We start from the raw sequence: 72,089 nt of genomic DNA on the forward strand, positions 1-72,089 counted from the left end.
CGGCCTTCAGTCCCAAATCGCACCGAAACTCTTTCTCTCTCAAATTTCTGAAGAATTAATATAATTCTCGGGTATAATACCCCCTAAATAATGAAGTTCTGCTCCGTTGTAAGTATCATAACCCCGGTTACGTATTAGATACGCTGCCCGATTAATCTAGGGTTCCGTAACGGGTGTCGAGGTTCTGCCCGATGTAGTCGTTGGAATGCCGTCTCGGGGAGGGTATTACTAATGTAAATATTAAGGGTTATTATACTAACACGTGTGCATTTGTGTAAATTATAGATAACCACCAGGAAACCCTTACAGAAAACCTAAGATAGCAATGTGAGTAATCACCTTTTTGTAAACTGTTTTTACAAAACCTTAAATATTTTACAATGTGATTAGCAGTGATTTAGTCTCTGTAATTCTTCAATTACTTCCGGTATTATGGGGTTTTGTATACACTACTTGATAATATTCACAATTGGACAACGGGTTAGACAATGTGTGATATGACCATAGCCACAGATACGGTCGAGTGGCAAGTACTGAATGAGTAATTGTGTAGATATAAACATTGTAATCGTTCTCAGTACTGCAAATTAACAAAACTCTTCTTGATTAAACTGGGATTCACTCACCAGTATTTCCCACTGACAAAATGTTTTTAAACGCGTTTCAGGTAACAAAATGTGAAAGCCAACTAGAAGCCAGCTGGACAGCATTGAAGGCTTCGAAAAGTGGCTATAAAAGTTACCTAAATAAAGAAGATGTTTTATTTATATAAAATATGGTGTTTTACTCTGATAAAATATTTCCTAACTACGATCCTGATGTGATTTCCGCTGCCAAATTGATAAACACCGATACTACCGACACTGAGTTCGCGGCCGCCCGTTCCCGGGATAGATAGGGGGCGGGGGTTGCGACACTTGGGTAGGACAACCTTAAACTTACTAGACAACAACTCTATCATTAAGTCCCTCATTTTTATATCGACTTAATCGTCGGGCCATTGGCGAACGGGTCATTAGTTAAATAGCGCTATTAGGTCTGACAAGCCTCACACTGTGCCGCAGAGGACGGGAGTGGACTAATGTACTTGGGCACTTAGTCAATGATGATAGATATTGACGCAGGGCACTCAAACATGACTTAAGTCAGTAGTCGATATGGTAACGGGTCTAGTGGTTTACAACATGGGGTAGCTCCCACGGTATATGGTTATGGGAACATGGAACTGGATAACTTTTGGTTTTCGAAACAACTTAACAACTTATGGTTTTTTTGTAACAACATTAAAATAGACATCCAACTGTGAACTCGCCAACATTTTTGTTGATACGTTACTACATGCTTTGCAAGTCGTTAGGTTATTTGCTGGAGCTTGCATTGGAGAAAGAGTGATGTCTGTCGTTAAGGACATGCAAAAACCAACTAAACTATGTGGATAGGATAAGTCGGATATCGAACCAGAGGAGGATTGTGGAAAGTGTGTAACGTCAAGTATTTATTAACAACTATAAAAAAATAAACTGATGATTGTTTGATTTGTGGATTAACTAAATTATGAATTAAGAACTTGAGGTTTTAAACAATAGGAAAAAGAAAGGTTCCTCCGAATTTCAGGTTTGCAAACAAGTTCAGTTATGTGTTTAATCAAAACATTCACATAGACATAAATGTTTAACCTAATTAACCAATTGTGATAACCAACGACTAAGTACTCTGGTCAATACATAACGGGAGGTTATCGAATGATTATCAATTACAAACCCTAACCCCATGTCAAATATATCCCAATTACTAGAACTCTCAGGAACTGAATACTTAGAAATTAAGGTTTAAATAAATGCAATTGTTTACAACCAATAAATCAAATCAAAGGTGAAAAGCATCGAATGCTTAGATCACCGAGTTAAACGATTGTCACAAACACATAAAATTATCTACTTACAAAACCCTCCATCCGGAGAAAACCACTAGAAAAACTAGCCGCTCATGGTGCAAGATTGCGTGCCCCTCTTCTCTGCGTACGAGACTCTCCTTCTGCCGTCAATATCATGATGCTAATATTGTTATTGACTTTCAATCCTTCCTGTGAACATGGCCCAAAAGTGATTGATCCATCTTTTCCCAAAAAAGGAGCATCCAGCATGTGTTCCCCAAGAAGTCATCCGTCCAAAATCAAGCCCACATGTGCGTGAAGTAAACCCCAATATGTCGGCCCAAGTGTGCAGCTCTTTTCTTTTATTTTTTATATTTTTTTATTTAATAACTTAATGCATGCCAAAAAGAAATCCTCAATTCTTTCTTCACGTGACTCCCTTTTATGATGTGATGATGCCTATTGCTCCCAATGCCGCCAATATCTACCTATATATGGCTGCCTTTTCTTTTTGTTCAATGTTCAATGTTGACTTTGTGACCTCCTATGCTGCCAAGATCACGTGATGATGTGATCTTTTAGAACCAACCTCCTCAAATGTGTCCACACCCTTTCTTTTTGTGTGTATGACTCCAATAATTAATTAGGGTGTTCAATCCCATTAATTCTTTTCTCACATCATCACATGGACTACCTTTTCCCCAAACTTGATGTCGGCCCTTTACAACAAAAGCCCAGCCGCCACTTTCAATGATCTCCCCTTGGTCTGCGTATTTGATAATATTCCTTTCAAAAAGTGTGTTGCCGGCTCATGTGCGTCCAATCAAGCCCACGCAATTCATATGCACCGTAACCTACGGTTATAAAACGTAACATACGTTTTACAGTTTCTGTTTCTTTGATTACTCCTGGCCGTAACTTACACAAGCCATACCGTAAGCTACGTTTCAACTTGCTGTTAATGACAAACAACCCCTTGAACTTTATTGTTTCGCGTTTCTTTCACATTCGAACTATCTCTCGACCCGAACAACTCCTGTTTAACTTGATATCCCTCTAATAATCACCCGTTCTTGTTCCATTCCATCACTAAGCTCTCTAACTTCGCCGCATTACACCGTTAACCTGTAAAATCACAAACTTGCGTAGTCAACATATTCAAAGCGTATAATCAACTAAAAGGCCATAAACATGTAATATAACACACTTTAACATCCGGGTTTCACACACTCCATCAAAGAGTCGTTGTGGGACATGAACCGCTGTGTGTTCATGAGAAACATTAAACTTATATTTTGGTTTTGAACTTAATGCTTCCGCTGTTAACTTAGACTTTGCTAAATTGTTTGACGCCAATTATATTGTTTGTGTTGGGTTTTATTTACTTACTTATATTGTTCAATATGATTGGTGGCTTGATCCTGGTCAGTCACGCTCCCTGCGGTGATACTCCGCTTGTGGATTTTGGGGGTGTGACAGCCTAGGTACAGGACACAAAGAAAGGGGCTCCCATAAAATAAGAAAACACAATAATGAAAAGACAAGCACACACAAGTCAACAAAAAACCATACACTAGTACAAATAATATTAATACTATTATTGTTACTATAATTATGTATTATTGTTATTGTAATCATTAATTGTTCTTATTAGACACATTATAAATTATGAATTAGCAACACAATTAGGCATTAGGTAGTTAGAAGTTGTATTTATTTAGTTGTGTGTGCTTTATGTTGTTGTACAACAGGTTTTCAAAGCATGTGGTACTTTCTGTGTTACGTGTCGTCTTCTGCGTGTTTGGTTAGCTTTACACATGGCCTCATCACTACTTTCTATGTCATCATCAAGACCTAATTTTTCAAGTGAGACATACAGACACAAAGAAAGAGAAATGGGGGAAAAAGATAGAGAGCAGTAAGAGAGAGAAACAAAGATGCACGACGAGTCCCAGAGACTGGTCCCCGACGTGTGCTCGCCTCTCACCCACAGAACCGAAATGGTCAAGTATAGGGTTTTCCGGTGAGTATTCGAGGGTTCAGAGGTGGTAGTGGCGAGTTCCGATGAGTCTAGGATTCCACCATGAACCATTTAATCATCCTTTAATCTATGCAATCATAGGTGAAATTCATCTCTTTCTCTCTCATATTACACAATAATTTTGTCGTTTTTATTTTAATTGTGTGTCACAAATTTGTAATCCAGATCGATATGATTAATCATGTTTGTCTTTAGTTTGTTTCGGTTATTGATGTGGGTTGTTTGGATGAACTTGAAAAGAATTTTATTTGTTTTGGTGAAATTAGGGTTTCATTCATTTTGAATTAATTGTTTGTTTTGTCTCACTATTTTCGCATATGTTTATGATTGTTGTGAAGTTTATATTCGATCTGTTTGTTTGTTTACTTTTTGTGTATGATGATATGATTAACTTGATTAAGGAAGATAATTGGCCTGTAAAATTGTGTATGATGATGGATATATGGGGTTTTATTTTATGTTTTTATTAAATTTGGAAGAGAGATAGAGACTAAGAGAGAGAAAGGGGCTTAAAAAGAGAGAGGGGGTTCTGTGAGATGGCAGCATTCTGGACTCCCTTTGATCCTTAGAGAAGATAGACAGTTTTATACTTCATTATGAAGATCAAATATTTGTCTTGGTGATCTTTTTTTATAAACATTATGCAATTTTTATTTCGTATTACAGGGGATGGTGGTAATAGGGTTGACTAAGTATCAAGGTTATTCAACTGACCAGGTTTTTATGGACATTATGCAATTAATGTATTCTTATTCTCTATTTATAAAAGAATGGTTTTGGTTGAAGGTTTGTTTTTCGCGATTTAGCAACTGAAGACTTTGTGTATGGGTACGTCTTTAAAAATTATGTATGTGATAACTTTTTGAATGCTCGAATCCCCATTTAATCTGGCTCTTAGGTGCAGACAATGGCCGGAGAACAGCTACAATGAGAAACTGTCAACGATACCTTCATCTCAGGAGACCAGTTTTGCTGAAACTTGTAGATTTTTGCGAGATATTACAGAACTTGGCTGGAACCTAGCCGTCACTGGAATGCCTCTTGGATGGTCGTAAGGTTCTTGCATTGTGATCCGCCTTGCCTAAGAGCCTAGGCGTGCGCCCGAAGGGCTTTTAACAACATAGGATGACTGTTGGAGCTTAGAATGGTGATGATACCATTCAGATGTGGTGTTATTGTTATTTTAGGAATGTAGTCCGTCAAAGTTGAATATACCATTTGGGTGTGCCATTCAGATGTGGTGTTACTGTTATTTTAGCTTTTAGTCATTTTACATCAATAGAAAAAGTTCGTCAGCAGGGAAGTGCGGCTCCGGAACGCAACTTCGTTCTTTATTTCCAATATTCCGGAGTATTGCAATAAAGAAGCATTATGGCAGGCGTTTGAGCATTTGGATAACCTTGAGGATACTTTTGTCCCTTCCAAAAAAGATAAAGCTGGCAACAAATTTGGTTTCATCAAGTTATCCAATGTTAAAGATACGACATGGTGGATTGAAAAATTAAAGGAAGTTAGAATCGACGGGGCGGTTATCGGGGTAAGTCTGGAAAAATATAACAGAGACGGATCAAAAGTGGATTTGCAGAACAATGGGAATCGGGTTTCAGTCTTCAATAGACTGAACGGAGGGATTCCGTTGTCAAAACCAGCAGGGGTTACAGCAAGTTCCGGTACCCAGTTTCGTGGTGTCAAATCGTACCGCGAGGTTGTTAATCCCGGTGCTGAAAAAGATATGGTGAAAATTGACCTTCCCCCTATGAACACGGTCACAAAAAAAGCCTTTGAAATCAAGTCTTTGATTGGGGAGACAAAGGATATAGACATCTTGAATAATTTGAAAGATAATCTCTCAGGAATAACGGAGAAAGGTATGAACCTAAATATGAACCTAAAATACCTGGGGGGGGGGCTTAAAGGTTCTTCTTAGTTTCGGGTGTCCTGAGGAAGCGGAAGAGTTTCGTTATTACAAAGTGAATGAGTGGGAAAAATGGTTTGCTAGACTTTATATATGGGAAGGCATCCCACCGCTGTTCGAGAGAGTAGCATGGATCAAAATCCTGGGTGTCCCTATTTCGTTCTGGGATCGGCATGTCATCAATAAGATCGGAGAAAGGTTCGGTCGTCTCCTAGTCAAATCGGAGGCGAATGCTTCGGATGGCAATATGGCTGAGGATCGCTTGGCCATTCTGGTTAATACGGGTAAAAGGATCGCCTCGGAATTAAATTTAGTTTGGAAAGGCCAGGTAATCTCAGTTTGGGTGGAAGAGATTTCAGGTAAATGGAGTCCGGCCTTCCTGAACAAAGAGTCGTCGGAATGGGAGGCTCCGGTGATGAGTACGGATAGCGATGGATCGGTTTCCTCCGGTGATTCAGAGTCGGAAAGTTGCATGGGAGTCCCTTCGTTTTCTTGCATGGAAAATCAAAGAGATTGCACGTCTACATGTCCCGAGGCGGCTGTGTCGGCGGCGCATGGGGACCTGAATGTGACATATGGGGATTTAAATGAAGTAAGAGAAGTTGTGGGCCACATAGACAAGAATACCGATTCAGCAGTGGAGAATTTTGTAGTGGGCCCAGATGGTAATGCTTGTGATAATGAAGCCCAATGTGATTTTATTAATGAGTCTATTAATAATGAGTCTGTGAGGCCTAGTTATATTACCTAAAGGCCCAAAAGAGGTAGTAAGAAAATGTTTCCCCAGGTCTTCGAATCTGGTCTGCCTGATCTAAATCAGGAGGCGGTGAATACTCCTGACTCAGATCCGTTCAATATCGCTGAAATTTTTAGGATGGAGGAACAAATTCATGGGGAAGCGGCTGGGGGTTCGAGTCGACAAGTCAATAGGGAGGAGGCTGGAGTTAGCTGGGAGGAAGATTACAATCGAACTTCTTAAAATGAAGTAAATCGAACGATGGAGTTCGGAGAATGTTTGGGGATCGGTGTGGTGGGATTCGAGAACCACGTGAAAAAGCTAGTCAGTGGGGAAATGGAGGCTGCTAATTGTCAATGAATTTTATTTTGATCAACATCAATGAGGTTACCGAGGCGAGGAAGAATCATTGGGTGCGAAATCTCAAGTGTCAAACAAAGGCTGATTTTATTGGGCTTCAAGAGACTCATCAAGTTAATTTGTCGGATTCGGAGTTGGGTCAGTTCTGTGGCAACTCCACCATGCAAGCCGAGTGTGTGGAGTCGGTAGGGAGATCGGGAGGGTTGGTGTCTTTGTGGAATCCCGATAAGTTTGCAGTGGATCGGATCATTAAGAATCATCGTTTTTTGATTCTTGGAGGACAAATGCAGGGTATCCAGGAGAAGGTGAACATTGTTAATTTACACGCTCCCAATGACTCGGCCGCTAGGAAGTTACTGTGGAGAGAGCTTAGCAATATGATTGGCAACAGGGAGATTTGGATTTTATTCGGAGATTTTAACGAAGTCCGTTCGGAAGAAGAAAGGGTCAATTCGAGATTTGATAAAGGAGCTACGGAGGCGTTTAATGGTTTCATATCGAGTTCGTGTCTTATGGAGTTCGCTATGATCGAAGGTAAGTTTACTTTCATCTTCGGACATCGCGATGTCAAAATGAGCAAATTAGATAGATATCTAGTTAATGATTTGTTTTTTAAGTTATTGGCTGAAAGCTAAGGTGGAGGTCCTTAAACGTGGGAATTCAGATCATTGTCCAATAGTGTTATCTTGTGTTCCCTCTGATTTTGGTCCAACCCCGTTTAAATTTTTTAACTCTTGGATTGGAGATAGCAAATTGGATGAAATTGTTAATGGGGCAGTGAAATTAAGGGACAGTGGTATTAGAAAGGACCTGTTGCTGGCTTATTGTCTCAAAGGAGTCAAAGCAGAAATTAAAAAATGGTGGTTGGCTGTAAATTTGGCAGAAAAAGGGGAGCTAAAAGAGATATTAGACAAAATTGAGAGTATCGAAAATAATGCGTCTAAGGGGCCTATATCCGATGCTGATAAGAGTTTAAGGGTGGAACTGCAGGTTAAAGCAAATAAAATCGAAATGGCGAAAATAAAGGACCTCCAACAAAAAGCAAGGGTGAAGTGGTTGAAACATGGCGATGAGAACAACTCTTTTTTTCATAAGGTTGTCTCGATTAACTTGGCTAGAAATCGGATTAATGGGCTGATTTTTAATGGGAATCTTATTTCGGATCCGGGCGAGCTAAAGCATGAGATATGGAATTGGTTTAAAAAATTGTTTTCGGAACCGATTAGACGCAGGCCTGATTTCGATAGATATGAGCTTCCAAACGTAACAGAGATCGGAGGCGCTGCTGTGTGTGAGCCTTTCTCGGAAAAAGAAGTCTTTTGTGCCATAAAAGACTGTGACGGAGGCAAAGCTCCGGGCCCGGACGGATTCTCTTTAAAATTTAACAAAGCTTATTGGAGTACTATCAAACCGTCGGTCATGGGTATGTTAAACGAATTTCATACTTTCGGTGCGATTAGTAAAGGTTGCAATGCTTCTTTTGTGGCTCTCATCCCAAAAATCAAAGACCCACAAGACCTTGCTAACTTTCGCCCGATATCTCTTGTGGGGTCGATGTATAAAATTATCGCTAAAGTGTTGGCGAATAGGATTAAATTGGTTATAAATGAGATTATCTCTCCGAATCAGTCGGCTTTTGTGGGAGGTAGAAACATCCTTGACAGTCCGCTTATTGTGAATGAAGTGGTGGCGTGGGTGAAGAAATCAAAAACTAAAATTCTCATTTTCATAGTGGATTTCGAGAAGGCCTATGATTCCATAAGCTGGAAATTCTTGATTCGTATGATGGAAAAAACGGCGTTCCCATCTAAATGGATGGAGTGGATTAAAGGTTGCCTGTTTTCGGGAACGGGTTCGGTTTTAGTAAATGGATCGCCGATAAAGGAATTCAAATTCAAACAAGACTTACGCCAAGGGGGTCCGCTTTCCCCTTTTCTTTTTATCATCGCCATGGAAGTTATAACCATGTTCATGAAAAGGGCGAGTAACCTGGGTCTTTTTTCATGGATGTAAGCTCCCAAATGGTGGTCCGACCATCACCCATCTTTGGTATGCGGATGATGTTCTGTTTTTTAGGGAGTGGTCGGAACACAATATCATGGCCCTAAATCGCATGTTGAGATGGTTGAATCTTATGTCAGGTTTAAAAGTAAATCGGCAAAAATGCAAGATCTTTGGGATTGGGGTTATTGAGTCTGAGGTGGAACGTCTTGCCCGGATAGTGAATTGTGATGTTGGCTCTCTTCCCTTTAACCTCCTGGGCATTCCGATAGGAGTTAATATGAAATGTTCAAAATATTGGAAACCAGTTTTGGACAGATTTTCGGCTAGATTATCGAAATGGAAAGTTTCTCATTTGTCTTTCGCCGGCTGAATGACGCTTGTCAAAGCTGTTCTCGGCAGCCTGCCATCATATTTCCTCTCGATTTTCGCCGCACCTAAATGTGTGATTAATAAACTTGAAAAAATTAGAAGGGACTTTCTTTGGGGCAAAACAAATTCAGGGCACAAGCTTAGTTGGATCCGGTGAGATCTCCTTTTGAAGGCAAAGAATTTGGGCGGTATGGGGATTGGGAGCATTCAGAATTTTAATATCGCTATGCTGTCAAAATGGGTGTGGAGGCTCAAAGACAATCCGAATCAGCTTTGGGTGGATACGGTGGCGCCGATTCACAAAGGTAGAGAGTCTAACTCTAATACTCCTTTTATTCCGCTGAAAAAATCTATACCAGGGGCTTGGAAGGATGTCGTTTCGGTGGAAGGAACTCTGGCAAAATACGGGATCGATATCAAATCAAACTTGGTGAAGGATGGGAGTAGATGGAAATGGAGAACCGACCCGCACGGATCGTTTTCCGTTAAGCAGATTCGGTCGGAGATCGAGCGGTTGGGAGACGTAGCCGAGAACAATTTCTTCTGTTTCCGTTGGAATTCTTGGTCCCCCCCGAAAGTTAATGTGTTGATTTGGCGGGCCGTCTTGGGTAAGATTGCTGCTAAAACGGCTTTGATCCGAAGAGGCATTCAAATCGTCGACGGTCGCTGTCCCCGATGCGGATTGGTTGATGAAGATTCGGAGCATATCTTCATTAGCTGCTTATGGACCCGGTGCATATGGTGGAATATCTTGGCTTGGATCCGAGTGCCTTTTCCAGCGGAGATTCACAATCTCAAAAATCTGATTGATTTTATTAATGGTCAGCCAGGAGGTAAGATTTGGAAAAGGGTGGTCTTTACAATAGCGATGGGGACAGTTTGGAGAGGCTGGATAGCGAGAAATGAGATGGTTTTTGAAAACCGATTTATTCCGATCTCGAAGTTGGTGGAGTCGATCAAAGAAGACGTGTTCCTTTGGATTAAGAGTCGGTCAAAAATTGCTATGCCTTGCTGGGAAAAGTGGAAGACTTTCGACATTATTGAGATGTTGTAATCTGTTTGTTTTCGTTTTTGTTCTGTTTTGTTTCTTTTCGGTTGTGTTGTTGTCCCCTCAGCTTCTTGCTGGCTCTTTGTGTATATATATATATATATAAAGTGAGTTTTGCCATTCAAAAAAAATAAATAAATAAATAAGCTAAGGCAAACACTTTTTAAAAAACAGCTTATTGACTTATTGGCTTTTCCCACCATATAAGCTAATTCAAACACTTTTTTAAAAACTCCTTTTCAAAAAGTCATAAGTCAATAAGTCATTTTCACAAAAAGTCCTTTTTAGGTAAAATAAGTTTAGCCAAACATGCCCTAAGTCTGGGCCCACCGAGAAGTCAGGGTGTTACATTATTAATCCCTCTTAGCGTATTTTACTTGTCTCTGAGGGAAACATTATTAACCCCTTTTAGCGTATTTTACTTGTCTCTAACGGAAACTTAAGTTTTTCTAGGTATGTTGCTGCCACTGGGCGATGGAATAGATTCAAAACTTATTCAACCATTCAAAGGACTTGTGAAATTTAGGGTTTTGTTTTGACGTTTCTTTTTTAAAGTCTGACTTTCTTTATTATGGCTTGAAATTACATTTGTGCCCACAAAAATCACCTCTGAATATTTTGTTCATGGTTTTTGTTAATAGGTTTCAAGATCATGGGATGAGCGCAAGAGGTTCTGCTCTCATGTGTGGTTATACTGTAAGATTAAATATTTTATTTATATATTTAATCCAGTAGCCATCATTATCATTTATATAATATAGATCAAAATATATAAAACCTATAATATAATTAGTTGGTAATTGTTGATGGGCCATATTACCCTAATTAACTAATTGGGTTTCCCCTTGGGTGTATATAAGGAGATTACTAGAGAGGGATTAGGGTTAGACCCTCATAACATCACACCAAAATCGCCCCTCCTCTCTCTCCATTACTACGAGTTCTTCAACCCTAAAGAACTCGGTACTACCATCAAGAAGATACATCCTAAAGGGGAACCGAATCAATCTGACGAACATGACGTCTAGTTCATTCTCTGATGTGGTTACTGGCTCACCAGGTACACAATCATTATTTGTTTTCCATCACATGTTTATTGAATTGATCAACATGTGGTATCAGAGCAAATGTTGATTATATCAATTGAATCAAGGAATTCAATGAATTGAATGATAGGAATTAAAACATTAAGATTGATTTTTATTGGTTTTGCGATTTATGATCTTCGAATTTACTTGGAAAATAGACCAATCAAAATTATTTTTCTTTGATGGTCACTAAATTGTATTATGAAAATAATAGAAATCGTTTGATGCCAGTATTGTTAATGGTTTAAAAAGTTATCTTTTGACATCACTGATTCAAAATCGTAACTTTATGCTTTCTTTAGTTGTTTTGAAATTTGAACCTACAATTAATTCAATGAATTCTTTTATGGATTACACTTCATGAATATTTTATTGAAGTTAATCACTGTATTTATTGATATACTTGAAGGTTTCTTCGTATTTTAAATTGAAATTAATGGCCAGAATGGATTTATTTGTTTCCATGGAATGGTTATTTCAGTTCTTTAATTATTATTATTATTATTATTATTATTATTATTATTATTATTATTATTATTATTATTATTATTATTATTATTATTATTATTATGTTGAAATTAACTTGTTTTATTTACAACTATTGCCATAGTGTTTCTTATAATAACACCTAATATTGTGATAGATTAGGATTTGATTATATTTCCTAAGATTATGTATCTTCATCTCCAAGTTTCGAATAAACATTATTTTAATTTGTACTCGAATAATTAACTTGGATAGATACACATGAGATATTTTGAAATTAGGCAAATTGGAAATAAATAATCCCAACTCACTGTTATTGGCCAATAATAATCCCAACTCATTTAATCATCAATAATAATCCGAACTATTCACTTTTGTTTGTAAAATACTCCCACGTTAAAAAAACACTAACTAGGTTAAAATATTGCTGATGTGGCTTAACATGTGTGGACTGACGTGGCTGGTTAACATCTTATCTATATGTAAAATGATTATCAGCCTCATTTGCACACACAATCGACTGAATTTGCCCAATTTGTAGAATTAGGGATTTGAAGGAGAGTGCGATTGTGTGTGCAAATGAGGCTGATAATCATTTTATACACAGGTAAGATGTTAACCAGCCACGTCAGTCCACACATGTTAAGCCACATCAGCAATATTTTAACCTAGTTAGTGTTTTTTTAACGTGGGAGTATTTTACAAACAAAAGTGAATAGTTCGGATTATTATTGATGATTAAATGAGTTGGGATTATTATTGGCCAATAACAGTGAGTTGAGATTATTTATTTCCAATTTGCCTTGAAATTATGATCAAAATCCCTTAAAATTAGTTGATTCAAACTTATCACAATAACAACTGTTAACAGTGGACTCGAGACCATCAGATTGCGACTCGAGACCATCAGGTCTCGACTCGAGACCACAAGGTCTTGACTCGAAATCATAAGGGTTCTCAAAACTTTACGACTCGAGACAACAGTCTCGACTCGAGACCACTAAGGTTTCGACTAAGGGTCTTAAATCTTCACAACTCGAGACCATAAGGTTGTAACTCGAGACCATAAGGTTGCGACTCGAGACCATAAGGCTACAACTCGAGACCAAGGTTGCGACTCGAGACCTCATAACTGACTCGAGATCTCATAACTCAGTCGAGACCTGACTCGAGACTTGACTCGAGACCTCACTCTAGATCTCATAACTGAGTCGAGATCTCACTCGAAACCTCATTATTTTAGGCTGTTTAATGTGAACTAAAATTTAGCTATTAAATAATTGGTTTTGTAATTAGATAATTTATCAGAATCAAATAATGTTTTACAAAACCAAAATGGCTTAACTTGGGTGAGCTTCTGATGTATCACTTCTGGCTAAAGCTGATTTGATACATCTATTTATTGCTCAAGTATACTAAAAGCCATGTTGAGTATGCATTACAAACATGAATGTCTTAATTTCTGGCCAAAGCTGATTTAATTCATTCATGTATAGCATTCTTAACAAGTGCATAACTAAAGTGATTGTCTCATTTCTGGCCAAAGCTGATTTGTCACGATTACTTTGCACACATGCTTAAATGATTACACTTCTGGCCAAAGCTGATTTGTCTTCGTTTAAGTAGAATTTTTACTAATTCTATTATTTTGATGTTAGTAATAGACATATCACAACCTCTTCACATAATGATCCTCATATTAATGATCCTTCATTAACCTTATGATCATTTCGTCTGCCTCATTTTAAGTACCCATAATTTTACTCATTGTAATTTTCTTCTATAAATCAATACCTCATCCACTCTAATTTTTAAACCTAAAATGTTTTGCTTTATTTAAAGTTTCTATAAGAATTAGTTCTTAAATTAAATCCTTGATTATCTCTAAAGACACGATAATCCTACTGCTCTCTTCTGATAAAGCACTACAGAAGAAAAGTAGAGCATGATGATTAGGATAAATCGAACATGATGTCTCTTATGATAATCAAGAACTCTCTAACATAATTGCTATCACTAAAGTTATTCCAGATTAAGTCTTTCCTAAGACTAATCTATTATTGTGGAATAATTACAAGAATTCCTAAACTGCACGTCTTCATTTAAAATTATAAACTATAAAGCTAAGTGGTATATGTGAATACATAATAATGTACAATACCATGACCCATAAAGTTCAGGGTTTACGCATGGAAATAAGTACATTTTTCCAGTACATTACATACTAAGATTTTCACTTGTACAATTTGATGCCTTATAAATCAACTATAACACTCAAAAGTACCAAAGTATAATGAGTGTGTTGATAAGCAACATATGTACAAAAGAAATAAATGTTTGAAGCTGGAAAATAAGTTGTTACTCACCTTACAACCACTTAAAACTTTAAAAGAGGATTGTTCTAAGATCCATAGTTAAAATACAAGTACAAAATTCCAACTCTAAGGTTTTTCAAGGGAGAATCTCACAGCATAATTATGCCATTAGACTAGGCATAAGCAACGAGACTATCCATTATTCAGAAGAACAGATGGATAAGTTAACTAGGTAGTCACTTACTAATGATATTTAAGTCTGCTAATTTTAATATTCCTATTAACACATGATTAGTTGAATCTAGTTCTAAACATTTCCTTACCATAAGTCAACAAATAACTAACATGAGAGTCAGTGACAAAATTAAATGTTAAGGCTATAAGAACTATAATAAGCAGTCTTCTAACAACGCCTTTTCATACCTTATATATTCAGAAGATTAATCAGAATATAGTATCATAATTAAGCAATGTGTTGGACCGTTGTTTGACCCTAAAACGTCAGTCAAGGTAGCTCATCATCACATATAAAGGCGGAATCAGTACATATGATGTTACAACAGCTTGTCCTTTCAATTCCACTGCTTTTATTAGCTTTCTGAATGAATTTTGACAGAGTTTCGGCTCCTAAGCACACACATACGCATTACAGATCCGCTGATACAACAACCCTATATATAGGCATGATGGTTCGCTAATATGACATACTGGTTCGCTAATATGACAGGTCATATTAGCGGACCTGTTACATATTGACTTAAAAGCGGACCACTAATGAACCCTATAAGCGGACCTGTACCAAATGACCATAAAAGCGGACCTATGTCTAATTTACATAATATTGACATTTTGACCACCTGTTGACCAATCTTGACCTCAGACTTCTTGTAGACGTAGTCAACAGACATCCTATGCATCAACAGACTCCCCCTTGGATGTTGACGTAGTCTTTATCAGTCTTCAGATCCGTAGTCTTCAGTCTTGGTCTTTTCACCAACTCTGTCTTCTCTTCATAAGCATTCTTCATAAGTTCCAGGATTGTCTCCTAGCTCTAACTTCAAGCTTCCCATTATCTGTTGATCCAGACTCCCCCTTTCACAGACTCCCCCTCTCAGTATGCTGGAATCTAAGATATCTGGTTCAAGCTTTGACAATTTGCCTCCGTGGGAATAATGAAGTCTCCAAACCTGTTACTCAACCAATAACATTACAAACTATCTTTTCTAAACAATAAAAACAAATTCAATCAGCTCTAAGAAATCCACTCAAGTTTTCAACTTCAAGTTAATGACCCTAAACACCTGATTAATCTACCAAGTTCAATTTAATGACCCTGGTTGATCTTTTGACGAATCAAACAGATTTAGTAAAATCATTTTCAACTTTTTCTAAAAATAACAAGTATCAACTTAATGAACTTGTTTGTGACTTTGAAAAAAACAATCAAACTTCCAACAATATAAGCTCTCCTCATTCTTCATCTCAGAATCTCCTGCATCTGCTTCAAATTTCTAGAATCTGACAATCAACTTTCCACTCTGGTTTGTCTAAAATAAAGCAGAAAAAAATAAAATCTTTTTGTTTTTTTAATGTGATCTAAACTAAGAAATTGTAATAACAGAAAACTTTAAATTGCAGAAAGTAAACTATTTACAGATTTATTTTTGGTGAGCGTGTCAGGGAATCATATCAGCTTTTCAGACAGATTACAAGTACCGTTAAGCTACATTACATACACAGACTTAAACAATTCACCTCGATTGTCGATATACTGATCCATCTTAAATTCTCACACAAACTTCAATCTATTCAGGATACCGTTTAAGTGTCTTAAGAACTTAGATCAATTCATGTGTCCCACCTCTTGAATATACTCCCGTATCCAGAATCCCAATATTCAGTCTTACAGGCAAGAATACTACAATGATGTCTGTACATAAATTAGGGGTTAAATGCGAGAAATGAGGGATCTCAGGTCAGAACTTCCGTTCAGCAGAGAGATATCAGTTTCGACTTTGCAGTATGTCCCCTTTAGAGGATCTTTTCAGCTACAACAGATGATTATCAATTTTATTGTCTAATCGGCTGAGGGCTTTATGCTATATTTCAAGCATTTTGGATAAAGTATTAGCCAAGGACTAGGTCAGAACTACCGTTCAGCAGAAGTCCCTGAATAATACCCCAGACATCATAAAGTATAAACACCTAGTATATCAGAATACGAGACCTTTCAAACGAGATTTCAGGGGTTACCTATATATCCAAGTAGTATTCCCCACGAATTTCACTAGTTTGAAATTTTAGGTTTGTATCCCGAATAAGTTTACTAAATGTGCGAAAACCTATCGACACATCGTTAGTGAGACTGTTTAACTCATTTTGTCTCTCCAAATCTTTAGCATACTGCAATTGTCTAGCCGATGTACAATCATTTTCCCTATATACACAAGCTCTTTTTCAATTTTATCATGTTTTTGTATTTTTGCATTTTTTTACTGTTTTTGTATTTTTCTGAAAATAAACTATGTACAACTAACTATCTCCCCCTAAATACCAAAACACATAAAAAACCGACAAACCATCGCAGATTGTTTCTCATCTTCATCTGCAACAGTACTCTCATCAACGCTCACAACCCCATCCGACACCGAAAGCAATTTCATACCATTAAGTTTTAACAAGTATTGAAACCGATTTTTATCAAAAGCTTTGGTATGCAAATCAGCTTTTTGTTCGTCAGTGTGGATTTTCTCAATTCGTATCAACTTTTTCTCGAAACAATCGCGAATAAAGTGATGACGAATTTCGATATGTTTAGTTTTAGCGTGATGTACTGGATTTTTAGTTATATTAATTGCGGCCTCATTATCAACAAACAGAGGTGTGTTAAGAAACTGCAAACCGTAGTCGCGCATCTGTTGCTGTATCCACAGGATCTGAGAGCAGCAACTGCTAGCAGAAACGTACTCCGCTTCACATGTAGATAGCGCCACAGATGTTTGTTTCTTACACTGCCAGGTAACCAATCTCGGACCAAAGAACTGGCATCCTGCAGTTGTTGATTTCGTGTTAACTTTGCAGCATCCGAAATCTGAACCGGAATACCCTTCAAGCGTAAAATCGCCTTTTCTAGGATACCATAACCCCAATGACGGAGTACCTTTCAGGTAACGTAATATCCTCTTGACAATAATCATGTGCGATGCTCTCGGGTTAGACTGAAATCTTGCTGCGAGGCACGTTGGGTACATGATGTCAGGACGTGAAGCAGTCAGATACATCAAAGAACCTTTCATGGAACGGTAAAACGTTTCATCAGCCCTGTCTCCGGTGAGATCTGGGTGAATCCCATGATTAGTCGCAAGTGGGGTAGCAGCTGGAGTAGAACTTGACATTCCAAATTTCTCTAGAATATCATGCACGTACTTTGTTTGATGAATGAAAATTCCCTCAGGAAGTTGTTCAACTTGTAGACCCAGAAAGAATTTCATCTCCCCCATTGATGACATTTCGAATTTCTGCTTCATCACCTGTTCGAAATCTTTGCACAATTTCTCATTCGTTGACCCAAAAAATATATCGTCCACATAAATTTGTACTATCAGAAGATGACCATCAACGACTTTAGTGAAGAGAGTGGCATCCACTTTTCCACGTATGAACTGGTTAGCGAGTAGGTGTTGAGACAAAGTCTAGTACCAGGATCTCGGCGCCTGATGCAGACCATACAACGCTTTGTCCAGCAGATAAACTTTGTTCTTGTGGATTGGGTCAGTAAAGCCCTTCGGCTGACCAACATAAACCTCCTCTTTGACCTTCCCATAAAGAAACGCTGATTTGACATCCAGCTGATATACTTTGAAATTCTTCCAAGACGCAAATGCTAGGAAAATTCTGATAGCCTCTAGTCGTGCGACAGGAGCATAGACTTCGGTAAAATCAATCCCCTCCTGTTGACTAAAGCCCTGAACAACGAGTCGAGCTTTGTTCCTTACAACCACTCCTCTGTCGTCCCTCTTACATTTGAAAACCCATTTTGTATTGATTTTCCTTTGACCATCCGGCAAATCAACTAACTTCCACACCCCCAACGTTTCAAACTGACTTAACTCTTCTTGCATCGCTATGACCCAAGAGTCTTCAGTAAGCGCCTCTTTGTAAGTTCTCGGTTCGACTTCGCTTGGAACTTCTACATTTCCCTCCAGATTAGTAACATTCTGCTCTGCATCTTGTTCACCAACTTGGTTTGTTTGACTTGACAACTGGATCTGCTCCCCCTCAAGGTCTGAATCACCATGGTCAAAAACTGGCATGTTATCAGCTTCTTTATCATCATTCACCTCTGACTGATTACCAGGAGCAACTTCATCATCATGTTCACCAGCATTACTAGGACCTGCTTCATCGTCATTTGAAGTTTCCCGAGGTCTTCTAGAATACTCCGCTGGGAACCTGAGCTGCGACTCATACTCTCGCAAAATATCCAGCTCATCAAAGAAATCTTCTTCTTCCTCTGATTCTTCTCTCATGTCAAACGAAAATCCCAAAGTTTGTCATAATGATAACGCCATGAATCACCAGGATTCTGTGGCGGCATAGTGTACCCCTGACATTCAACATTTGCTGCCTCAATAATCTGCTTCTCGCTTGGAATGAAGACACGTCGCAAAGGACTTGAATAACCCACAAAGATTCCCTCAACGCTCTTCGGACCAAACTTTCCTTTAGGCTCTATCACCGTACAGGGTGACCCAAACGGTTCTAGATACTTCAAATTCGGTTTGCGTTTATTGAGTAGCTCAAAACACGTCTTGTTGAACTTTTTTACAGTAAGAACTCTGTTGAGAGTATAGCATGCAGCAAAAACAGCTTCAGCCCAGAAATTTATTGGTAACTTAGAGTCTGCAAGCATCGTTCTGGCTGTTTCGATTAGCGTCCGGTTTTTGCGTTCTGCAACTCCATTCTGCTGCGGAGTGTACGGAGCACTAAACTCATGCAGTATACCTCTTTCATCACAAAATTCTTCCATCTTACTGTTTTTGAACTCAGTACCATTATCACTGCGAATTCTACAGATCGGCCTCTGGTACAAATTCTCAATTCTTTTAAACAACGCCACCAGGCTGTCAAACGTCTCGTCTTTGGATTTCAAAAACATAACCCAAGAAAATCTGGAATAATCATCAGTCACGACCAAGCAGTAGGAATCTCCTGTTATACTCTTGACATTCACTGGACCAAACAAATCCATGTGAAGTCTTTCCAAAGGTCTTGAAACTGAATTGACTTGCTTTGTAGGGTGAGACTTTTTCTTTTGTTTGCCTTTGACACAACTTATGCACTCCCCTTCCAGATGAAAACCTTTAACATGCACTCCTGTGACCAAGTCGTTATGCACTAAGTGATTCATTTTCCTTAGGTGAATATGCCCGATCTTTCGGTGCCATAACCTTGACTCTTTTTCCGTTGCTCTGGACATAAAACAATGAGCCTGACCCGTGATTGTAGTAGCGATGCTCATGTCCAACACGTACAGATCGTTGACTCTTGGTGCCCTCATGATGATCCACTCTTCAGGTATCACAAATCCCAGTTTCAAGATCAAACATTCTTTGTCGGTGAAATGAGTAGTATACATCCTGTCACAGATCTGGGAGATACTCAGCAGGTTGTTCTCCAGCTCAGCGATGTAGTTAACTCTCTCAAATGTTACGATGCCGTTCGATAACGTTCCTTCACCTATGATCCTTCCTCCCTGATTACCCGCAAAACCCACATAACCACCGTTAATGTTATTCACATCATACAGTAATGCGGTCTTCCCTGTCATATGCCTTGACGCTCCACTATCCATTATCCACCTGGATACAAGTTTTGGAAGATCCTGCACATAACAAATCCTCATTTAAACAACTTCAAGAAAGATGCCGATTCATGCTTCGCGAACCAGGAAGCTCCGACAATTCAAACTGTTTAGTCAAACATTGAGTCCACCCAGGCCTCATCAGCCTTAGGTGCAACCTTGACTCTCGCAATTTGAATTTGAAATTTTCAGCCTTAAGAGGCGGAAAATTTGCATCATAATCAACAATAATTGACTCTTCAGCCTTTTTCTCCTCAGAAGTTGAAACTTTCTTCTCAACTTTTGATTCAACTTTAGGTTTCCACACCTGTTGAGTTACTGCAACCCTTTTGTAAAATTTGTCATTTTTAGTTACCGACTTCTCTACGGGTTCAGTTTTTACTTTTACGTTGTCGATTTTAACGTTTTTCTTTTCAACAAATTTCTTCTCAACATACATCGGTGCTTTACCCTTCACATCAACCTTCTTTTGTTGAACCTTCACAGCTTCAGTCTTAGGCTTCACATATGTACACTTTCGTGCAATATGACCAACCTGTTCACATCTAAAACAAGTACGAGTATCAGCTACCCGACTCGTGCCTTCAGACTGAGCCTGCGAAGCTCTCTTCTCAAAAAATTCTTTGTTTGATTTTGAAAAAATTTATTTTTCTTCCTCAGCAAGTGAACTTGAACTGTTCACAAACTTTTTCTTTTCGACAAACCTCTTGTTTGAAACATTCTTTTTCTGATACGGTTTACCCCCCTGATAACCACCCGACCAGTTGTTTCTGTTGTTATTGTAAAAACGCGATGGATAACCAGTTTTCTTGTTGTAAACCCTGTCTTTCTTTCGACTCAAATTGTCCACTGCTGACAACTCGACTTCAACAAGTTTGAAAACATTTGTAAATTTGTTCATGTTAACATTCTCGATCGGAAACTCTGTATCCGAAAACAACTTATCCGAACCCATCATCTTGTACATGACAAGGTTTGATTCTTCATCTAAGTTGTTCTTGGACTTTTGTTTCGGAATGTATTTATCCAAGAAACACCCATCCTCCTCAGAAGTGTCACAATCCGGTTTAAGCACTTTGTCTACCACACTTTTCACCACATCATTTTGGACACCCTCGTCATTGGAAGACGTAAACGTGACATCAATGTTCTCAGGAAGTTTAACATCACTTTCTTCCTCAATTTCCACCAAACTAGACTGCTTTTTCGTGTAGTTGTCTAAGATTGGCGGTGGAACTTTGTGTAACCCTACACCCGTTCCATCAGAAAACACATCCTCGCCAGCTTTGTTTTTCCCTATAGGTTTGGGAACAATATGTTGCAAAACAAAGCTTGCTGAGCTATAGCTGTTTAACTTCAACTGAATTCTTTCATTTTCAATTTCAGCTTCTTGAACTTTAAGTTTCAATTTAGCAATTTCATCCAGTTGATTGTTAATTGATTCTTCTTTTATTCTCACCACAGCTCTCAGATGTTCGTTTTCTTTAAACGTTTTGCCATTTCGATCATCACTATCTTTGACAATGCTTTTCAATTTTTCAAACTTTTCAGAAATTTGACGGTTTTCAAGAATTAACTTTTCATTTTGACATTTTATTTTCTCACGATCAATTTTATCATTTTAAATTTGAGTTGTTAATTCTTTGATCCGTTCGGTTGAAGCTTTTACAGTTTTGTCACGACCAAGAATCTGATCCTCAACACTTTTAACTTTTGTTGTCAGATTCTTGATTTTCTCATTATTAAGGTACGTGACAGTGCTACAAAAATTGCATTGTTTGGTGCAATTTTTGCAGTCAGCATTTCCATCAATCTTGTTACCTGACACATTTGTTGACACAATTTGACTGACCAGCCCCTTTGACTCAGTAACAGAATTAGGGTCTACCTCGAGTGCTTTCGCAGCTAGCACTTTGTCAGCCATCTTTCCCAGGTTCTCAGCCGTCAACTCCTGCGTAGTATCGATCAAACCTGTATCAACCTGCTTTACTTTCTCAATCTCTTCTTTTTCTTTCATCTCTTTCTCCTCTTTCTCCTTTCTCTCTTTCTCTTTCTCTTCTTCAATCATCTTCTCAGTTTGCGTTCCCCACCACTTGTGCTGCCAATACTCATCATCCTCTTTTATCTCCTTGATGATGGCTTCCATATCGAGTGTGTTGTCATCAATCGCAATGTTTCCATACCGATCAAGATAGCATTCCCTGTCTGGATCCCATCTATTTGCTCGTCTTGCTTCCAGATAAACACGAGAGATCCTCAAGATTCTGTTTTTAGCAATCATTTTTCGATAACAATACTTCTGCTCATCAGTACGATCATCTTTCCATGGAATCGGTTCATCATCATTCGCCATGAATGCGTAACCAACCGCATCTTCTTCCGGTAACACTTCCTTACTCCAATCGTACCCCTCATCATCATAAATCACAGCAAGAGCCCTCGATTTATCTCTATTATCTTCAGCCTGCTTCAATCTAGGCGGCTCGAATTTATTCTGATGATAGATTGCCTTTTTGTAGTAATCATCTCGAAATTGATTCTCTGACTCATCTGCGTACGCCTTTCTGCATTCACGCTTGAAGTGACCCTTCTGCTTACACTTAAAGCACGTCACCTTGGATTTGTCGAACCCCAACTTTGTAGACGGACCACCGATCGTCTTTCTCCCGGTAATTTCCATGAAACGCTGAGCACGTCAAACAGCACTTGCCATTGCCCAACGAATGTCGATAAGCTCCATTTCTTCGGGGTCTATCTGATCGTAATCTTCTTTCGTCAGATTTGTGTTCCCGATCTTACCAGCTACCAACCCTTCATAAGACTCTAGCACAGATGCCAAAAAGACCATCTGTTGCTTAGCCGACTCCTCATCAAAATTCTGTGTGTTCTTTAAATCTATCGCGATATTGCATGAAAACTTCGCATCAGAATGATTTGCAGAAGACGTAGATCCACTATGATAACCACTGTGACTTCCGCTGCTTGGACTGCTTTGACTTTCATTACTTGCTGAAGAAACATTCTCAGCCAAAAATGCAGTTTTTGGAGAAGTAGCTTTCGGCATCAAGCTTTTCGGATAGTACAGATCCAGGTTTTGCTGATAAGATGAGTGATTGACTTTGTATGTTTTCTTCAGTTCTAGCTCATGACTTTCAAGTCTCTCAATCACTAAATCTGGAGTTAATTTTTCAGGAGGAATAGTGTTCTTCAACATCAGTGCGTAATATCTCCAATCCACTTCATCTGGTAATGACTCGAACAGTTTGTCAACAAGATCTTCATCAGAATACGTGATCTTATGTCGTGCAAGTTCCAGCTTCAGATGACCAAACCTTTCAATCATTTTGCAAACCGATTCATTTTTAAGACAACCAAACATGTCAAACTCTTTTCTAAGAAGTTTCGTTTTATTTTTTACAATCTCATTACTTCCTAGACACTTTTTCTTGAGTTTATCCCATAAATCTTTTGCATTGGAGTAGTCTATCAACGAAATGATGTCTTCCCGCACCGACTGAAATAATAAAGCCACACACTTTTGCTCGGCAACAAATCCTTCAATTTCTTCAGCTGATCTCAATGCTTCACCATTCTTCTTTCCATTTGCATATCCGTTTTTCATACTTTTCCAACTTGCAAATGCGAAAGCCATCAACCAGTCTTCGAATTTTGTTGACCACCTACTATAGTCTTCTATAGCCATCAGCTTCGGAGGTTTGTTAAATGTACCAAATGCGCTTTCGGACTCCCAAGCTTCCTTCTTTCTTTCTTTTGGTGGATCCTCGTTCGTATTGCTTGAAGACGTATCGTTATTTCCAGAACTTCCCGTGAAAGCATACATGTCGCTGAAGGGATTCATGAAAATATCATCCATTTTGATTGTACCTGCAAAATCAATCAATACTTAGAAAATTTTTCGAAATTTTTGAAAACAGAACCACAAAAGCGAATCTATCTGTACAAACGACAGATAAGCGAACCCAAACAATGTCACAAAAGCGAATCAGAAACTGTCTTAGAGCGGACCAGTTGATGTCCGTTCGAGCGGACCAGACTATGTTCGTAAAAGCGAACCGTGTTTGTACGTCTGAGCGGACCTGATAAGGTACGTAACAGCGGACCAGAAAGTGTCACAAAAACGGACCAAAATCTCGCGATGTCCGTAAAAGCGGACCACAGTTTTTAACCGATTTTGACCATTTTTAGTCCGAATTTTAGCCTGAGACTTTCTAGGGTTTGTTATTAGTATGTTTTACACGTTATACTCAATTTTTAGACAATTTCAACCGTAGGAACCACTGAAAACCGAAAAAGTATGAGAGAAAGTGAGTAGAAAAGAGAGATTTCTGCAGATATAAGCTGTAGTAGTATGAACTCCTCGTCCTGAGCTCTGATACCACTTGTTGGACCGTTGTTTGACCCTAAAACGTCAGTCAAGGTAGCTCATCATCACATATAAAGGCGGAATCAGTACATATGATGTTACAACAGCTTGTCCTTTCAATTCCACTGCTTTTATTAGCTTTCTGAATGAATTTTGACAGAGTTTCGGCTCCTAAGCACACACATACGCATTACAGATCCGCTGATACAACAACCCTATATATAGGCATGATGGTTCGCTAATATGACATACTGGTTCGCTAATATGACAGGTCATATTAGCGGACCTGTTACATATTGACTTAAAAGCGGACCACTAATGAACCCTATAAGCGGACCTCTACCAAATGACCATAAAAGCGGACCTATGTCTAATTTACATAATATTGACATTTTGACCACCTGTTGACCAATCTTGACCTCAGACTTCTCGTAGACGTAGTCAACAGACATCCTATGCATCAACACAATGTTATGAAGATTGTGAGGTTTGCATAGTCAACATAAAGTCACACTTACCTTAAACTCTCATCTTATTTGTTTTAAATATCTGGATTGAAACATTACTAAGATAAAACTAGATGATACCTTACACTTTCACAACTTTTGTCATCATGCAAATGAGAATTTGACAAAAGGAAAATGAGACTTATAAATTTTCATTCATTATAACCGAAATTCATGAGAAATCATGACATGGTTAATGAGGATGATTTTTTATCTACTCTCATTCTAAGTGATTTTAAATCATGACGTTACAGCCCTAAATATTACTTGGCTTAAGGAATAAGTATGGGTCCATCATAAGTTATATTTCATTAACATTCGTGGAACTTATTCCAAATAGAATATTCAGACATAATTCATTTATCAATTAAAGACTATCTGCTTGTATCTAAATTAGTCTCATATGGCCCATGGTCTTAAAGAAATCTATTCATATATGTGCTTAACATGATTTCTATTAAATATGTCCATAAGTTTCTTATGACATCTGGACATTAAGGAAATCAAATAAAGTCTAACGTATATGTGATAGGTTCCCACGTCACGTAGCTCATTGAAACTTCTCTTGTAGCATTCTAGAGATATTAAAGATCAGTGAGAGCATTAAGTGTCTTAATAATAACTTGCAATAGTTGCAAGAGGTGGGGGAGTGAAAATTTTACATTACCTAAATTACACCTCTTGTACAAGACACTGCTCCATCTTGACACTGTTCTATCATAACTTGTCTCCTTAAAATCTAATGCCACTCTTACAAAAGTTTCATTGTTGCTTAATTGTGGGTACACTTAGATTTCCTACCTAAACTAACATAATCCTCAAACAAGAGAAATCACAACGACTAACGTCATTAACTTGTTTCTCTATTAGAATTTGTTGGTCGTTAAAATATTGACCCTAAGCATGCTGAGTTCTTAAAGATTTCTAAGGTTAGTGGGAGCAGTCAAAGTCCTTATCATGACTTGCAAGGAATACAAGAGGCGGGGGGAAGAGTGTCATTAAATTTCACTCCGAATTTAACTCCGATTACACCTCTTGTACACCATACTCCACGAACTCTTACAAACTTAGAATCCTGAAAATGATAGCAACCTAACCAAGATCTAATCCATAAAACTGAAACTTCTAATAAACCCAATAATCAACTCAGGAGGTCATCTATGTTTAAAAACCTACTAACTTTGATGATTACATAACCTCCCTAACTGAAGTTGAAATGGATTTTGGAAAAGTTTACTGATCCAATCTCTTCTAATTAAGCCATTAGTGTCAATCAATCTTCTAAATGGAATAAAACAGTTTTCTATTAAAACTGATTTTATGTGTTCGTATAACGTTTGGGATTTGATTGAATTACCTTAGAGTGTTCATAACTAAACCAAATCCTAATATATAAACGTTAAGACACTAAGAAGTATGATTGATTGTCAAAGGTTATACTTAGGAAGAGATAAATTATCAAAGATTTATTTGACGATCATCACTGTTCTAGTAGCTTATAATAGTTTAAAGCTACATTAGATTAACATTAAAAATATTTTTCCCTAACAAATGGCTGACATATTAACAATTTCATAAAACAACCTGAAAGTTCCAAACTGAAGGTTAAAGAACACTATATTTGTAAGCCAATAAAATCCATGTATGGGTTAATGCAAACATCATAATGTGATGAAATCTTAACGTAATTATTTTCATCAAGAATCAAGTGGATTAATGTACCTACCTCAAAATGAGTGGGAGCAACTAAAATAAACTTGTCTATATAGATGACATTCTTTTGACAAGTATATGTTACATAAGTCAAAGCATTGTTAACACAAACTTTGATATAATAGATGTCAGTGATATCTCTTACGTGATAGATATCATAACATACTGAGATAGATCCAATGGGACATTAGTTCCATTCCATAAGTTTAACATTAAATGGGTCCTTACATATGTAACAAAATACTGCTATCCTTTAGAGGATAATAGGATAAATAAGATTATTTCCTTACGCTTCATTAATTGAAAGTTTTATGTAAGTTCAAGTCTATACTCGTTTAGATATTACTCATATTGCAACACACTAGATATGTCTAGATAAACGTGAAGCATCTAATAGAGTATTACAATATCTTTAAAGGAAACGAGAGGCTATAATTTAAAGAAGAAGTGAGAACTCAAACCAGTTGATTACTCTAACTTTGTAATATTCAAAGATGATAAAATGTAATTTCGGGTATATTCTTATGTCAGCAGACAAAACATATCTCACGGAGGAGTCATAATAAACTGATAATAACAACCTAAGTTATAACAACATAATATAGTCACTAAATGTTGTTGGAAATTTATCAGTGGACTCATAAGTTTATTAACTCATTATAATTAATATATTGAAGACTTATTGTGATAAAGTCAGCTACCATTTCGAGAGGTGCTGCATTAAATTTCGATACACAATTAATTATTCGTTTATGAACGAATTGAGGAAACTAAATATTTGTATCGAATACATTCGTGATATGCTTAAGGATCCTATAACTGAAGGTCTATTACCCATAAGTCTTATTAAGAGAGCTCATAAAAGAGACGGGTTTTAATTGATGACCATGTACAACTGCGTATCGTACTATGAATGACTAATTATTAATTAATTTTCCTCATCAGTTTGATTTTGTATGCCTCTAACATATGTTCTGCCGGTGTAATGACATATAGACAATTGTAAATACAAATCAAACGTTAAAGGGCTTACTTATTTTGATCATAACTGTTAGGTTTTAAATTGAGGCTGTAGTATGATTAATGGGGGTCCAGAGTCGAATAATGATTCAACGGCTGTATTTCTCTGCTACGGTTCTTGGTTTAAAGCTAAAATGAGTATTAACTTCTGATCAGACTTATCTAATACTCATGATAAATGATTACTCGGCTAAGTGGGAGAATGTAAGATTAAATATTTTATTTATATATTTAATCTAGTAGCCATCATTATCATTTATATAATATAGATCAAAATATATAAAACCTATAATATAATTAGTTGGTAGTTGTTGATGAGCCATATTACCCTAATTAACTAATTGGGTTTCCCCTTGGGTGTATATAAGGAGATTACTAGAGAGGGATTAGGGTTAGACCCTCATAACATCACACTAAAATCGCCCTCCTCTCTCTCCATTACTACGAGTTCTTCAACCCTAAAGAACTCGGTACTACCATCAAGAAGATACATCCTAAAGGGGAACCGAATCAATCTGACGAACATGACGTCTAGTTCATTCTCTGATGTGGTTACTGGCTCACCAGGTACACAATCATTATTTGTTTTCCATCACATGTTTATTGAATTGATCAACATATACATCGGATAACTGTAGTACACTCCATTAAGCAAGTTTTTTTTATGCTTTTGTACTACACTAAGATGACTGAAGTTCTAGCAGCTATTACAATTTACAAAGTTATGGTATGTATTATCATTGACCATTATTTTTCTAATAGCTTTCGTGCTTGCCCTGTGCTTCCGCTGGTTTCCTTCGTGGAGTTTTTTCTAGCTTTTTCTTCAAAATTGGTTCGCTTCAAACATTGTTAAGGTAAATTTGATTTTGTTTTTAGCCTTTAATTTCGTGTAAATTGTTGCGTTGTTTGTTAGAATGAAATCATTTTCTTTTAACATTTGTTGTTTGGCATTCGAACATCTAATTCCTAAACTACAATTTCTTTAAACTTTGCTTTTATGTTGCATGACCATTTTTACATGATCTCAAGTTTTAGAGTATGTTGTATATGTTTTCAAAATAAAAAAATGCTTCAAAATGTTTTGTGTATTTTTTAGAAAGGATAAAAGATCAGAAGTTCGAATAATTGAAGTTGTAATGTTTTTCGCTTGACCGACTGTATGGTCAGGTATACTCAACACTTGTTCAAGGAATTTGCCAATATAGGATTCTACACAAGAACATTTTAAAAAGAAAATATATGGTGGTAAAAAGCCCACTACTTTTCTTTATGAATATGCAAATGAGAATTTAAACAACATGATTAAATTCTAACTTATCTGATTTTCGGATGTTTGTGAATATGCAAATGAGACAAGACCCAAGAGTTACTCTTGTGTGAAGATGAGGTCTTGATGATGGCCAATTTTTTTAATAGACATGATTGGTATATCCGTCTAAAAGCACATCCTTGTCATTTGAATTTATGCTTCTTGAATCTCCCTTGGATTCTTTGTAATTATTTTACTAGATGTATCTTTCATGTGGAGAGTATGTAATTATGTTCAAGATTTGTGAATTGGCAGTGGTAATTTTAGGTTACATTGGCAACTGCAAGGAATAATAATGGAGCCTCAACAACTTAAACAGAGCTAGAGCCAGCTAGAACAGCACAAGGTGCTCCAATGTGGTTGCAAAAGAGCTAGAGCCAGCTAGAACAGCACAAGGTGCAAAAAAATGGAATGATCCTTGCACTATAAATGTAGTTTTTGTTTTCGTATGTAAATGTAGAATTGGCTCTTTTGTTTACCACTCTTCTTTCGTAACAAGAAATCTAATGATCCTCATGATACTAAATATTATGTGTAACTAAGAATTGCGTCTTAACTCGTAGGCTCCCAGCCGAATCGCGGAGGAGTTTATATTACATTACATAAACCACCATGTTTGGCCATTAAACCAATTAATGGATTCTTATTTATGTTTCAACTTTCAACCATTTAGTAAAAAATATTGGCCTTACACTGCCACCATCATTTCTGTCAACAAAGTCAGGCTCTCGTGGACGATAATTTCAACTGCATCTTGATCATGGTGTTGCTTTTTCCAGCGTATTTTCGTTATGTAAAAAAGACGTGAGTTTTTTGAGGGTGTCTGGCCTAGCTTTTGGTGGATTTAACAACTTATTAAGACTCATAATTAATAAGAGGCAACTTATTCTTGTAACAATTTAACAACTTATTGACATATAATTAATAAGAGGAAAATGGTGGATTTTTAGAGGAGAGGCAAGTTGGTGGATTTAATAAGTTGGTGGAAGTTGGTGGATACAAATTAATACGTTGGTGGAAGATCAACTATTAATTAAATATCCGTCTACATTTTTTGGTCCCTATTTAATAAGTTGGTGGAAGAGGCAAGACGTTGATAGATACATATAAAATATAAGTTATGTAATAATATGTAACCATGCCCGTTTTGATCCTTTTACTAACATAAGCTAAATAAAAAAGCTAACACAGACACTTAAAAAGAGCTTATCAACTTGTAGAATATAAGCTAATCCAAACACTTAAAAATAGCTTATCAAATGATGGAAAATAAGCTATAAGATACTTTAAAATATAAGCATAAGCCAAAAAATAAAAGCTAGGCCAAACACCCCCTTGTCATACATATGAAAGAGAAGACGGTGGCAGGGGCGGACGTAAAATCACGAAAATCATCCCTACTGGCTACTGCCCCTTGATTTCTAAATTGTTAATCTTTTAAATTTTAAACCCAATATTTGAAGAACAGAAGAAGAACGCCGCGTTTTCCGATAACCATAAAGCTAAACAGTAATGCTAAACTGTAAAATGGGTCGTTTGTACGTTTTTAGAGACCCTAAGCGAACTATGAAGTAGGGACCCTAATTTCGTTGATAAACTCTCCTCCAATCCCGAGGCAATTGGTGATTGCCCTTACTTTTTTCGTCTAGTGATAGCCGTTAGCCTAGAAATTGAAAGCAGGTTGTGATGGGAAGTGGGAACGATGATTGCGGCTGTATTTAGGGGCTTTAGGCTGCTAAATATTGATGATTGGGTCGATGGTTGTTGTGTTGTAATAGTTCGAATTCAAGGCGAAATAGGTTTTGAAACTTGACCTTTGTTTGCTAAACAATATTTATTTTGGACTCGCTGAATGAAAAATCAGTTTTGTTTTGAAATAAACGTATTTATTTGGGCCTAATACATACATATAGTATATATAAAAAAATTAAAAATTTGGAGGCCCTTATTTTTTGGTAGCCATAGGCCCGTGCCTAGATTGCCAAGCCTATAGAGCCGGCCCTAACTGTAAAATCTAAACTATAAACCTTAAAAGCTAAACTCTAAACCTTAAAGCTAAACCCTAAATACTAAAGCTAAACTCTAAAGCAAAACCCTATAAGACCCTAAAAGTCAAACCCTAATATATTTAAGGTTTAGGGGTTAGAATTTAGAGTTTAGGGTTAAGAGATCTTAGTTAGGGTTCGACGAGTCGGTTCCAACACCGCTGAAATGAGTCCAATTAGAGTTTGTTTGAGTCGTTTCCCAACACTTCCTCACTTTTTTAATGTTCAACGATAAATCTTACACTATATATATATATATATATATATATTGAGGATAAGAGATTAATAATTTAATAATATTCTACAAATTAATTAATATAGTTTACAAAAAAGATTCAAGGTTCATCTCAAACATGTCAATCAAAACAATCATAAGTCTGTTTCATGCCAGCTTTGGCTGTTCAGGTGGGTTTAATTTGTGCCTTGGTAGTTACACTAGTACAAACTCAAATACTATTATTGATACTATTATTGTTACTGTAAATTTATCTATTATTGTAATCATTAATTGTTATTATTATAAATAGTTATACTACATTATGTTTGGCCATTAAACATGGTTCAACCAATTCTAGTGAATATTTTAACCCCTGACTTAAATTATTAGCCTTTCTTTTTAGCATGGCAGGTGTTTGTTAAAATGCCTCAAAAAGATGAACAGTTCAATAATTTTGATCACAAATTGATTAAATTGCATCTTACGATGACTTCCATTATCTTTTCATGAATCTGAACAACTTATAACCCACCAAAAGAATAAAACACCCAATCATATCCTCACATTTAGTGAGTGTTTCAAGTCTCCCACATGAAGCACATGTTGCCCCAATGCAACCTTTTTGTTGCCAACTTCATCAACCAAACTCAAGTCCTTGCACACATCCACACCGAACCGGACCACGCTTTGTTGTCTCGGTGCCAAATGCACCTTCTGGAACCCCAACAAATGCTTCTGGGGCGCACCATGGACCGCTGGAGGCGACGAAAACAAGAACACTGTATGGCTTCCACCCATTGTCCCATTGTTTGTCACCCGCAAATGAATGTTAAATGCTAAGTTCTTGCACGTTTGCTCGACTGTGTCGATCGACTTACATTTAGATGATCGGCATTCGTGTCCTTCCTCTAATGGGACGGACACAAGTTTAGGCGCTTCAACGAGGTGGTGATTGAATTTTGAATAGCTTAGACCGTCACCGAATGTATAAACCGTGTCTCCTGTGTAAAACCGGTAGGTTCGGCCCGGGTAGCCTGTGGCCGGGTCGGGCCGCATGTTCATATTGGTCATGTTCACCTTTTCTGTGTATGATTGTGGGTACCATGACATGGGTAGTCTTCCACTCGGGTTATACTCCCCGAATACGATATCAGCTAGTGCCGCGCCACCAGCTTCGCCAGGGAACCCGACCCATAAAATGCTGGTGATTTTCGGGTTCTCTTTGGCAAACTGGACGTCCATTCCCCCTCCGGACATTATTACAAGAATGACCGGGCCTTTAGATACACTTGCAACCTCGGTAATCAAGAGGTTTTGTTGGCCCGGAAGGGTAATGTCGATACGGTCTCGACTCTCGGCCTCTATAGATAGATCACTACCCATTACTAAAACCACAGCATCTGCTGCAGCCGCTACTTTCTTCGCTTCGTCTACTTGTGCTGTACCGCACGCAACATTTGCACACCCGGCCTGGTATACTGTTGCCACTGAGGCTGTCAGTCCTTGAAGGGGTGTTGTATATTTGCAAGGGGTACCTGCATTTACATTAGAAAATGTTAAAACAAAAATGACCCATTTTGACTAGATTTGACTTTTGACCCGCTACCCAAATCGCCATATTACCTTAAATAAATGTTAAACAAAAACGACATGTTTTGACCAGAACATGATTTGACTTTTGACCTGCTACCCAACCCGCCACATTACCTTATAAAAAATGTGTAAAAAGTTTACCCGTTTTGACCAGAACCTGATTTGACTTTTAACGCGCTAACCAACCTGCCACATTACCTTAAAAAATGTTCAAACAAAAATGACCAGTTTTGACAAGAACCTAATTTGACTTTTGACCTGCTACATTACCTTCATAGTTGCCGATCATGGTCTTTGTGACATTGGCGTTAGGCCCGATCACAGCTAGTGACTTAATGGCTGTTGGAGAAAGAGGCAAGGATCCAACACTGTTCTTAAGCAACACAATTCCTTGTCGAGCTGCCTCACGGGCTAGCTCCTGGTTAGCCGGTGTGCACACATCTTTCGGGCCGAGTTTCCCATAGATTTGCTTGCTTGGGTTACCATCAAAGAACCCAAGTCTCATAAGTGTTGCAAAGTTGTTAGTAACCGCCCTATCGACCTCAGATTCTTTCACCAAGCCCGCTTTAATGGCAGCTTCCGTGTGTTGCCCCAAGAAGTTCCCACAGTTGAGATCCAACCCTGCTATTAACGCATCGGCTGCAATTTTCTCGGGAGTATTCTCCCAATGCTGATTCTTGAACATCACATCTAGCGAATCGCAGTCTGAACTTATATATCTGTGTAGATAAAAGAATTACAGTTTTAGTAGTTATAAAACAATCTTAGGTGCATGGTCTTTAGGACCTTTCTAATGGACTGGCCTTTTTTTGAGCCAGGCCCAAGACTGAATGTGCATCTCTAGAGTCCAGTCTCAACTTTGTTAGTAAAATGAATGCAAGTAAGAGTGTTTTGTATTTTACCCGTTTAACTTCCACTCGCCCCGAATAACACCAGTTAGAAGATCCGGGTCACCACAAGTTGGCTTGCCATTGACTTGATTGTAAGAACACATAACACTTGCAACATTACCATCCAAAACACAGCTCTTGAATGGTGGTTGATATGTATCATCCATATCTTGTTTTGTAACCTATCAAAATTTTTTTTAGAAAAACTTATAAATGTTTCTATGAGTTGTTTGTACTTAAATGTTACAAAATAGACGGGTTGGGCCACACGTCAAATTGAATTTGGGCCTAAGCAGGCCGGGTCAGGTCAACCCACAAAACCTTTAATATCAACCTTTTATTAAATGTTTATATTTTAAACAACAAAATAGTTTTTTTTTTTTTTTAATGGCTAACGTTGCACACCATAGGGATTGAACCCCTGACCTCTCCTATTCTAAGTTCTATCTAAACTCACCAACACCACTGGGCTATTCCCAAATAGATAAACAACAAAATAGTTAAGTGTGATTATATTAAAAACCCTTTGAGCGACTTTTGACCTGTTTGACCTGTTAAGATTTTTTAATATTAGAAGCTATATAAATGTACATACCACAGCATTAAAATTGTATCGTTCAATGCCTTTCCAGTTATCAACATCATAAGCCGTGTAATGCTTACAACAAGCCCCGACTTTGAGGCGATCTTTATCACCATCATCTCGTTCTTGTAAACCTTGAACATACGCCGCTCCATATTTACTTGTTAGGGTCGGGTCTTCACCCGGGGTTTCTTGGCCCCTACCCCACCTCGGATCACGAAAAATATTAATATTAGGAGACCAAAACGTTAGTCCTGCCAAACCAACATTATACATTGCTCTAGCTTCAGTTGAAACCACCTATAGTCATAATAAATAAGAACCACATTTAGATCAGAGTTAATGTTATTGTTGTTGTTGGTTGTACCTTATAATGTCTTAATGGTGTAATAATAATAGTTAATAAATACATAAATGAACTAGTGGTAGGTTAGCCTCTTTCAAATTCTTGTATAGATGTTTAAACTTAAGAAGCTTCTAAGGGTAAGCGGGGTGTAAGCGGCAACCGAGATCGGGGACACCATTTGCCGATAGGTAATGCACCGCCATTCATGCGGTTACCCATTTCGGTGAGGTGGTTCCGGGGTTCAGTCACCGAACAAGAGAGAGAGAGATGGTGGGCCCCATGGCTGTAACAACCAATCAATATTTTGTTTTTTTTTTTAATAAAAAAACAACTCCCCTAAGAGGGGTGCACCCCGTACGTTTGTGGACAAGAGGGGAGTTATAGAGGGGAAATGACATGGCAACGTATGATTGGGTTAAAAAAAAATTTCACTCACCTAATTAGGGGTGCACCCCCTTCACCCTAATGTTAGGTTTCCTTTATATTTTGTCTACACATCTAGAATCGAGTTTCCGACCAGTTAACGTTTATTAAAAAGAAAGAGACATGTATAATGGTCATATTATAAATTATATTATTAAAAAAAGTGGTTCAAATATGTATAAAGAAGAAAAAAAAGTGAAGTATACCATTATATGAACAAAGTTAAATCAATAATTATAGATATTTTTTGATACATTCTTGTATGATATACATTTACAAGGTGAAGCAGGCTGAAGAATCTTATCCTCTTGTTATTTTACTTTTCGAAAAAGATACCCAACACTTAACAAAGGAAATATCCCTTTTGAAATTGAAGTTAAACAAAAATAAACTATTCACATAAAGCACTAAATCCTAAAAATAAAAACAAAAAGGAAATTATTTTCAATGGCACAAAATGCCTGCCTGGCTCCACCAGCTAAAGTAGCTACAAGACACTGGTCTCGCTATCAAACATTAATATTATTAGTTTATTTATTGGTAATATGTTATATGCATGTTATTGGACAAAACATACATCAAAAGCATTTTAATTGACCTTGATAATTACAAAGAACCAGATCTTTATTATATATTTTAAATAACATTATCGGTATACCCACCTCAAATCTTTGAATCCAAAAACATTGAATTATTAGGCTAAATAAAGTGATAAATAATTGGTTTTATATCATCCAAACTTTAAATTTATATATATCCTGAAAACTTACATAAGATGGTATTTATTCAAAAACTAAAAGATATACTCGATACTTAAATTTGTTTTTTTTTAACGGCAAACGAAAGATTAAACGTAACAAATTAAAAAAATTATTACTATAACTTTTTTTAACGGCAAACGATAGATTAATGTGACATACCTGTCCAATGGTCTTGAACAGTGTCTCATTAAACGATGCGGCGGTTAGGATGACTTGAGGGAAGCTAGTGGCTCCGGGGACCAGACTGGAGAAGTGGGTCCCCGGACCCACGTACGAAACACCGTGCAACGCCTCAGACCACCACTCGTACTTGGGTATCCCGAGCCGATCAATGCTGCCAGCATTATTAACCAAATTCACAATCTTCTCCTGCAATGTCAGCCTTTTGACAAGATCATCAACCCTGGTTTGCACATCCAGTGATGAGTCACAGAAGGTGAAGTTTTTCAAGCCGGGGTTGTTGTCGATATCGCAGGCGAAAACGGGGTTGTTTTGGGCTGAGACATTGGGATGGAATAGGATGAAGATGGCTAGAATGGCAAAAACAGAGGATGCAGCTCTGTTTTTGGATGCCATCTTTGGTGTGGATGGGTTTGTGGGTTTGGGTTTATTTAATAGGGAAAGGGGTTTGAAACACATGTTGTATTGTAGCAACCCGTGATGGTGGGGGAATCAAGTGGGAGGGCTTTTTTCCAAGACACTGACACAGAGCCCGTGAAAGATTGTGTATTTGTGTTAGTTGAGGTTACAAAAGTGGTCCCTTGGGTATGTATCATCTAAGCAAATACAACTCTAAATGAATTGAATTTAGATCGAGATAATTAGATTAAACTTGTGGCTGTTTGTTTCAGCTCTTTTAACGAGTTTTTACTGGTTCAGACTTCTTACTGGTTTAGCACTTACGTTGTGTTCTCGAGTTTCATTTAATGAAGGAAAATCCACTTGGGAATAGCCCAGTGGTGTTGGTGAGTTTAGATATAGCTTAGGATATGAGAGGTCAGGGGTTCAATCCTCATTGTGTACAACGTTAGCCATTCAAAAAAAAAAAAAAAAATTAATGAAGGAAAAGAAAGGATGTGGAAGGATGTCAAAAAAAAAGTCGTGTTTCAGAGTTTTTTAAGAGATGAAAATGAGAGAAATGGAAGGAAAACTTATATGTTTTTCCTTCATTTTTAATGCTTCTAAATTGAAGAGATTTGGAAGGAAATGATTTTTAATACATAAAATCTTATTTTTCTTTCCATTCCCTTCGAACTCGGGAACACGATAGTTAATTAACAATTTCCATTCTACTCCTTTTTTTCTATAATTAATTTTTTTTCTTTTCTTTCGTTTATTAAACTCGAGAACACAACGTTAATGATTCAGACTGTTTGTTTTGCGAGCAGATGTTTGAATGATTCAGTCATTTGCTTCTGAATTGTTAAGCATTATACCGAGTCTGAATGGTTAAGAGCTCTTATCTGAATTAGTCAGATATTTACTTCTAAATGATTAAGCATTATACTAGCTCTTAATAGTTTAGATCTTTTACTGATTTAGCATTTAATAATTAAGAAGGTCCCAAACAGCCACTTAAGATAGGGGTAAAAAAACTAAACCTATCAACAAAGGAGAATTATAGATAAGGATCAAATGAGTCTTAAGAAATTTTGGGATCGAGTTCATAAAATATTAAATAATTTTGAAAATCTTAGATTATATGAAAATTTTGGTAAAGAAAAAGTGAGAGGGGTAGAATTTACAAATAATATAAAGAGTGGGGGCTACTGTGTAAATGAGATCTGTGAGTGAAAGTTGGTGGGCGGCTGTTTTTATCGGCTTCGTTCCGCCAGCGATGGATAAATGATCAAACACGGGAGTGTGACACAGTAAAAAAAACTTTTTTCATCCACTCACAACAAATTTCAGATTCTTATTTTAAAGCATTATGAAAAATACTAATACTTTTAATAATATTAATTAAGTAGACTAAAATAAAACTTAAGTCTCAAGATTGGGTAGTTTCATTTAATTTAGACTGGTGGAGGACGTCCTCTGCCCGTCGACCTCCGGCGCTGGACCACCTCCTCACTCCCTCAGGTCTGTCATCGTCTCCAACGTCCTCCTGCAACTGCTCTCGACGACCCCCCAACATACATACATACATACATACATACATACATACATACATACATACATACATACATACATACATACATACATACATACATACATACATACATACATACATACATACATACATACATACATACATACATACATACATACATACATACATACATACATACATACATACATACATACATACATACATACATACATACATACATACATACATACATACATACATACATACATAGCCCATCCCCACACCCTAGGTCCATCTCTTTTAGGCTCATCCCCACACCCGCTGACGTGGACGTCTACGCAGAGTCGTCTTCGAAAACTCTCAAAATAATTTAGGACTCGGGCGAAATAAAACACTAGGCCCAAAATTGTTGTGAGGGGAAATGAATTAAAAAAAGTTAAACGTAGTGGACCCAAGCCTTAAACTTGAGACCTTTACATTATAGTAAATTTTATGTACAACAATTCTATATCTATAAAAGCTTATAAAAACTTTTCGGGCCCTTTAAAAATTTGGGCCTCAAGCGACGACACGAATTGGCCGACCCAAGAGCTGGCTCTGCATCTACGTGGCGAGTCGTCCTTTAAAGACTATCCTTCACACCCCATAGTCTTAGATTATGGTTTGACTTTAGTTTCTTCATTAATAAAATACGTATTTAGTAAATATAGTTAATTTATTTCAAATATGGGGTTTCAGTTATTAGTAACGTGTTAAAACGAGTAGGATAAACACTCATTGACAAGGTTAAATCAAACTATTATACGTTTTATATGTGTCAAAAATCAAAATAAATTAGATCCGATATACTGTCACCAACAACATGGATTTTCAAAATAATAAAATTGTATAAATAAAAACAAAAAAATTTTATGCGAAGTGTACAAAATTAGAGTTGTTGGTCTCAGTTATATGATGATGGACAAATTGAAAATAACATAAAGTCAAAATTGGTTAAAGGTAAAAAAATGGACAATGTGCAAATGTTGAGTTTATTATTATCATAATTTTTTTTACGTAAATCTAGTTTCTAACACTATTTTTAAAGACTTAATTACACAAATGGGTCCTATGGTTTATACCTAATTTCGTCTTTGGGTACTAACTTTTTTTAACAGGTTTAGGTTCTATGGTTTCAATTTTGTAACGTCTTTAGGTACTAACACTAAAATTAGTTAATTAATGACTAAAATACCGTTGCTTTTTTTTAAGTTTATCAATGTAACACATTTGGGTACTAACACCTAATTTTATTTAAGTTTAAATCAATTTTACAAAATCTATTTATTTTTTTTTTAATCTTTTTATTATATCTCTTAATTAACATAAAGTCTATTTATTTTTTTATTTTCATATTTTTATTAAATTTCTTATTTAACATAAAACCTACTTGTTACACCAGTATTTTTTTTAAATAGATTTTTTTAAATAAAATCTACTTGCTATATAGTTTTATGTAAATTAAATTTCTTACTCGTTTTAAATAATGTAAACCTTACTCGTTTTCAATTTTGAATATATATAATTGATAATAATAATAATAATAATAATAATAATAATAAATATCTTTCATTTAAAAAAAATTTAAGCCATTTTTAACTCGTTTTTTTATTCATTTACATTTTACTATTTTAGAAAGATATTTAATTTACATAAAATCTACTAGTTGCACCAGTAAAATCTACTAGCTATATAGTTTTATGTAAATTAAATATCTTTTTAAAAAAAACGAGTTAAAAAAAGGCTTAAATTTTTTTAGTTTTATCTAAAATAGCTAGCTATATAGTTTTATCTAAAATACCTAGCTATATAGTTTTATGTAAATTAAATATCTTTCTAAAATAGTAAAATGTAAATGAACAAAAAAACGAGTTAAAAAAGGGTTAAATTTTTTACATGAAAGATATTTATTATTATCAATCATTTCAATCCAAAATTCAAAACGAGTAAGGTTTATATTATTTAAAACGAGTAAAAAAATTTAATTTATATAAAATTATATAGCTAGTAGATTTTATTTAAAAAATCTATTTAAAAAAAAATACTGGTGTAACAAGTAGATTTTATGTTAGATAAGAAATTTAATAAAAATATGAAAATAAAAAAAATAAATAGATTTTATGTTAATTAAGGGATATAATAAAAAGATGAAAAAATAAATAGATTTTGTAAAATTGATTTAAACTTAAATAAAATTAGGTGTTAGTACCCAAATGTGTTACATTGATAAACTTAAAAAAAATGCAAGGGTATTTTAGTTATTAATTAACTAATTTTGGTATTAGTACCCAAAGGTGTTACAAAATTGAAACCATAGAACCTAAACCTGTTATAAAAAAAGTTAGTACCCAAATGCGAAATTAAGTATAAACCACAGGACTCATTTGTGTAATTAACTCATTTTTAAAGCTCCGATATTTTTTATGTAAGTTTTTATTTAAAAACGCGTGTATATATATCACATTAAATCAAGAATATTATTACTATAATCAATTTCACGAAGTTTTAAATATATAACACTAGGTTAGAACCCCGTGTATCACACGGGTTGAATAAATGTAATTTTATATACTAAATTAAAACAATTATTTTTTTTAAAAACTCGTTTATTACACTGGTTGAACAAATGTAATTTTATATATTAAATAATAAAAAAATTATATCTCTAAGAACCCAATAATGTTAAAATTAGTGCAATTTCACTTTTGTCCTCCGAGCATCCACACATATACATTATATGCGCATACCGCAAGCGGGGCGAATCTATACTATGTAATAAAAAAAGTTATATCCTTAAAAACACCATGTATTACACGAGTTAAATAAATGTAATTTTGTATAGTAAATAATATGTTATTGGATTCGTTTAAAAAGCATAAATTTGGTTCGGTTTAAAGTTTGATCTAATGTCTAATAAGTTATTTTATATATTTGTTTGTATTTTAAATTTTTTATGAGCGTATTATTGTTTTTTTAAGTTTAAAATTACTGTTTTGTGTTATTATTTAAAAAATCTTTAATTTATAATTTAAATTTGAAGATAATATATTATTACATTAAATAGAATGATTCTATCCGACATTCAAAGTAAGATAAGATTTAATATTAATTGATTATTTATTATTTATTTAATTGATATAAGATAAGTATGAAAATGCAGGAAATTAAAATGTAGACGCTTTCAATGAGTGACACGTGTCTCAAAGTTGGTTTCTTTTATTATATAGTATAGATTATTGATTATGTTTATTTACAACGATTCACTAAACTAGTTACAATAATATGTTTTTCTAATTCATTTTCTTAACAATTTAATTTAAGTTGTTCAATTACAAAGACTCATCTAACTTGTTACAATAGTTTGTTTTCTTAATCATTTTCTCACTATGGTGATTTAATTTGTTCAATTAAAATGATTCGTCTAAACTAGTTATAACAATGCGTTTAAACCATTACAATGGTTAATCTAAACCACATGTAACTTAGTAGACACCAGGGGCAAAGGTTAATGGTGGCCCGGGATGCCCCAACCTCCACCGATTTTTCAGTTGTAGTGTTAATTTTAACGAAAAATTGTTTTAGTGTAAAATTTAGATTTTTAAGAGTCCGGCCCCAACCGATTTAAATTTTGAAAGTCTAGCTCCAACCGAGTTTTCGTTCAAACTCCGTAAGTGGTAGTTATATATAATCATAAAAATTGTTATTAAGGCAACTAGCCGGTTTCTTAAATATAGTAATTTATAACTATTTTTTAAATATTACTTTAGTTTTTTTAATTCATGTCTCTTCAGCTATTGTTGGCAAAAAATCGTACTTCTACAGTTCCTACATATATGTGACCTTAGCTTAGACCACCCTCGTTACGTATAACAATGTACAAGTATTACCTCATGCAAGGTACAAGCCATCAATGCGTATTTGACCAACGCATGAAAAGTTTTTGTAAGTTTTTCAAGTCTTAATTTATACAATTATTAGGTGTATATTAGATATTTTACATAGTGTTATCTAAAGATATTTTTTTAAATGTCTTCGATCCAGGGGCGCAGCTATTAAGGGGTCGGGGGGGGGGGGGGGCTAGCCCTCGAACTTTTCGCTTAGTAGTGTAATATATGTGGTTTTCGTATAGAAATTTTTGGGTATATACGTTTTCGCCCCCCCCCCCCCCCGGGTTGGAAATCTCAAGCTTCGCCACTGCTTGGATCGATTCAGTAGTTTTATCAAATGTTAAGAAGATTCTTGAGGAGATTATTATGACGGCTTGGTGAGTACTTTGACGATTCCTTATACATTATCCGACAATAGTAACAAGAAAACGGAAATCATATTTGTTTTCATTGTCAACTATTATTTTACGTGGTTTGTCAATAGGATTATATACAAAGTCAATATGATTTGGTTGCAAAACCATTCATAATATTGTAATTTCCTTTTTCTCGTTTCTAGTTTCTTACTAGTCGGTGTTTAATAAAATGTTTATTAAAAAAGTGCATGAAACTAAAATTCAGGTTAAGATCCAAAATTGCAAGCCATGCTAATATTTGGTCGGTGAATTTTTTTTTGACATATGAATTAGTCGTTTGGTTGTCTATGGGTTTGGTTTGGTTTGTAATCAGGAAATGTTTTACTATGGTTTTGATAACATTATAAACAAACTGACTTTTATCAATGGACAAATTCTTTGAAAATTTGTTGATAAAGGTGGGTAACTGGGTACTGATAATAATCCGTTGGTGATGCTCCATCCGAAAATGAGGGTGTGTGTGTAAAATGTTGTATTCGGTGTTGATTAACGGCGAAAACCGTGTCGATGACTTGCTATTGGTGATACTTATTTGTGTAGTAGTGTAACGAGGATTTTTTTTTTTTTTTTAGAAAAATGGTATAGTTAGTATGAATGATTTGGTTTGTGGGTGATTTTTGTAACTCTTTTTTGAATGGCGATGACTTGCTATTGGTGATATTTATTTGTGTAGTAGTGTAATGAGGATTTTTTTTAGAAAAATGGTGTAGTTAATATGAATGATTTGGTTTATGGGTGACTTTTGTAACTTTTTTTTGAATGGCTAATGTTACTCTTCCAAACTCCTATATTTACAAATAAATCACCCTTGTTTGGGATTGAACCAAGACCTCTCACTAAGAGGCAAAAGACTCTACCAAGTGAGCTAGCCCCACTTATGGTGATTTTTGTAGCTATTTAGTTTATTCCTCATCCCACAAGAAGACCTTGTCTTTTCAAGCTTGAGTATGCTTCTCCCACAAGCGAACTTGAGGAGAGCTCTACCATTCTTTAATCTCTGATTACCACATATGTCATTTCCTTATGTCTGCTTGTGGGGGAGCGGACTCCCTAAATCAAATAAATTTCAAAAATCACCCACAAACCAAATCATTCATGCTAACTCCATCATGTTTTAAAAGATAATGAAATGAGAAGAGGTTAGTTATAAATTATACATACTAGTGTTAAATCCTACCCACGTTACGGCGCGTAAACCGAATTGTTCTCTATTTGATGACATAACACGATCTCAGGAAAAAATTATACCAAGACGTAGATAAAAACATAGTTGTCAAAGAAACAAATATATACGATAAAGTAAACATTGACAATAGGATCCACTCGCGTTGTTTCTGCATCATCTCGAACTGACAGAATACTAATCAATCCTTTCTCCTCCCGGTGCCATATTTGTTGTTCCCGCAATTTTACACTATTAATCAAAACATTGAGTAATTAAATGACAAAATCATATATAACTATAAGTGTTCGGTAAATTAATTTCTAGTATCGCATAAAAAATCATAGATAAAACACCATCAGATGGGTCAGGTTGGTTAAAAAATTTAAAGTCACCTAGGTGTAATTTCTATTCGTAAAGCCTCCGGAATTATTTCACACAAAAATGAAGTCACTAAAATAACCTAAAATCATGTTGACCTTATATTTTGTGGGTCACCCGACCCATTTCAACATATACCTAAAATTACTCAATTTGACCCGTTACAAAAGCGAACTCAGCCCTCATTTTGCCCAATTTAATTTTTATCAATATAGTTGATCTAATGAAGGCAGTCTTAAGCTGTATATAAATCATGTAATTACAAATAAGAACTAACAAACGCATGGTTTTCTAGCCAAACATGTTAGTTTAGCCAAAAAACAGATATTAGTCACTGTATCGTAAAACAAAACATCACTTTTTTAAACATGAATAGGACAGGGGTACAACTCGAATACCTGACCATAGTACAAACACCGGAAGGCATGTGTGTCCTCCTTGATTATATATTTCGGTCATATCCTATGCATGCACCTCAAAGCAATAATCCGCTCAATGAATATGCAAGTTTAAGATTACTTAAGATTGCAAAATCCCAAACCTGCAAATATTAAATCTATAAAGAAGATCGAATACATTAGGAGCTGTCAATAAATACAATACAATGCAAAATCAAAACCAGATGAAAAGTTTAGTAACGATAAAGAACATTATCGAATCTGTCATAGATCCATGATAAAAAAAAGACCCAGCTATTTCAAATAGATGAAATACTTTCACTTCTAGGTATTAAATATTGACAGGAAAATAAAACTATAGACGGCTCAACAGGAAAAAAAATATGCAACTTAATTCAGAATAAAAGTCATTTAGTACTATGAAACACTTTAACAAAGAAAGCCTCATCAAGACATACGTACTACCAAACCGAATGCTAAATTCAGATGGCCCAATAAACTAAGTTCCATCCAAGGTCCTAGTAAAAATGTTAAATTGTGCATTTGTACAACCTCATTCACCAAATTCTGAATCGAACCGCCGCCGACCTCCATTGTTCTGAACTGACCCAAACCATAGCCGACTCGCACTGTCCCTTGCCGACCCGACCCGCAAACTGTACCATTCTAAACCAACCCGACCCACCCGCACTCTAGGTTAACATAAAGTCCAACACCGACTTTGGTGTTCCCCATCTCAAAAACTGCCGACCCACCGCCATAAAAAATTAAGAAAAAACAGCCAATATTAACCAACACACCTTTGAGATTTAGCAAATCGTCTAATATTGTGTAAACGTGAACATGTAATAAAGTTAAACACTGAAAACATACCCTTCTGCTCTTGAAATAACGCCTAGATCTGCTCAAACTTGTCTCATTTGAGATTTAGTAAATCGTCTAATATTGTGTAAACCAACACAACAAATACGAATTAGGAATCAAATCCCAGACAACCCAAAGCAAGTATAAAATAAGAGGGTGATAAATAATCCATTAAAAGGCATACTTCCAATGGATTCAAAAGAATAGCAGCAACATCAATACACACTAAGCTAATTTTGTAAGTCTTCACCAAAATTCACCAATCTTTGACAAATCTCAAATAATTAGTCAACATACCTATCAACAACCTCTGACGGCAGTGGCGCTTACGAATTAGGCCAGGTCGTTATCCAAAAGAAACACTCTATCCGCCCACATCTCTCTCTCTAGCCTCCTGAAACCGCCACCCCACCACTATGCCCCCGCCATCTTGAACTAAACGCCACCCTTACCACCCATCACCTGAAACCGCTGCTACTATCACCATAACCTAAAATACAACATTAAATGTGTGTAGTACAAAATAAACCTTACATGGATATGAAAAATCTTGACATGAAAAAATGAACGTTTGTGAAGCTGATTACTGAGACATGAGTGTTTAAAGATTACCAGATAGCAACGGCAAAAGGATTCACGGTGTTTGCACCGCCGGTTGAAGCGTTTAAGGCCACAGATGTACGGATCTGATTCGGTAAATCTCCGGCTTCAGCACCATCGTTTTCACTAACTTCTGCGCTGGCATCGGATGTTTTATCTCTTAAACCTACAACGGCACCTTCACCGTTCCTTTCTCCTTCGACTTCAGCAGTTGAGCTCCTACTGGCGATTTCCGTCAGATAGCCCTACTTCTTCGATGGTGAAACCCTTGCCCTAACAGTCGCCTCTCTCTACTCTATTTCTCTCCTATTCAGACGTGTCTCTACCCTATCCGTGACCGGTTTCCACCACGTCCCTATCACCACCACCGTTGTAAACCACAACCATGACCCGATCTAACTATAAAGGATACATGCATACCTAGTTCAGGTCACCAAGTTCTCACCGAACCCCGTCGGAACCCTAGAAACCCTAAGTCTCTCACCGCCAGAGAACCCGGCACCGGGTTCTCACCCATTCTGACGGTTTAACCACCGTCTATGTCGTCAGAGATGTGGAAGCACCCTACCCTGTCTCTCTGTCTACTATGACGCATATCTTCTCTGATCTCTCTCTGTCTAGCAGAAACCTCTCTCTCCCCCCCCCTCTCTCTCTCTCTCTTTCAGTTCTTTCTCTATCAGTGATAGATTTAAACAATCAGGAGGTTAGAAATTTGGGGAAGCAAGCCCCCCTTAACACGTGTGTAAGAAGCAACGTGGCACACACATCAAATGCCACCAGAAAACCACCCATCCCTTTACCTATGGTTGAATGAAGAGGTGCCAGCAGGTCTTTGGCTCAGTTTGCCATCCAAAACTTTTAAACGGTTTAACCATCGTTTAACACTGTTCATTCACTTCATTTATTAATAAACGGTTTAACCATCGTTTAACACTGTTCATTCACTTCATTTATTAATATGTATATAATATAATTTGGTTGTAATAAAAGTTGTATTTTTTGGTATGATGGAAGGATTTGGTTATAATAATAATTGTATTTTTTGGTATGATGGAAGGATTCAGGGATAAATTATTTACACTATAAAGATTATAGGGATGGAAACGAAATATCATACTGATTTTTCAACGTAATACACTTCATTCTTATATTGTCTCGGGGTTTAGGGTTTAAGATTTAAGATGGTATTAATGTATTATGTTGGCATACGAAATAATGGAAATTCTATTAAGAAATCAATAAAACCACTTACCCACGGGCTATCTTTTATTTTTAACTTCAATTTTTATAGAAGAAAATTCAAGAAAACTAAAATTACGGTTTTTAGGGTTTGTTTCTTTCTCTCCTAGCAAACAGTTGCATATTATTGATCAAAGTAGAAAATCTAAAACAAAATAATACATGAAGTAAATTATAGAAAAAGTTGAGTATATATAGTTATATAGTGAAAGTTTAAAATTAAAGGCCATCTTATCATATGATGCGTACGCGAGCATCTCAACCGCACATCTGATCTAATCTAGGCCTTCTCGCGGTGGCACAATAGTAATTAACTTTATATAGTTACGCACGTTATAATACATAATTACCATTATTTGCATAATTATGCATGGGTTGATTTAAACCCTTACTACACACGTTGTTTGCATAATTACGCACGTTATATTGGTGGTCATGTACTGATTGCACGTCAAAAGCCTTTTATACGTTAACTAGCCCCTTATAAAATGTAGTACTAAGTGTAATAATAACATAAAATATGAATATGTGATATGCACACTACTTTCTAAAACATCAACAACAAATGTTTAAAAGATCAAACAATTGAAGAAATAAAATATGAACAAACGTGACACACTCTTTGTGGGTGACAACCCCAGTGAAAGGAACAAAAATCATGTTGTACCTACACGAAAAAATGGGGGAGATAATATGTGTTATATTATTAACCAATTAAAAAAGGGTAACTATATATATGATTGTTACATGAAAAAAAATTGTTTCACTTACTTATTTGTGTGGTATGTTGCATCAAATGATAAAACGTCGCCAAAAGCCTCATAGTTAATCTTCGAAATTTCATTGGCCCAAAAAAACCGACCTCAACTTCCCCTTCTCCAATGAAAACTCATAATTGAAATCTGGTAGGCTATCCGCTCTATCCTTCAACCGATCAATGAAAAGTGGTGCATCACAATCCCCGATAAATAGCCTCACCATTTAGCTAAAGTTTTTGAAGTCAGAAGTTCCATGAACGTTGTGGTGTCCACCCATCATGGACACTAAGCAACGATGGGCAACAATAGGACCAATTCGGTTTAAACTCATATTGTGAATAAACTGTTTCGAAGCAAATGGTAGTTTTCTAACAGCTTTGGTTAGGTCACGGTTAAAAGGCTCAACAAGCGGATGATTATGGTTCTTAGAAAACCTTACCACGATAAACTAGGACACACCTTATCAAAGTAAACTAGTATGTGGGCTTTGCAATCTGTAACAGTGAAATTGCATTGCCTAACCTTGATTAAATCTCCATCTAGGGTATCAAAATTACGGTCACCTTAAGGGTTGTTGTCACGGCCTCCGACCCGGTTTGACCCGTTTCAGGAGCCGCGGGACAGAAATCCCGTGATATTTAATTATGTGATTTTAGCAGCGGAATTTTATCGTTAGGATCGTTTTAAAGCTAAAAACTTTTCCCGATTATTTTATTTCACAACTCGGGATAAAGCCCCGATAATTTACAATAACATGGTTTCACTGAGAAATCCTTATTTTTACAAAACATATTTCTTTATTTTATAATGAGCCACTATTTTAAGCCTCCACTGCTTTCCCAGCACTTTTCCTGAATTACAATAGATCACCTGAAACGTGTTTGAAAAAGATTTTGTCAGCGGGAAATACTGAGTGAATCATTCAGTTTACTGAAAACGACACATTGATTATAATTTACAGTATTAAGAGTTTTTACATATGTTTCTGATATCTACCAACTACCCACAGTATTTGTCACTCGACCGGATCTGTGACTGTGGTCATATCACCATTGGCTGCCCCAATGAATGACGTATATCACTTAATTTTAGGTTCGCCCACCTAATGTGATTAAAACAGTAGTAATGTGCATAATACCCCACATACTGGCTGTAATTTGGTGATTACATAAACTTAATCACTGTAATTTATAATTCTGGAAAATAATTTGGAGTATTGTAAAACAGTTAATAAAAAGAGAATGACTCACATTGCAGATTTAACACGGATAGAATATGGATTAGCCTTGTTAACCTAATTTAATAATAATGCACACAAAACCGGGTTAGTGATCAATACAGCAGTTACGATAACTCACGAGATCAAATTCTCACAACGAACGACAAAGTGCGATACTTAAACATCCATCGATTTAACGACGAACGACAAAGTATCACCCTAATATGGGCGGCACTTAAACATCCATTGGATATATTGATCAGTCGGAAAATGAATCGTAATAGCGATCGAGTGATTACCCTGTTTTGTGGCAGCACTTCGTGATCAGTGTGTGTTTAATTGTAATAATACTATGATATCTCGACGTACAGAAGGCTTTTGGCCGTCGTTTTAATTCCAGAAAGCAAGTGCCAATGTCTGCTATTTATACTGATTTTTGGACAGGCTTACGGACCGTATGGCATTTCCCTTTACGGTCCGTAAAGGGTGCAGTCTAATTACATAGACTAGCTGGGTTCGGGACTAGCTTGCATGAATCATCTAAAAATCAAATTTCAATTGTGACAGCAATTTAATTAGATAATTATCAACTAGGTATTACCCCCCTTGAGTTTTAGGGGCCCTGATCCTGATTCCGATTGTTCTGAAAATTTTAGGGTTAGTGCAGAATTACTTGGGTGTCTCAATTAGGGTTTCCTTATTATCTAATTATCATCCTAATTATGGATTTTAATGAGAATTGTTACATCCTCCCCACCTTAAGAAAAATCTCGTCCTCGAGATTTATTGAAATAGATGAGGGTATTTCCGCTTCATTTCTGACTCCAGTTCCCAAGTATACTCTGGTCCTCTCTTTGAATTCCATTTGACTTTCACCAGTACTAGTCGCTTGTGTTTGAGAAACTTGACTTTTCGATCTTCTATTTGTAAGGGTTTCTCTATGAATTTCAGCTTTTCATTTACCTCCACATCTTGAAGAGGTACTACCAGGGATTCGTCTGATAGACATTTCTTAAGATTGGATACATGAAATACATCATGTACTCCAGCTAATTCTTCTGGTAGTTGTAAGCGATAAGCTACTGGTCCTATTCGTTGGATCACTAGGAATGGTCCAACATATCTTGGACTCAGTTTTCCTTTCTTACCGAATCGTACTACTCCTTTCCAAGGAGATACTTTCAATAGTACTTTGTCTCCTATCCGGAATTCTAGTGGCTTGCGGCGATTGTCTGCATAGCTTTTCTGGCGATCTCTGGCTGTTTTCAACCTTTCCTTAATTTGAGTTATCTTGTCTGTGGTTTCTTGTACGATTTCTGGACCTGATAATTGACTTTCTCCTATTTCTGCCCAACATACGGGAGTTCTGCACTTGCTTCCATACAGTGCTTCGAATGGAGCGGCTTCGATGCTTGAGTGATAACTATTATTATAGGAGAATTCAATTAATGGTAAATGGTTATCCCAATTACCACCAAAGTCAATTACACATGCGCGGAGCATGTCTTCTAAAGTTTGGATTATCCTTTCACTTTGTCCGTCTGTTTGTGGATGATATGCGGTACTTAGATTGAGTCGGGTTCCCATTGCTTCTTGGAAACTTGTCCAGAAACGGGAAGTGAAACGACTATCTCTATCTGATACAATGAAGAGTGGGACTCCATGTAAGGATACTACTTCATCCACATACAACTTGGCTAACCTTTCCATGCTAAAGGTTTCTTCTTGTTTAGATCCCCATTCAAACTTAATGGCTTTACAGTTTAGCTTAGTTAACGGTACAGCTATCTTAGAAAAATCCTTAATAAACCGTCTATAATATCCGGCTAAACCTATAAAACTTCTAATTTCCATTGCGGTTTGCGGAACCTTCCAATTGGTAATTGCTTCTATCTTAGCAGGATCTACGTGAATACCTTCATGATTCACCATGTGTCCTAAGAATTGCACTTCTTGTAGCCAAAATTCACACTTTGAGAATTTAGCATACAATTTTTCTTTTCTTAACAAAGTTAAGAGTGCATGCAGGTGCTGACAATGTTCGCCCTGACTTTTTGAATAAATAAGTATATCGTCTATGAAAACAATTACAAATTTATCCAAATATGGTTTACAGATTGTGTTCATCATGTCCATGAATGCTGCAGGTGCATTAGTTAACCCAAAGGGCATGACTGTAAACTCATAGTGTCCATACCTAGTTCTAAAAGCAGTTTTAGGTATGTCTTCTTCTTGAACCTTTAATTGATGATATCCGGAACGCAAATCTATCTTAGAAAAGTACTTAGCGCCTTGCAATTGATCAAAAAGATCATCAATCCTAGGTAATGGGTATCGATTCTTAATTGTAACCTTATTTAACTCTCTATTATCGATACACATTCTCATCGATCCATCTTTCTTTTTCACAAACAACACTGGTGCACCCCAAGGGGATGAACTAGGTTGTATAAATCCTTTGCTTAGTAATTCATCTAATTGCTTCTTCAATTCTAACATTTCGGTAGGAGCTAATCGATAAGGTGCCTTGGCTATCGGTGTAGTTCCTGGAATTAGATGAATTCTAAATTCTACCTCCCTATCTGGTGGTAATCCAGGTAAATCTTCTGGAAATATATCTGGGTATTCTGAGACTACAGGAATTTCCTTAAGTTCTTTACCTTTAGTACTAATGATTACTGAAATCATATATACTATTCCTTGTTTTCGTTCATAATTAGCAACTTTCATTACTGATATGAACTTCAGTGGCTTTCGAGGTTTATCTCCTGTAATCATGATTACTTCTCCAGTAGGTGCTTGAATTTCTGTAGAGTTTTTATCACAAATGATTTGAGCATGGTTGGCTACTAACCAATCCATTCCTAACACAACATCAAATTCAGCTAATTTCATAGGTAATAGGTTTGCAGCAAATTTATGACCTGAAAGTTCTATTTCTACTTCTTGCAAAACCTGATTGATTTTTACTGAATTCCCATCTGCGGTTTCGACTATAAAAATCTGCCTAATGGTAGTTAAGGGTAACTTAAGAGCTTGGCAGAATGAAATATTTATAAAACTTTGGTTTGCACCAGAGTCAAACAATACTTTTGCATAAACGTCGTGAACTAAAAACGTACCGGCTATCACATCTGGAATGAGCTCTGCTTCTTGAGTGGTTAGCTGAAATGCTCTGGCATTCTTCTTAGTAGCTCCTTCAGTTGCATTGGGTTTGTTATCTACTGGTTTGGCTAACTTAGGACATTCTGTTTTGAAATGTCCGGCTTCTCCATAATTGTAACAAATTATGGATTTCTTTCTGCAGTTTTCTTCACGATGTCCTATCATTTTGCAAAAATTGCAAAGTTTGTTACATTTTCCAAAATGTTTCTTTTTGCAAATTTTGCAGAATGGCTGTGCTGAAGATTGCCCTGCTCCTCTTTTCTTGAAATTACTATTATTACCCACCCTAAATACTTGGGTAATTTTCTGAGCTATTTCCTTCTTTCTGTCTTCATCTCTTGTGCGTATCAGTTCATCGGTTAGGGTGTTAGCTAATTCTACTGCATTGTCAATAGTGCGAGGTCTCGCAGCCTTAACGATATTTCGAATTTCGCTAATTAATCCCCAAATATAGCGAGAAATGAGTACCGGTTCTGGCGAAGCCAGTGTTGGTACCACTCTAGCATATTCAAAGAATGTCGAAGTATAACCACGACAATCCACACCTAACATCTGATAAGTTAGGAACTTATTGCCATTTGTTCCTTTTCATACTCAGGACAGAATTTTCTTTCTACGATATTCTTAAATTCTTCCCAAGTCATAGCATAAGCCCTATTTCTTCCTTTAGCTTGTAACACAGTGTTCCACCATTCAAGTGCTCCTTCTTTAAAAAGATTTGATGCGTACATGACCTGATCATCTTTGGCACACTTACTTATTGCAATTACTGCTTCGGTTTTCTCTAACCAACGCAGTGATGCAGTTGCCCCTTCATTGCCTGCAAATTCAGTGGGTTTACAAGCAAGGAATTCTTTGAAAGTGCAACCAGGTGTTGTGGCTTTCAGTTTCTTAGGGAGCGGCGTGTGCTGAGATTCATTATCATGATTAACATGATTATTGCCCCCGTTTATACTATTACTGAAGTTATCTTCAGAAGTACGTTTACTAGGAACGATATGTTGCGGTTCGATTGGACTTTTTACAGCAGCAACAAATGCTGGAATAGCATTGGCTATCCCTTGAGCAACAATATTTTCAATATCTTGTCTAGTCATATATTGATCCCCTGGATGTTGCTCCGACTGATTAACCTCATTTACTGGTTCATTACCAATATTTGCCATCTGATAATATATATAGTTTTTATTAGTATCTGATAAATAGCAATTATATACAAACAATCAGACAATTTATAATATACGTATAGTCAAAACTATCGATTCTTCGATTTCATTTTATATTGGTTATAGTATGCATCAATACATACCAATATTTTACAAAGTTTTATTCGGAGTTATGTTACAGACTGATTTCACTATTTACTTTTACTATTACACATCTATAGTTTTACCATCTTCCTATTGTCGTCCTAAAAACGAAGTTCCCTTTCATCATACTTCCAGGCAATTTGTCCCCCTATCTCCCTGATTCTATTTCCTGCATCCATCAATTCTTCACCGTAATGGCGAAGTTCAGCCATATTCTCGTTACTCATTGGTGGATTAGGTAGGGGTTCTGGATCGAATTGTGGAAAAAAAGGAATAAGGGTCGTTGACAATATTTTGAAATTGCCAATCATTCGTCCACCATTCGTCCATTTCTACAGGTTGATAGTGAACTATTGGTTCTGGGATTGCTGGTTCAAGATTCATAAGGAGTGGATTTTCAGCAGGATAGGTAAAAATATTAGTATTGGCAGGTTGAATAGTCTCACAACTTTCCAATAGAAAATTTATTTCATCTTGAAAAGTTGTTCCCTGGTTTCGGTTGGAACTCTCTCCGATCTCTACCTTAGTTGGTCTAGAACCTTGTCCTACTTCCATTTCTATCTCCTTAGAATATTCCTCAAACTGTATTTCCATTTGCCTAGAATCCTTCCTAACTTCAGTTTCCATCTCTTGCGGTTTGGAACTCTCCTTGATTACAATTTCTTTTCCTTTTTCTAAAGGGTTGTTTATTTTAGGAAGTTTCGGAACTGGCTTTTTCCTACGGATACGACTTCCCCAGACATAATTCTTTCTTTTCTTTCGTTTTGGCTTTGTCAAAGGTGGAGCATTGAATTCTACAGGTTGTTCCACATCAGCAAAGTATCCAGTAAAATCTTGGGAAACTTCTATATTCACCGGGTACAGATTGAGGTTCTGAAAAGCTTCAGATATCTCACTCATGCTGTGTAGCATATAAAATGCACAAAATACTAAGTTAAAACTTTGGAACAAAGTTTAACAAATAAACATTGAAGTTTTATTGCACACTATTTGTACAAATAACAGGAAAGAACACACTCGGATTTATTTATTTATTTACTGGGAAGTGCTGTTACTAGACTTAGGGTTTTTAAAGATTTGCATGTTCTGCTACTGTAGCTAGCATATACAAATTTGCCCATTTCTCATCTAGCTTGTCTTCCCAAGGTGATTTATTGATTAATTCCTGGGTTTCCTTTCTAATCCTCTTTTCTCGGATTTGCTCTTTACTTTTCTTAATAATTATACTCCTTTTTCTAGGAGAAAGCGGATTCTCATATTGTGCCTTTCGCACAAATATTCCTTCTTCAGGAATTGTAGGGAGTTTTGAAGATGAACTTCCCTCTTCATAGACTGACCTATCTAATTTAAGATAGATATCTTGCAGCTTTTGCTTACCCATACTGTAACTAACAAATAATCAGTTTAATAAAACACATAATCACATAATAGTAATCAGGAAAAATTAAGTATCTCTAAATACTTAATTAGCTTAACTCAGTGGCTCTGATACCACCTCATTTCTGTCACGGCCCCCGACCCGGTTTGACCCGTTTCAGGAGCCGCGGGACAGAAATCCCGTGATATTTAATTATGTGATTTTAGCAGCGGAATTTTATCGTCAGGATCGTTTTAAAGCTAAAAACTTTTCCCGATTATTTTATTTCACAACTCGGGATAAAGCCCCGATAATTTACAATAATATGGTTTCACTGATAAATCCTTATTTTTACAAAACATGTTTCTTTATTTTATAATGAGCCACTATTTTAAGCCTGCACTGCTTTCCCAGCACTTTTCCTGAATTACAATAGATCACCTGAAACGTGTTTGAAAAAGATTTTGTCAGCGGGAAATACTGAGTGAATCATTCAGTTTACTGAAAACGACACATTGATTATAATTTACAGTATTAAGAGTTTTTACATATGTTTCTGATATCTACCAGCTACCCACAGTATTTGTCACTCGACCGGATCTGTGACTGTGGTCATATCACCATTGGCTGCCCCAATGAATGACGTATATCACTTAATTTTAGGTTCCCCCACCTAATGTGATTAAAACAGTAGTAATGTGCACAATACCCCACATACTGGCTGTAATTTGGTGATTACATAAACTTAATCACTGTAATTTATAATTCTGGAAAATAATTTGGAGTATTGTAAAACAGTTAATAAAAAGAGAATGACTCACATTGCAGATTTAACACGGATAGAATATGGATTAGCCTTGTTAACCTAATTTAATAATAATGCACACAAAACCGGGTTAGTGATCAATACAGCAGTTACGATAACTCACGAGATCAAATTCTCACAACGAACGACAAAGTGCGATACTTAAACATCCATCGATTTAACGACGAACGACAAAGTATCACCCTAATATGGGCGGCACTTAAACATCCATTGGATATATTGATCAGTCGGAAAATGAATCGTAATAGCGATCGAGTGATTACCCTGTTTTGTGGCAGCACTTCGTGATCAGTGTGTGTTTAATTGTAATAATACTATGATATCTCGACGTACAGAAGGCTTTTGGCCGTCGTTTTAATTCCAGAAAGCAAGTGCCAATGTCTGCTATTTATACTGATTTTTGGACAGGCTTACGGACCGTATGGCATTTCCCTTTACGGTCCGTAAAGGGTGCAGTCTAATTACATAGACTAGCTGGGTTCGGGACTAGCTTGCATGAATCATCTAAAAATCAAATTTCAATTGTGACAGCAATTTAATTAGATAATTATCAACTAGGTTTTACCCCCCTTGAGTTTTAGGGGCCCTGATCCTGATTCCGATTGTTCTGAAAATTTTAGGGTTAGTGCAGAATTACTTGGGTGTCTCAATTAGGGTTTCCTTATTATCTAATTATCATCCTAATTATGGATTTTAATGAGAATTGTTACAGTTGTAAGCTCTGGTGCACCTCAAATACTTGTGGGTAACAATACTGTTCCATCGCTTACTCTGTCCTTTTCGAATAGAAAACCCAGATTTTTCTGCGCATATGTTTTATACATGTTGAAAACTTCATCCCATGACCCGTACACAGTTCCAACAATTGGTTTTTACCCAAACAGATCAACGGGGCAACATAATTTTGTTCTGTTGGGTGTGTAGTGCACGACAAATGGCTCGGCATGAGCAATACCTACAACCATAGTTCGATACAAAGGGAAAAGGTAACAAATTAATTACGGATACACTTAAAACTGATATTTGGTCACTTAAACATGTGGTTTTGTTACAAGTAAAAAGTATGACACTAAACATGTAAAATCTCATTAACAATACCACTTTGCAACTTGTAAAATGAAGGGGAAGACAATGTGGTTTTGTTACATCTAATAAGTATAAAAAATAAAATAAAATATACCACTCCAATTAATGGAAGGAACATGTGTTTTGTTACACGTTACATGTAAAAAGGGTATGACACTAAACCATGTAAAACTCATAACCAAAACCATTTTGCAACTTGTAATGAAGGGGAAGACCATGTGGTTTTGTTTCATGTAAAAAGTATAACACCAACATGTAAATCTTATAAACAAAAACTTTCCAACTTGTAAAATGAAGGGGAAGACCATGTGGTTTTGTTACATGTAAAAAAATATGACACTAAACATGTAAATATCATAAACAAAAACACTTTGCAACTTGTAAATGAAGGGGAAGACAATTTGGTTTTGTTACATGTAAAAAGCATAAAAAATAAAACATACCACTCCAATTAATGGAAGGAACATGTGTTTTGCCACTGTAAAAAGAGTTTAACACTAAACATGTAAAACTCATAACCAAAACTACTATGCACCTTGTAATGATTAACCTACATGTAATGACAGATTGTAAAAAATGCAGATATTGTTGTAAAACAAACTAACCTTGTGATAAAAGTTGAGTAAACCCAAATTCTTCACTTCCGATCTCACCCATTATCATCAGAAAAACGATCGAGCTGTTCCAGATCTAGTTAACAATGTAAAAATGCCATATTGTAAACTTAGACAAACAAAAACCAGTAACAATAATGCAGTTAATAACGTGAAATTTGAAGCAACTATTTACATAAAAATCAACAACCTAACTCCAAACACAAAATGAAAAAAAAACTGCCCTCCCAAACACAAAATAAAAAATGTCGTCTCACAAAAACTAACGCCAATAAACAAAATCAACAAAAACTGCCCTTACATCAGCGCCCTAATAAACTCTCAACAATTTTGAGGAAACTCTCAACAATTTTGAGGGTTCGATTGTGTTGTCTAAATAAAAAACTCTCAACATCACTCTTTTAACTTACCCTTAACCCTAACAAACACTCCTTTGCGGGTTAACCAACAAAACATAAACTTCTATCCGACAATTTTACATCAAATCATGTATTTAAAACTTTATTAACACAAAACACAACAAAAAAGAACCTAAAAAACTCTCAAAATACAACCCAAAAAAACATAAGAACCTGATCTTTGTGGGTTAACTATGTTTTCTGAACAAACAAACAAACAATGGTTGAACAGTAACTTTAAACTCAAGGTTGTGCGGCATAAGATGTGTGGGTGAGCCCATGTAAGATGGCTCGTCAAAGGTATCAACAACGGGAGTCGGGGAGTATAGGACTTGCATTGTTTTTTATTGGGGTGTGAGTAAATGCAAATGATATTAAATGCTCATTGAATGAAAAAGGCGACTTCAAAGCTTTGAGAGGAACGGGTGAACAACAACAACAAAGTGAATGTATGGTGAAACTGGTGAAACATAACCTTTCAAAGCCTTTTAATGTGTAATTTTATGTATAAATAAAAAAAACAATAAATAAAAACCTAAAAGAGGTACACCTCATTTAATGCAACCTGTTACATTCTCTCTCCACTCAACAAAAGAAATCCTCTCAACAAAAAGTCTCTTATCTTCCATACCTTTGTAGAACAACATTGTCAGCCAACAAAAAATCTGCGAGAAAATTTGGCTTCTGTACATAACGAACACTATGATACATAGTTTTATCGTACATTGAGCATGCTAGATTTAGACAAAACCAAGCAAGTCAAAGATTGGAAGTTATGAAGTAAAGGATAGACGATGAAAGCTTTCATATATCCCGACACAAAATGAACACAAGTTTACAAATCTTATAAATGTGTCTTTTATTAACTAAGTAAAATTTTATTTATAGCTAAAATGTGATCCCTAACAGGATTAAGAGTACTCTACGGTAATCTATGTTATCATTTAGATAATGAACTGTGATGTCACATCCAACAGATGGCGGAAACATCGCAGTGAAATGCAAACGAGATTGCAAGAGACTTCATAACGATTAATTGTAACAATATTTAGACAATTCAAATTTCATTGATACTAAAATGGAAATACATTATCTTGGAAAGAAAAGTACAACAAGTTGACGTAACAACATGAAACAAATACATAAGTTTAAATTTAGGTGTGTTTCTAACCCACCCTAAGTAATATTCTTCATCGTAATCAACTAGTTTCCTGCAACATGTATTAAAATAAAGATCAACAAAAGTTGGCGAGTATACAAGTTTGAATACATAGCATAATTGTGAATAAAAGTTGTCTCATATTCAACATGGTAAATTGCATACCTTGTTCATTATCATACTAGCATGTGTTAAGTATAAGTCAAACCAAAGTGTACCACAATCGTGCATACCATTTTCGCCGAAACGACAAGGTTGTAAAATATTTTACTTAACAATACCACAAGAATAGGGACAGTGCATTAATCCTATAGCGCTATAATTGTTAAGGTAGGCTTGCAAAGTTAATGGGCATATAGAACACAAGTATAACATAGCATGCGGTAACTATAGTATATAAGAAGTATATAAGATGTTGGTAAGGGTGACAAGGTTCGCTTTTGGCTAGATCCTTGGATCTCGTCCGAGCCTCTTTGAGTAACCTTCCCAAATCTTTTCGATTTGGAAAAAGATGAGTCTCGACTCATACAAAGATTGTTTCGAAATGGCCAATGGCTGCATATCTTGGAATTGGAAATGGAAAAGGAGGTTCTTAAATGGGACTGGAAGTTTGGAGCTTATGGATTGCACACGCATGCTCGCAAATTTCAGCCCAATAAATCGCAGTGACAAATGGAACTGGTTGGGAGACAAAGAGGACAGTTTTTCTGTTTCTTCCATGAAAAGTATTATGTTCGAAGCCTCAAACACGGTTACTTTGAGCAGCTTTGATTGGAATAAATAGATTCCGAAAAAGTGAACATTTTTGCTTGGAAGGCGGTTCAAAACCGTCTCCCTACCATGGTGGAACTGAAGAAAAGAAATGTTGATATCGGAGATACGGCCTGCGTTTTATGCTCGGATGCGGAGGAGACAACAGACCACTTGCTAACGGGCTCCATAGTCACGGCGGGAGTATGGAACGCCATCCGATTTGGTGCAATATTCCCCAAATCTTTGCCTTCTCATCTACAAATTTATTCCAGCTCCACAAGTCGTCAAATCTCCCAAACGGAAAAAGCAACCTCCTCTACGGCATCATTCTGACAGCGGCATGGGTCATCTGGAGGACAAGAACGATCGGGTGTTTTTAGACTCTACCCAAAACGTAGTAGAGATAGTGGAAGACGTAAAGGCTTGGAGTTTTTTTTGGATTAAAAATAGGTCTTCGCGAAAGGATTTACTGTGGTCTGATTGGGTTAAAAACCCTTTTTAATCTTGTTTTTCTTGTTTGTCATCCTAGCGCCTTGCTAGTTTTCTAATGATATTTGTCGTTTAAAAAAAAGTATCATGTTTATAACGGAGAGAGTGTGTATGTAACAAGTTTAATCGTGATTCTTGATTTGTATAAAGTGTACATGTTGCACCCAAAGTGGATAAAACGGAAAATGTGATCGAGTGTACTCACGGTTTTGCGTAGAAATCGTGCATACATGAGTTGAAGCGCTTGAGAGTGAGAACACCAAAGTTACCCTACATTGGGGAAGCAGAGGTATATGAGTATATGGAATTCGTGGAGAGTTCAGGTTCGGAATTTAGTATAAAAAGTATATATACACGAAAATATATCTTGTCTAAATACTCGTTTGGACACTAAGTTTTCATGTTTTTTCATGGGTCCTAACTTGCCCATTAGAATCACAAACGAGGAGTCTAGAAACAAAGATAATATAACCTATGTCCTTGACCTCTAACCATAATCGATTAGTATCAAGAATTCGGCTAAATATATATTACATATATATTATATAGTAGAAGTTATAATTTAGTCCATCATGTATAATCAAGTATTGTCATGTAAGTCAAGCATGGAGGTAGGATTAACCTCATTGTATGATTTACCAAAGCCCAAAGTCATCAACTTAGTTGATGACCCGGTTGGTTATGAATAAGAACAAAACTAAGTTGTCAAGTAGCCAAGTAAAAATAACCCAGGCGTGTCATGCCCAACATGGAAAATGTTGGAGGCGAGGCGGGGTTAAGTTACTTTGATTCTTGGAAGCTACTTAGATGAACACAAAAAATTAAGCAAGTGAGATAGTGGAACAAGTTTGGAGAGCCCAAGCTTCCATGGTTCACACATTTAGACAAATACAAGACTCACCATATGAACAATGGTGAGCTTGGATGGTCACACACTTGAAGGTTGTTTAGAACCTTATCAAAACAAACAGTTTAGAGGGTGTTTGCACCTCTAAACTCATGACAATCCACCATACACAAGCTCCTTAGTCATAGGCTTGACTAGAAGTAAGATAGGTATAAGATTGTTTAGGTTTAAACAAGTTTATAAAGATGTAAGTAAAAGTTCTTCCACAACAAAAAGTTTGGACCTCAAAATGGTGATGTTCCACCTTAGTTTACCATGGTAAACTTGTGTAAACACTCCTAGAGGTGTTCCAAGCTTTCAAGAAGAAGAAGAGGTGAAGAGAGTTCAAGAAAAGTGAGGTAGATGCTCACTTTTGTACTTACAGTATTCTGCCTCAAACCTGCAATTCTAGCTGATTAGAGAGTGTTTTGAGAGTGTAAGAAGGTTTGGAAAAGTGAAATGGAGGTGTAGAAGGATTGGTTTTATAATGGAGGATTAGGGTTTGTGTTTAAATAAAGTTGTGAAGTGATTGGGTGAAGAAGAGGTGAGGAGAAGATGGCCAACCCATGAGCAGCAAACAACATTCTGTGGATCGAGGGCCTATGCGTCGCGCGATGCGCAAAGGGGTACATGCCCGCGTGACGCAGCATGTTGGTTTGACAACAAAAGTTTAGTTTTGTTACATTTTGGCCCTTGATGTTCCATGAGTTCGTTATTTTATGTTAAGAAGTTGCGTTTTACTTGTTTTCGAGTACGAAATGTGTTTGTAAGTATGTGACGAGTATTATGTATGCATATTTGGTAAGTCATGCATATAATAAGTCTCGGTTTGCACATAAATATGTATCCAAAGATTGATAGTTTATAAGTATAAGTATAACAAGTGTAAGTATAAAAGTGACTTTCTATTATTGATCGAAGTCTCGGATTACAAGTTTGGAAGCGAATACGAATATGTTACAAACACAAGTTTCTAAAAATAGAAATATGATTACAACTTTCTAAATAAGCAAAGTTGTAACACCTCGCAAAATCATGCCCAATAAAGTGACGACACGTGTCATAAACCCTAATCATGTAAAAAAGTTGACTTTGAGGGACTAAAGTTGACAAACAGTGAAAAGATGAATGTGGAAGGACTAAAAGTGCCAACATGTGAAAACTATGCTTTTAAATAACCTTATATGGTGTTCGTATCCTTAAACGATTGAAATGTTGGGCGTGAGAAGCCATTTGTGAAAAACAAGTGAAACTTATAAGACGAAAGGGTTAAATGTGTCAACATGTTAATTCTTACCTCTGAGTGACCTTTTAACGAACCCGGAGCTTTGTAATGTCCAATTATATATCCAATAATGCTAATGATAAGTATATATGGTTTCGGTATCGTTAAATTAAAAGTTGTGCAAGATTTCAAGAAAAAGGGTTAAAAGCGTCAATGAGAGAAAATAGTACCTTTCGGGTGGTTAAAAGTGTTAAAAACGAGAGTTATTTGGGGCTAATAAGGATCAGGAACTGAAAATGCAAATTTTGAAAGTTGTTTACTGGATTAAGGGGAGCGTCGCGGGGCGCGTAAGCCCCCTTTAAAGTCTATGCGGGCCGCGAGAGAGCCGCCAGCGTCCAAAAAACTGGCAGCTGCATGTTGCAGGTCTGTCCACCGCCTTTGCATGCATAAAACTCGATACCAGGGGTTGTTTGATGGTTTTTACTGCCACCATAACACTTGTAATCATCTGGTAACTCCCCATAACAGCTGGAATGATCTCAATGTCCCCCAATTCTCTATAAATAGGTGCTTTATTTGCACCATTGAACTTGCACATTCAAATTTTATTCACTACTTCTTCTCTGGAGCTTCCTGGATCTAAAGGAGTCTCCTCTAAGTTCAAACTTTATGCTAGGACCTTGTTTAAGTGTTCTTAGCTTCTGTAGTTCGGTTTTTAGATGTTTAAAGACCGAAAGTCAAAGTTGTTGTAAATACGCTTTGACCTTTAGTTTAATCTTTATCGGTCCAGCCATTATTCGAATCGAAAGTGGCTACGTGATCGTGATTAGTTAGGTGATAATCCCTCAAAAGGGCATCTCCTAATTACCACGTTTACTTAGTTAATTGTCGGGTCAAAGTAATTAACATAAAAAGTCAAACGGGTCAGTTTTTAAATAAATTCATATCTGATAATGTAGAAGCTATAAAATATGTTTTATCACTTTAATAACTTGGTAAATACTATTATAACACGACTGGACATGTTCGACCCGACAATTCTGAGTTTAGGCTCGGTTCGCAACCGAAAGTCGCAAAAGTTGACTTTTGCTTTGACTTTCAATTCTGACCCGAATTAGCTTAGTTTCTTTATGCATTAAGGTTCCTTTGTGACCATATTATATAGTAGTATAACCCTCTGAGGTTATATTACATGGTCCATTAGTAATCTGAGTTTATTTACTTGTTTCCGTTATTATGCTTAACTTTGACCATTATGCCCTTATGGTCTAAAAATGAGATTTTTGAATATGTAAACATGCAAGTAACTTAGTTATTGATATATAAACACGACTAAATCATTTTGACATTATTTTCTGGTCTCAAACTAATGTTATGCAAGATATTGTAAAAATTTAACTTTTATAAATTAAATTACGCTTTTAAGTATAAATCATGTCTAAACATATTTTTTTGACACCAAACTCATTACCTACTGTTAAGATATCATTTTCATAAGTATAAATCATGTCTAAACATATTTTTTGACACCAAACTCATTACCTACTGTTAAGATATCATTTTTATGAATTTTTGGAATGTCAGGTCAGATTATATACTGACCTTAACTTAGAGTTCTTGTATAAATTCTATAATTGACGATTATGCCATTTTTGCTAATAAAATGTGATTTACATATGATTAACATGCCAAACCTTTTTCTACTGATTTAATATGTAAAATAAAATATTTTAATCATTCAAGGCTGGTCAAAACCTCAGAATCACATAAACATCGCAAATATCGTCAATTATCGATTTTTACGCTAATTAGGTGCATAGTATGGTTTAAAACCATATTTAGCACCCAAGACTTATTACCTACTGAAATTATAAATAATTTTTAATATATTTACAGTAGGTATAAGTCTTGAACTCAGACTTCCAATTTTGTCCTTAAAAGCATATGTGAAATGACCAAAATACCCTTTCATGGCATAGTTTGGTCATAAATGGTAAACTACACATATGTATGATATCCTACTGATTTAACATCATAAGTAAATATTTTTACAGAATGTTTTAGACCAGAACTTCAGTTTACTATTAAACCTCTTTTATAAATGTCAAAATGACCAAAATGCCCTTACGGGACTTTTTGGGCATGTTTGCTAATATCCTACTAATATCACAACATATTTTAAGCATAATAACTTGTGGGAATTGTATATGACTCATCCTGTGACCCATTTATGCTTATACACGTACGGTGCAGTTTATGTGACTAGTTTACATAAATTAGCCGGAACGGGTCAAATCTTATCATTTAAACTTCAAATTCCAGAATGTATTTAGTTTACCTATATAATACAAGTCTCCATACTTGTCGGGTCTAAATTACATTCCAATCCGGTCATCGCTTAATCTAGCGTTTCGTACCGTAAACCTATCTTTAAACTAACCGGTCTAAGTTTGTAACTTAAATAAGACCCGTTAGTAATCTAATAGGTTAATAAAACCTTCGTTCCAGATTAGGAGCCCCGGTAAAAGCTACTTGCACTAGTTTGAATAGATTATACGGTTGAGTTATCAAATCTCGCATTTTAAGCTCAGGTAAATACTTTTAACTTATTTTCCCTTATACGGGCTTGGGAAATGGTAAATTATTACCGCTTGGTCGGGTATGGAATCTTTAATCGATTGGTGGTTAATTCATTGACATAACCCGTTTTAATCTGTTTTGTTTGATATATAAACTTTTGGGGGTTAATATGACCGTGTCCTGGATATCCTCGGCTCATTTCATTTGAAAATGGCCAGGACATAAGCACGGGGTGTAGGCATACACCTGAAAGTTGCGTATGTATAAAGATATAACCACACGTGAGGATAACTGTAACACCTCGAAAATTCATGTCCAATAAAATAAAGACACGTGTCATGTGAGACAAACGTGTCAGGAACCCGGATCAAATAAGGATGTACGGTAGGATTTGGAAAGGGCGTCATGTTATTAAAATACCTCTGAACGACCCAAGGGCGACATGTTATCAAAGTACCTCTGAGCGGCCAAAGTTATGAATTCCAAGATCCTTAAATCATTGTGATAAACATCCGATAGATATTTAGCCGGTTATTCCTAAATAAATAAAATTCCATTTTTATATGGAAAATTGGATTCTATGAATTGTTACTACAACCTTCGGTAAATAAATTCTGGATTAAAAGAATTACACTTGAAATTTAATTCATGTCCAACCCTCAAGAGAATCCAAGATGAATTCTTGGAAATTCCGTCATTTCAAACTTGCCAAAAAGGTCCAAGATGAGAATGTTCATGCAAGGCATGCAAAAGCCTGCCCATATGGTCCCCTACCGCAGAGCATGCATGAGAATTCATCACTACACAATTGCATGGTCAAATCTTGGAAGTTTGCAAGATTTTTGGCTTCTAGCCATCGGTTACGGACCGTATGGCTTTAAGCTTACGGTCCGCAAGGAGCATACCTGGGCGCATCAGACTAGGGTCAGTTACGGACTGTATCCGTATAAGCTTACGGTCTACAAGAGGTGAATACGGACCGCAAGGCATTTTGCTTACGGTCCGTAAGGCTGTTGCTGGCAGCAAGTTTTGGACAGCTGCCTGTTCAACCTGTTGCACCGCCTTATTAACATGGTTTTCGAAATCAGGGACTTGATAGGCAGTATATAGCCACATAGGGGCACCTGGGATCATCTCACAACAATTGTAGAGTTGCTTGTCAAGATCTTATGACATTGGGTGCACTATATAAGAGCTTAAAGTTGTGAACTTTAGGACTTGCTCACTTGCAATTTATTCAAGCATTCTCTGGAGCTTCTCTGGACAGCAATCAAGTTTCTCGTAAGTCCCTAATCATATTTAGGACCTTTGTAAGTGTTCCTAATCATTCTTAGTTCAGTTTAGCTTAGTAATTAGCTAAAAGTCAAACCATCGTAATTAAGGTTTGACTTCGAGATTAAACAATAATTACTCAGTCAAATCTCGAATTAAAAATACCTATAAGTAGGTAATTATGTGGGTAATAAACCCGTAAAAGGGCATTCTCAGATCCCACTCTAATTATGTCAATTGTCGGGTCAAAGCTTACTTTGAAAAGTCAACAGAATGCTTTATTCCAAATTAATACATAATTAGCAATGTAGGATACATGCAACCTGTTTGATCATTAATATAACTTGGTAACTAATGTAAGATCATGTCTAAACATGTTCAACTCGACAATTATCAGTTTAGGCTCGGTTTGGAACCGAAAGTCGCATAGTTTGACTTTCGCTTTGACTTTCAGTTCTGACCCGTTTAAGCCAAGTTTAGGATTGCCTTAGAGCTTCTTTTGGACCTACTTTCATGTTAGTATAACCTTCTGTGATTATACAACTTGGTACATTAGACATCTAATTCATATGCATGTTTCCGTTAATTGCTTAAATGTTAACTATTATGCCCTCTTCACCTTAAAATGTGATTTTTGAAAAAGTAAAAGAGTAGACACCTTAGTTACTGATTTATAAACTTGTACTTAAAATTTTACATCAGTTTGAGCTCTAGATTAAGAGTTATGCTCATTAGCGTAATTAGAAGCATTCTTAGTAATTAATTGGCATAATTAGCATATAGCCTATCTAAACCCAAATTTTAATATCAAACTTTATACCCACTGATATAAAATAATTTTTTGGGATTTTTGGAGATTTTTATTTATTTTTAGGCTGAGCATAACTTAGAGTTTTAAGCTTAATTCGGTTATTGTCGGTTTTGCCCTTTTGGGCTATAAAATGAGTTTTATAAATCCTTTTGATCTCAAACCTTTTTCTACTGATTTATTATGTAAAATAAATTATTTCGAGCCTCTTGGAATTATAAAAATATCAGCTTTTCTTTCAAAACCCGTAAATGGCTCCAAATCGCCTTTTTAGGCATTTTTACGACATAGTATGTATCAAAACTAGTTTATATATATAAGGGTTGATACCTACTGATAAATTTAGTAAATTTTTATATTATAACAGTAAACAAAAGTTTTAAACTCAGGTTTCCAGTTTTGACCTTTTAGGCTTATGTGAAATTACCAAAATGCCCCTACGGTGCATAATATGGTTATAATTAATAAATTTCACATATATATATGATACCCTACTGTTATAATTTATTAAATTAAGTATATTTACTAAATAAATCAGACCTGTAACTGAGATTACAAATTAAACTCTTTTATACCCTTTAAAATGACCAAAATGCCCTTATGAGGCATAATTTGTGTTTAAAATCATTTTGGGCATAATAGGAGATACCTTACTGATATCACATCATATTTAGTGCATATTAACTCAGGAAACTTGTATATGATTCATGTGGTTACTCGTTACGCACTCTCCGCGTTCGGATCGGCTTATGTAACTAGTTTGCACATTTTAGCCGAAACGGGTCAAACCATATCATTATTGTCTCAAAATCCAGAATGTGATTAAGTTACCCATATTAAACAAGCTTGCAAGCTTGTCGGGTCAAAACCACATTCTAAACCGGCCTTCGCCTTCCATGCGATTGAACCGTATTCTTTTTTTAAAACTAACCGGTCTAAGCTTAGGCTAAATTAAAGACCCGTTAGGATTCTAATAGGTTATTATAAACCTTCGTTCCAGAATAGAAGATCCAGTAAAAGATATTTGCACTTGCTTCTGTGATTTTACTTGCTCAGGTAAATACTTTTAACTTATTTTCCCTATACGGGCTTGGGGTACGGTATATAAAATACCGCTTGGTCGGGCATTGAATCTTTGATCCAATAGAGGTTAAATCATTGAAGTGTCCTGTTTAAATTGTTTTGTTTGCTTAAGGCCTTTGGGGGGTTAATGACCATGTCCCGGATATCCTTGGCATCATTTTACGAAATGGCCACGACTTAAGCATACGGGTGTAGGCGTACACCCGTTGTGTATAAATATTAAGGTATAACCGCCAGTTTGGGGGAAACTGCTGCGTGACTATACCATGTGGTGTGTCTATTGATCTTTAACCCGGTGTAGACCCGGGCTACTGGATGCATAAGAAACATGTAAATCTTTTACAAGTTTATATTCAAATAATTATCCCAAGTTATAAAAATCTTTTGTGCCATGTGCATTCAAATCAATTTTCAAACCTTTTCAAAATGAGTCAGTTAAATTGTATTTACCAGTGCAAACTGACGTATTTTTCCAAAAAGATTAATTGCAGGTACTACGTGTAATAGGCTGGCCTCTCCTAGCATCAACTAGAAGTCTCGCAAGCTTAGATGTCAAAATCTGTTGAACTATATTTCCTCTTTATTTTGATCCGCCTGTGGATCTGTTTCAACTACGTTGTGATACTTAAATATTACAATTTTATTTGGTTGAAATAAATCTATCTTTTTGCTTCCGCTGTGCATTTTAAATTTGTGTTGCTTGACTATGATGATATTAACTACGTCACGATACTCCCCACCGGGCCCACCGGTGACACGTGGAAAATAGGGGTGTGACAGGTTGGTATCAGAGCCAACACTGAGTGAATTAAACACTAGCCTTTTTGTGTTTAATCTTAGTGCACAAATTGCACATTCCTCGAGTTCCGAGTCTAGACAAAGAACATAGGACAAATTCTGTTTTTGTTTTATTTTATCTTTTATTTTATATATTTTGGTTGTTATCTTAATCATGTTTGCAGGTAAGAATGCCGCCAAGGTTTTGGAGAGGAAGAGGCAAGGGCCCAGTTACGGGCAATGACCATGAAGCCGGGCCTTCTCACCGGCGTACCCCATCTATCACAATGAGCACTAGCCCTTAGGAGCCGTGAAGGGTTTACGTTGAACCCGGGAGGCGATCAGTCTCCTTAAGTTCCTCACTGTCCTATTTGCATTCTTTCGGGCTGCAATCCGAAAACGAGCCCGACAACCCTCCGCCTTCCTTCATACCGTTGCAGCGGTCAAACTCGCACCATTCTTTTGGTGACCCTACCCCTGCCTTCCAGAGCCGGTTCAACCCGGCTAATTTTATTCAAGAACCCGTGGGTTTTAACCCACTAGGACCCGAGGATCACTTCTCGGGTGAAAATGACATGGATGAGGACACGGATCCCGTGGAGCCTGCAACCGGGACCCCGAACCATCCCATCGAGATCTCGGATGGGTCCTCATTTCACGGATCGCCTTACCGCGGTCCGGACAGCTACGAGGCGACGTTCAGGCAGATTGACTAGTATTTCACTCGCTCTCACCACTCGTCTCCTTACCACCACCAGCAGCAGCAGCAGGATCCTTCCGAGGATTCTCGATTTGTGGCAGTCACTCCGCCACCACCACCACCAGTGGAACAAAAACCGCCTCCGGAGCCACCGAGGCGAAGAAGGTCAAACGCGGGGATGTCCGTGCGAGGAGGAGTCCGCATCAGTACATCTCAGCTCTCGAGTGGCAGTCATTATCCGCCACTCCAAGAAGAAGAAGACCCGCGGATGGGGGGTCCATCAAACCCCATCCCAAATATCAACTCTGCGCCTATGGCGCCAACATTGGGTTTTGATAACCCAATCCCTGCCTACGCCGGTTCAGCGGCGTATAACCCTTTTGAGCAGCCGGCTCATACCCATTACGACTATGCCAATGTGGACCCATACCAGGAGGCATGGGACTACAATGCTCGTCACCCAGAGGGACCCTATGGTGGCCTTTGGACCACTGGTTACCCAACTTATGGGTACCAGCGTCCACCACCTCCTCAACCTCTGTATCAGCCGCCGCAGCCGCAACTGATCCCGCCGGAGCGCCAACAAGAGGTCCTTGAAAGATTGGACTGATGTGAACGGGAAATTCAAACGGAGCGCAGTAACACTCGAGGCTTCTTCAAAGGGTTGTCAGACCTGATCAAAGGGAAGTCCAAGAGAAGGTGTCATTAAAGACCTTTTGTTATTTATTTTATTTAGTTGTAATCAAGTCCCTGTGTGGACTTTTGCTTCAGTATTCAGCCCGTGCGTAGGCTTGTCTTTTTGTACTCTGCCCTTGTGTGGGCATGTCTTTTGTTAACCCCTGCGAGGGTTTGTTGTTTGTTTCGCCCCTGCGTGGGCATGTTATTTTGTAGAAGTCCCGTTTAGGGCAAAAGTTGCACTTGTTTAATTTATTAATGAGATGTTTAATTTAAATTTTCATTTTGTTTATTATTAATTATGTGTATAAAACATAAAATAAGTGAAAATAATTTTTATTATTAAAAGATCTACCATTATATTAAAATGGCAAAATCTAAGAAGGACAAGACCTAGCCATGTGTCATCATAAGACAGGGCCAAGATGGTAGTTCCATAATTAAGATTCAGATCCATATTAACATCTCAACTTAGGACTGTTCTGCGTAATTATTAAAAGAATCTTAAAGGTAAAACCTAGCCTATGTGTCGTTGCAGACATGGACAAGATGGTAGAACCTATGCAAAAGATTCCAATTCCTGTTAACATCTGGAAGAATGTTAATCTTGATGACAAACTATGATACGATAAAATCACATAGGTCATCTCTTAATTGGGTTATTTAAATTCCTTTAATTATATAACCATCCCTTAAGGATGAAGTGCCTACGGCCTAAAGAATAATGTCCTTGGGACTAAAGACAGTAGTAGCTTGTATCTCCCTGTCTAGAATAAGGCAATAAACTTTGATTAAAGCCTTAATACCTTAACTCCGTAGAAGTCTTGGTTTGTATATTAGATTTGTCTTTATGACTGAGCTTTTCCGCTATTATTAAATTAAAATATAGGATTGATAAAAGTCCCGAACATATAATTAATTAACAAATTAACCAAAAGTGGCTATTAAAACCATGGTTAATAAATCGTAAAATATTGTAAAACCTCTAAATAAAACCTTGCCCGTTATCTTCTATATGTAGCAATCGAAGCTACATGGCTGGGTCGGATGAAGCGAATAGCCATCCGGTGGAAAACCACAATAATGCTAGAATACAACTAACTGGTGCGGAGCTGCAAGCACTAGTCGATAATGCTGTTACAAGGGCGTTGGATCGGCAAAACTGTGAGTCTTCTGGGACTCGAAGTAGGACCCTATCTACACCGCATTCCAAGCCTAAGACACATTCTGAAGCTCACAGCAAGCCACCCTCTATCCAGCCTAAACCTAAGAAAGAGGAATCAAAGAAAGATGATGATCGACATTCCTCAAACGAAAACAGTATTCCATCCAAAAAGATTGTATTTGATGATAAGCCTCGTGCTAAAGGTTGTACATACAAGTACTTTGTTTCATGTAAGCCCCGAAATTTCACAGGGGAGAAAGGGGCCGTGGATTGCATGACTTGGTTGGATGAGATGGACACTGTGGTTGAAATTAGTGGGTGTGCTAGAAGGGATATTGTGAAGTTTGTGTCCCAGTCTTTCAAGGGTGAGGCCCTAGCCTGGTGGAGATCCCTGATCCAAGCTACAGGGAAAATTCCATTGTACAACATGTCTTGGGAACAATTCGTGGCCCTGATCAAGGAAAACTACTGCCCGCAGCATGAGGTGAAAAAGATCGAGTCTGATTTTCTGTCATTGGTGATGAAGAACCTGGATTGCCAAGCTTACCTCACGAGTTTTAATACTTTGTCAAGGTTGGTTCCATATCTGGTGACCCCGGAACCCAAAAGAATAGCTCGATTCATTGGGGGTTTAGCCCCTGAGATAAAGGCAAGTGTGAAGGCCTCTCGGACAACTACATTCAGGTCTGTAGCTGATATATCCCTGTCCCTCACATTGGACGCGGTCCGGCAGATATCGCTGAGGAACACGGATGCTGAGAAGAGAAAGCGCGATGATGACAACTCGCGATGCTCAGGCAAAAAGCACAAGGGAAACC

The 72,089-nt window shown here is 36.6% G+C and overlaps 1 protein-coding gene and 2 long non-coding RNA genes across 6 annotated transcripts; 1 reads left to right on the plus strand and 2 right to left on the minus strand.

Annotated features, from left to right (window-relative positions):
- The first annotated feature begins 28,135 nt into the window (after positions 1–28,135).
- Positions 28,136–29,508, plus strand: LOC110884956. Of its 2 annotated transcripts, XR_002561770.2 has the most exons (3): positions 28,136–28,288; positions 28,484–28,575; positions 29,286–29,508. It is a non-coding gene; the product is annotated as an uncharacterized LOC110884956 (long non-coding RNA). The 2 variants fall into 2 exon arrangements; XR_002561769.2 differs by lacking the exon at positions 28,136–28,288 and having other exon boundaries at positions 28,395–28,575.
- Positions 29,509–31,731: 2,223 nt separating this feature from the next.
- LOC110884954 (beta-xylosidase/alpha-L-arabinofuranosidase 2) lies at positions 31,732–36,568 on the minus strand. Its single transcript, XM_022132642.2, has 5 exons — positions 36,048–36,568; positions 34,371–34,658; positions 33,788–33,957; positions 33,156–33,604; positions 31,732–32,827 (listed from the first exon to the last, which is right to left on the minus strand). The coding sequence occupies exons 1-5, from the start codon at positions 36,525–36,527 to the stop codon at positions 31,845–31,847; spliced, it is 2,370 nt and encodes a 789-aa protein (XP_021988334.1). The 5' UTR covers positions 36,528–36,568; the 3' UTR covers positions 31,732–31,844.
- A 6,985-nt stretch (positions 36,569–43,553) lies between these two features.
- Positions 43,554–46,515, minus strand: LOC110881696. 3 transcript variants are annotated; one of them, XR_004870177.1, is made up of 3 exons: positions 45,740–46,513; positions 44,264–45,617; positions 43,554–43,736 (listed from the first exon to the last, which is right to left on the minus strand). It is a non-coding gene; the product is annotated as an uncharacterized LOC110881696 (long non-coding RNA). The 3 variants fall into 3 exon arrangements; XR_004870178.1 differs by having other exon boundaries at positions 44,264–44,421; positions 45,425–46,506; XR_004870176.1 differs by having other exon boundaries at positions 44,264–46,515.
- Between the last annotated feature and the right edge of the window lie 25,574 nt (positions 46,516–72,089).

This window comes from Helianthus annuus, chromosome 10, assembly GCF_002127325.2.
Source record: "Helianthus annuus cultivar XRQ/B chromosome 10, HanXRQr2.0-SUNRISE, whole genome shotgun sequence".
Lineage (NCBI taxonomy): Eukaryota > Viridiplantae > Streptophyta > Magnoliopsida > Asterales > Asteraceae > Helianthus > Helianthus annuus.

Coding starts and splice junctions, on each gene's coding strand:
- LOC110884954 (XM_022132642.2), bottom strand. CDS start 36,527: ATGTGTTTCAAACCCCTTTCCCTATTAAATAAACCCAAACCCACAAAC. Junction 34,659..36,047: donor TGTTCAAGACCATTGGACAG/GTATGTCACATT, acceptor TTATGACTATAG/GTGGTTTCAACTGAAGCTAG. Junction 33,958..34,370: donor GATACAATTTTAATGCTGTG/GTATGTACATTT, acceptor AAATTTTGATAG/GTTACAAAACAAGATATGGA.